The sequence below is a fragment of the Protopterus annectens genome, chromosome 6.part0 (genome assembly GCF_019279795.1).
Source record: "Protopterus annectens isolate FY-2018-M chromosome 6.part0, PAN1.0, whole genome shotgun sequence".
Lineage (NCBI taxonomy): Eukaryota > Metazoa > Chordata > Ceratodontiformes > Protopteridae > Protopterus > Protopterus annectens.
The window spans coordinates 1,710,818,885-1,710,890,973 of NC_056737.1; the positions used below are offsets into that span (position 1 = coordinate 1,710,818,885).

The 72,089-nt window shown below is 39.7% G+C and overlaps 1 protein-coding gene across 1 annotated transcript; it reads right to left on the reverse strand.

The window, feature by feature from the left end:
- Positions 1 to 40,861: 40,861 nt before the first annotated feature.
- Positions 40,862 to 49,845, reverse strand: FZD7 (frizzled class receptor 7). The gene has a single exon (XM_044075105.1). The coding sequence runs from the start codon at positions 49,356 to 49,358 to the stop codon at positions 47,601 to 47,603; it is 1,758 nt and encodes a 585-aa protein (XP_043931040.1). The 5' UTR covers positions 49,359 to 49,845; the 3' UTR covers positions 40,862 to 47,600.
- Between the last annotated feature and the right edge of the window lie 22,244 nt (positions 49,846 to 72,089).

The window sequence follows — 72,089 nt, forward strand, 5'->3', positions numbered from 1 at the left end:
TGAGGCAATACATCCATCTGAAAAGTCAGAAGTGTTTTGAACTATATTGATGATGAACAAGGCCACCAGAGAATCATTGATTTCCATGACTTCTGGGCCAGTGGCATTGCCGAGGAGCTATGAGAGAGGCTTCATGCATCCCAGCTACCTCCTGTTGTGGCAGCTGTGGACTGCATTGGAATACAGTTGACTCCTCAGATTCCTTACACAGGGGCTTTGTGGAAAAAGAAAACATGCCTTATATGGTTCTGCTCTTATATAGTACATAGACCATAGGGGTGGTCAGAGTGGCAGAAGTAGGCCTTAATTTCCTCTTTAAGGGGTTCAACAGGCAGACCATCCATCATATGCTATAAATTGTCTAACATATATCCTACTGATATTACAACACATTAGTAGGGTATTTTATCAGAGTCACAGTGGTAGTTAGAAAGAAAGAAAAAACACCTTCTAGAACAGTCTATTAGCCTGCAATCCTGCACTCAGTGCTGGGGGAAGTACTGCAGGGCTTTGTGGTGTGGGGTCTTTCCACTTCAGCTCTTTGCCACTTAATGGAATTTCATATTTTTTTTTACACTCAATATATATATTTTTTTATTTTTGGATTAATGTACTGTAATTATTACTGGTTGGCTGTTTTTGGAAGGTCTGTATGTTTTTCTTTTTTCTTATGCATTTTTCTTGGAATGAGACTGAAATTGATCCTAACAGTGGATCAGTGTGCTCTAACCCCTGTCAATAAAATTAAATAAAAATAAAATGAATAAAATAAAATACTGCAGTAAAGACCAAAATGCTTATTTCTACCCAGACTGAATACTCTTTTTGGGGGTCTGAAAACATATTCCATTTTCAAAGGCATACTGGTGGGGGTTGCCTTTTTTTCATGCTGGGTGTCAGGTGCTCGAGGCTCATTCACTGGCAGCTGCATACTCATCTGTGTATTTGAGTGGAAGAAACACAGACACACATAATGTTTCTGAATACACTTTCTCCAAATTTGTGTGATATCAGAATCAGCATATTTAGTGATCAGGGGTGTGGTTACAGATACCCCCCAAATCGTGGGTTCACTTTTTATTAACTTGTGAGTACAAGATTTGTGGAATTGGCAGTGAATTAATAGTACCTGAATGAACTGTATTCAAGTTATTAATGTGGATCCTATTCCCGTGATGCTGTTGAGTATTTCCCAGGCAACAATAGTGGCATTCTGAAGGATGTCTGTCAGTGGTGGGAGCACCCAGGTCCTCTGCTGCAGTAGTCTTCATAGGTTTATAGGTACTTACTAGGCTATGTGCGAGGATCTTAAGAACCCTAGCCTTACATTCCAAAGGTAGGTTTCAGTTCTTTTATTTGTGTACAATTAACCCAAATACGAGCAGAACATGGATATGTTGGGACATTTACATGTTATCCCTGTCTATAAGGGACAGGGGTACTAAACCGAGAGAATGGGGTAAATTTGTGATTATTCATCCATCCACCAAAATTATATTTGAATAGAATAAGAGAAGTAATTTGCTTAATGTAGAGTGGAAGATGGTTCCATAGAACTGGAATTCTGTTTGATGCATACTTGCCCCTCCAACATGTTCTACTTATGCTGTATAAGTTCATCCCTTAAGTGGGTGTTTATGTCCCCACTGGACTTTTGAATGTGTAGGAGGTCTGACAGGATGGAGTCGGTTGCCTCTCAGTTGCTTTAATTATATTGAAAAGAGGGAGAAGGTTTTGATATGATCCATATAGCTTTTTTGACTTAGGCCCCCAATTTTCTTAGTGAGGAAGCATTGTGTTGATTCCAGTTGTGACAAGTGTTTGTACAAGTACATACAGAAAGGGGCATTTTACTCAGTGATTGGCCCAGTGAGTGCTGAGTACAGTGGAATGATTACATCTCTAGATATTGACATCATACATTTAGATAAAAGTTTTGCAATGAAAAAGGACTTCCTTACAATAATGGATATGTGGGGATCAAAGGATAGTTTGCTGTTGACATAGATTCCCAAATCCCTGACTGCAGGATCCATTTTCAGGGGCGTGTTGTCGATGTGATAGTTACAAGGGGAGCCATGTTTGTCAAAGAATACGAATATACATTTCGTGGAATTTAGTTATAGTCTATGATTTTGACCCTGGCTATTTGTCTGGTACCACCCCTCATTGGAGGATCATGATTGTGAGGATTGGGTGGAGATAGATGAGGGCTGCCAGCCTAGCCAGATAGAATTTTGGAGATAATTCTGTCATCTGTAAATATTAATGTAAACCACAGACTTGTTGTCTTAAATGGTAAAAATAGTGTTACATGTGGAACTGGAACAAATTTAACAACAGTGCACTCTACTGACCAAGTAAAGCATGTTGTGACCCTTTGATGTTAAAACACGGCTCCGGCTGGTCTAGATGAAGGAATTCTTGCTATTGTTTTAAGACCAGAGTTAATGGCCAGAATTTGCATGCATAAATGTTCTTAATGGCTTTGCTTCCTGACCTGGTATGAGCTTACTAAAGAATGTAGCCTGTTAGCCTGGGAACCCCAGGAAAGTGTGAAGAATGATGTAATGTAACCCATGGAAGGTGAAGAATGATGTAATGTGAACCAGGAATGCAACTTCAAAAACAGAGAGAATCAGAGAGCATTAAGCATTTTTGTCTTGACTATCCAACTCTCAGCACTGTCTTGCTCTATGTGTAAGTTTACCTTAGACTTGTGTTTTCTCTTAGAAATAGCTAGAAACTAGAAAGATTAGACTAAGTGTTTTTCTGTGATGTCAGAACTGCACTACCGAATTTTTGTAAGTATTTCTCTGTGATCTCTGAACTCTTGACTAGCACTGTGTAGTAAAAAGTATTGTCTTGTGTTTTGACTATTTGTTAGTAAACATTTTTAAACCCTTTCAACTGTGGCTGTTTTTGTAGAGATAATTTAAGTTTTTTACAGTACTTGCATGCCTTTGGCAAATTGTACAAAGCCACTTCAATAGCTTTAGCCCTGGGCTATACTACCAATTGGATAATAATATTGCACAGTAATAACTGGACACCCTTTTAAGGGCCTTTGAGTAGCTGATAAATATTAGTGGGTGGTGGCAGCTGGTACTACGGTCTAGTCTGGAAAAAAAGTGGCACAGCTGGAGAACCCTGTCCCAGCCTTCCCCAGGAGAGTCTGTGTGGTTGTATAAACTCTTCTCAAAGTGTGTGTGTGTGTGTGTGTGTGTGTGTATATGTGTGTGTTTGTGTGTGTCAGCTACTTGAGCAGGGACACGAAGCACTGGTTGGACAGAGAGGGTGCTGGAGGTTTTAGCTTGCCCACTAGATCTGGACCCTATAGCTGTGCCAGTGGGGAGTCTTATTGGGGACTTGGAGAGCAAGGGAGCGACCAGCCCTGGACTGACTGTGATCTCTGTGTGCTCTTAAGGGAAATTGCACTTTACTGTGTATTTGTCATCCTTTCCTCCTATATGAGAAGCCCCTCACTGGTGATAGTGGTGAGGATTGAGACTCCTTGATTGCTGGGCCAGGGCATGGACATCACAATGATGTTCCCTCTGCTTATTGAAGACATTTTTGTAAACCAGGCCTCTCCTTACTGCAGGAGTCACTGGATCTCACCAAATTCATGGTCATCTGGTGGTAAATCTCCTCTGTTTTCCTCTTCTAGTATTTTTTTTTTTGTTTTGGTGGGGGTCCTCTTCAGATTATTTATATCTAGTATTTGTATCTCTATCTTTTCTAGACAGCTTATTGGACTCATGAGTTGTTAAGAGACTATATTGGAAAGCTCTGCAGTGAACTTCCTGATATTAGGAGTCTCAGAGTGGGATGCTTGTGATTCAGACAGATGAAAACAGAGAAAGAAAACTGCTGAAAGTGGTTGAAGCATCTTCAATAGAATATGCTTATGTCAAAAGGTATAGTGTTAAGGACATTGCTATCATCTTGGCTAGGGAAACTATAGGTTCAGATACAGAGGATCTGGTCAGCTCATACAGTAAAGCAAATATTAAATCATCTGAAGCTGGTATAACTGGCATCTATTAAACTAACACTGGAAAAATTGTGGTGATAGACAGATATTGACTGAACTGATACCAGCTGCCCTGATATTAACTTGACTGTTGGGTTCACTTGTCCATATTAAAGAGATATGTAGCTAATGAAGAGGTTGCTGCTAGCAAACAACTTTATATTTTGGTGTTTCATCTACAAAGTCAGTGCCTGCTGCCCTTTAAGAATAAATTGCCTATGTTACATTAAAAAAATGGTAATCTAGTAATATGGCAAAGGGAATGGATGGCAAACTGACAGCAGGTTCACAGTTAGTAGACATCTCATCTATAGGAAGACATACTCAGGAGTGCAGCACCCCACCTCCCAGTACAACACAGTATCAGCAATCAAGCTACATGCTATAGGAGTAGAACCCACAGCCTTCTGCATCAAAATCAAGCATGTTACCTGTTGTGTTACTAACAACACTTTTAAATTCCTTAAAAATGCACTTGAAACTCATTTCCTTGAAAAATGCACCTGAAACTCAATTCCTTGAAAATGAACTTGAAACTCAATTTTTTTAACAGCTAGGTAGTTGGAGTAGAGGATTCAGGCTCATTTCCTGTAACTAAGGTACAGGGTTTATGCATGAGTAAATTAACTAAACACCTGCTATCCGTAAATGGGGCATTTCACATCCACACACACCCTTTCTTGTCCATCTGTTCTTGAAGAATCAAGGTCCAAGTGAGCAAGTCTACATTCAGCATTCCACGCAAAGAATGTTTTCTTGTATTTAAATTCAGCACATGTGGAACAGAAGTAGTAAACAACAGGAGGTGTGTGTTGCATGCACAGACCCAACAGGTGTGTGACCAGATGCAGAGGGCGTGCTTAAAGAAGTACTCCCCTATCTTAAAAAAACACATAATTTTTTAAATTAAAACAGTAAATGTGACAGTCCCCTGGGAAGGGGCCCCTCCCAGCCAGTGAGGCCCATTCACAGTCAGTGGGGCCTAGGCAACTGCCTCGGTCACCTAGCGCTGGATCCATCTCTGCTTCCCATCCATGTATACAAAGCTCATCCCTAACCACATTCAAGCATAACTTGGATAAATGGATGAGAAATTGGAACTTTACCCCAGGACTCCCCCCATAATACTAATGAACAGAGGCAGCTCCTAAATGCTTCATCCCAGTGCATGAGTCCCCTCTAAATATCTATGTTTTGACCTAATAATTATCCCTAGAGTAATACATAAATATAGATCTTGAAAAGGGTTAGGTGAATCAAACTTTAGCTGGATTGGTTAATTTTAAGCACCTAATGGGATAATTGAATAGGCTTAAAATAGCCTATAAGGCAGTTAGCATAGTACTACCTTAGGAACCAATGAAGCTATGAGAGGTTTCAGTCACCAGGGATCTACTTTGCCATTGAAGGGTACAAGTGCCTAGGCAGTGGTGTAACACAGAACGATGCCCATGGTGTATGATTATGACTCTGTGCACTTGAGAACTTTAGCCATTGTTGTACCACAACCATAGACATCTGAGTCATGCAGTGAATCTACTGTGTGATGCCATGTATGGGTCACTAACCCTCTTACTAGGAAGGCCACATACAGGGTACTACCAGTGTTTCACTTGACAGCCCCATTATGCCGTACTGACAGTCTGTGTAGCATTGCTCTGGAGGGACAGGAGAAAAGGATTGTTTAATGCATATATTACTTCTAGATGCACCTGCTTGAGGGAACACAACAAGACAGAAATGTGATCAAGAGATGTTATTGTTTATGATTATGTAGTTAGTTTGATATTCCACAAGGCCCATCTACACACACACGCACACAATTACCAGTTGATGACACTTAACATTGTGACCCTTCCCACCTGTGTTTGTGATGTATAATTGTGCCCTGACATCTGTACTCTATCACTTGGGTATCCTATGCATGATGCAAAGTTTGGCCAGTCTGTGCAGTAATAGCATAGCATTCGTGAAGGTTTGCATGTATCACTTTTTTCTTTTCTGTAGACTGCTTTATTCTGGCCCATAATTAAGATCCTGCAGAATGCTCTTACCAGTATCATGGCATACCATTTCTGTATTCAGCTGGCATAGTCCTCCCCTGCAGCCACCTCCTCTATAGTCTCTTCATTAGAAAACCACTGCTGAGTTTGGGACTTCTTTCTTTTGAATGTGCTTGCCCTGCTACAATTGTTAGCATGCAATGATGTAATGTAACATATCACATTCAGAAAATATCTTCCTGTGTGCAGCAGAGGCATACTGCAGGGCTCCCGTAGCTACATCAAGACAGAAGAAGTAGGCTTTCAGCAGGCCAAATGCATGTTCATTGATGACCTGGGTTTGTGGCAGGGCATAGTTTTAGCCTTTTTCTGCCATGGTCTAGAAATTTCTGATGTGTCATTAACCATGGATTCAGAGAATATCCGTCATTGCCAATAATATGCCCCTATGTAAAATCACCTCACACAAATCACTGATATAAGTTGCACATGTGCCATATGTGGGAGTCATAGATACTGCCTTGGGCTTGCATACACATCATATATTATACCTTGTGCATTATAGACTACCTGGCAGTTGATGGAGTGGAATCCCTTGCAGATAATGTAACTTCTTCTTTGCTTTCGGGGGGGGGGCTTTATTACAATGTGGGTGGAGTCTGTGGCTCCCAGTATGCCAGGAGAATGGACTATTTCATAAAAAGCCCACATGATGTTGGCACTCTCCTGTGTGGTATGTGGAACCATATATGCTCTCTCATACACTGTAGCATGTCATCTGGTATAGTATCCTTCGACAGATGCTCGAAATACACCCACTATGTTCCCTACTGGTTGATAAAAGGCTACTGTAGATATTACTCACAAAGCTACACATAGTTTGGTATCCACGGGGATATGTACTCCACACATTACATCTCACTGCATGTGAGGGACGCACATCTCAACCATCCTACATGATCACTTTGTCCACACTGTAGCTGCCCCACAATTTCAGTGTGTCCTGGAGAGTATGATATGTTAGGTACAGACAGATAACACAGTGCCACCATGGGTAATGATGAACAATGCAGTGACTAAAAGTAGCAAGTGCTGCCTATTGCCTATGCAGGTATACTAGTCCTACAGCTACTCTGTGGATATTTGGGTCTATATCATATATTCGAAATTCCAAAATGTCGAACACCATATGTTCGAACTTGGAATTTCGAATATTTAAAACATCAAATGCTCAGAATAGCAAATTTTTTTCCCAGGGAAAAAATTTGCTGTTCCGAGAAACATACACCCAACACAAGCACACCAAAATAAATAAACCACACACATACATTTAACAAACCCCAACCCCACACTAAACCACACATACATTACTAACTATCCACTTACCTTAACCCGCACCCTAACCCTAAGGTCCGTAACTATCGCACACATACCCTACAAATCTATGCACAAACAAACTAATTAATACACACACATACAGTTAACAAAACACAACCCTACACTACACCATACATACATTACTAACTATCCACTTACCTTAACCCGCACCCCAAACCCTAAGGTCCATAACTCTCGCACCACAGTGGAGGAAATAGTAAAGCCACGGAACGGGCCACCAAAATCTTGCCCTAGGAAAGATTTTGATGTTCCTGGGCTTCGCTATTTTCACCATTCGATATTTTGGGTTCGATGTTTTCACATTCGGAGTTGTACCTCTTCGGAATTTTGATATAGACCCGCATATGTTTGCAAATCACCTTCTGCAGCCCCAGGACTTTACTACAGTCATTACCTCTGCTACTAGTGCCTCTAGACACAATAATATGTTTTTGAATTACTCTGCCATATTGTTTACCCTTATTTGCATCCACAGAGGTTCTCATTTTAATAATGCAGCTCATTACCATCTCATTATGCTGCCATTAGAATACAACAAGGGTCAAAGAATTTCTCAGGATTTCTCAGCCACGCTCAATGTGTCTCTGAATCTCCCACACCCTGTGTATGGCTGCTTATCATGCAAAATCACTTAATGAGACACAGAAAATGTTTTTGAATCAAAGGTTGTGGGTGTCTGCTTATGTAATAAATAAAATATTCCCTGGGATTCAGAGAATTTCTCTTCACCTCTGCTAATTGCCTCACATGCATTGGTCAATTAGCAGAACAGAAAGACATTTTGATTCAGGGAAATAGTATAGCCACAATGAGATGACCTTGTCTCTGAATCACATACTGTATTAACAGATCTGAATGTGCTATTGTTCTTCCTATCATCATGTGCATTGCATTAGCAATGGCACCCCTTTAAATGCACACACAGACACATTCAGACATCCATGTGTGTGTGTGTGTGTGTGTATATATATATATATATATATATATATATATATATATATATATATATATATACACGCACACACACACACACACACACTCTACTGATCTCCTACCTAGCATACAACTTTCAAGACACACACACACACATATCCAGTCTCGGCATCCCCTACCTACTACCATACTGCAACCAGCCATGCAGACACAAACATGGAGACACACAGACATACATATACCTAGTACTTTACTGAGACCACACAGGCTGATACAAACACACACACAAATTCCTCCCACACACACCCCCTCACACACACACACACAGTCTCAGCATCCCATACCCTTCTCTAGACTTATCAACACTGTGTATACTCTCATAGGAGTGAATGGATGACCACCATCTTTTGACAATATTCACTTTCTCCTCCCAGAGTACAGTTTCATTTGGCTGAATGATTTAGAGAATCAGTCAACCAATTAATTTAGGGCCTGAAGCAAACATTTCAGGGGGTGAACGCAGGGCTATTCAGCATTAGCATCTCTCCTGGACAGCTGGATTAGCATATCATGTCTCCCATGAGACCACTCTGCAGACTAAGGTCCATGGCAGGGTACTCAGAAGGAGAGCAATCTATGAATCAGAAGGGCTTAGCACTATGTGTAAACCTCCCAACATAAGACTTCCTCATAGCACTAAGCCTTTTTAAATTTTAAGGATTGTATACCATAGGATTAAAACGCATGTTTTGTGACTTAGGACTTCACTACTCATAATAAAAGTTGTTCCATAAATGCATTATATAAGATACTTCATGTGTTACAAAACAGATGCCACATATTTTCTTTCTTTCTCTCTCTCTCTCGCTCTCTCATAGGTTCATAAGTGTGTTCTAGGAGCCTTTACAAGCCTAAGCCATAGGATTACTCTGGCATCGTGCCACCCGACTTTAGTTCCCAATGCCTCTGTCAAGTAGAACCACTGGAGTGATCCCTGGGGTGAATTTTCTGTTTCCCATCCAGTCATCAAGATTTCTCTTGAAGAGGGCCAGTGATGTGCCCTGTTTGACATGCATGGGAAGTCTATTCCATAGCATTTGCAGTCTCTGGATTATAAACCTGTCCCTCTAGCATGTTCTGTTTATTGTGGCAATGAGGTTGAGGTCTCTGGAGTGTGTGGTGAAGAGGGATTGGAATTTCTTTAGATGTAGCATTTTTAACAGACCTGGGTCAGACATGGCTTTGTAAATCAAGCAGAGATTGCCTCTAAGTAGGCGATATAAGACAGAGAATAGTTGGAGTTTTTTAAGTCTGCCCATATAAGACAAGTGTTTAAGGCCTAGGATCCTCTTTGTGAGGTACTTTTGCGGCCTCTCCAGTTGTTGCAGGTGTCTAGTGAGGTACATGCCAAATGGTGCATTGTACTCGATTATTGGCCTAATGAGGGAAGAGTAGAGGGAGACAATGACCTCTTTCTTCCTGGATGCAAAACCTTTAGTAATGAAATGTGCCATACAGAAGGACTTTCTGACCACAGTGGCAATGTGGTGGTCAAAGGAGAGGATGCTGTCAACCTGTGTTCCCAGATCTCTTATAATGCCTTCTCTGTTCAGTGGACTACCATCGATGTGGTAGTTCATGGGAACTGGGTTTTTCCCAAAGGGGGATGACAACACATTTTTTGGCATAGAGCTTAAGGTCATGGTTCTGACACCAGTCACTGGTCTCAGTGAGGCCTTTCTGTAGGATATCAACATCACTTGGGGAGTTAATAATTGCTCCCAACTTGCAATCTTCTGCAAACTTTGTCAACCAGAGTCCCTTTGTGTTGGCCTGGAGTTCTGCAAAGTAGATACCAAACAGGAGAGGACACAGGACCGATCCCTGTGGGACTCCACTCATGACTGGTTGGCAATCTGACTTGGAGTCCGCTACTTTCACAGTGTGGGTTCTATTTGTGAGCCAGTTTGCAACCCACCTAGTATTATAGGGGTTGATGCCTAGCTTAGTGAGTTTTTCTATGATTCCTGAGTGGGGAATGGTATCAAAGGCCTTGGCCATATCAAGGTAGGCTGTATGAACCACCTTGCCTTCATCCACAGCTCTGGTGACTGACTCACAGAAGTCAACCAAGTTGAGCAGGCATGATCTACCCTTAACAAAACCAAACTGTGTGGGATCCACAGTTTGGAGATTCCCTATATCCTTGTTTATTAGGTTCATGATGATGCATTCCATAGCTTTACATATCAGACTTGTCAGGCTAATGGGGCGATAGTTCCCAGGGTCTATAGTCGCTCCTCCTTTGTGGAGAGGGATGACTGTAGCAGTGTGCTATTCTGTAGGGACAACGGCTGAGGTGAGGCTGTGATTGAACAGGGCATACAGGTGAGGTGCCAGTTCACTCTGTAGTTCATGTAGAACACAGCCAGGGATATTGCCAAGTCCCATAGAAGCTGTATTCTTGGCCTTGGACAGTGCTGTTTTAACCTGTGCAGCAGTAATAATGGGTGCCTGGCAAACTACTGGTATTAGGATTGGTCCTTTGGGGGGGCTAAAATTGGCACTGAATCTGTCGACCAGTATATTGGCAATATCTGTTGGCTCTTTATAGGAGGTACCATTGTGCATTAGCTCAGAAAAAATCTGGGTATTGCCGTAGAGATTATTTACATAACTATAGAAGGCCTTGTCATTGTCTTTACTATATGCTGCAATTCTGTTTTCATAGCTGGCTTTAGAGGATTTGATGGAGGATCTCAACTTTTTGTTGAGGCTGATAAGGGAGTTTTTCCAGTCTTGGGACTTCACCTTATTCCACGTCAGTTTTCTCCTTCTGTTGTAGAGTTTGTTTATGGCAGGGGACCACCAGATTGGCTTCCTTTTTTTGGAGAGCATCTTGGTTCTATTCGGTATGGCGAGATCCATGCATTTGTGCAAGTATTTGTACAGTGCATTGGTGTATGATTTGGCGGTCATGCAACTATTCTACATTTGCTTAGGTGCTGTGAAGTTAGCCACTTCTGTTATTAGGAGCCCAAAGTTAGCTTTGGAGAAGATTTCCATGGTGGTTACCTTTGCGGGGGGATGGGAGGGATGTGAATTTCCAAGGTGATTAGTTTGTGGTCGGATCTAACTAGGGAGGAGTTGACTATTGGTGTACAGCAACGGTTGCCCATGTTAGTAATGACCAGGTCAAGGATGTTGCTACCACTAGTGGGGGTAAGAACAAGCTGGTCCAGGGCATTGGAATTAATGAATTCCAGGAAACATTGGGCAAGTGTAGTGGTACATGAATAGTTTTCCCAGTTAATGGAGGGGTAGTTGAAATCGCCCAGTATGAGAGTGTTACGCTGTACCCTAATATTCTCCATGGTGCTTAGGAACATGGAGTGTGAGTCTTGGGACATGGTTGGGGACCTATAACAGGCTACAACCTGAATCACTGTCTTACCCAATATTAGCTGCACCTGAAGTATCTCTGATGTGTTATGTTGGGCTACCAGTCTGGAGGTATGTGCATCCTTTATGAATATGGAAACACCACCTCCTTTGGAGCTTCGGTCCAAGTTCTGAGGCCGAAAGGTGTGGAATGAGGTATATCCTGGTAGTGCAGGGGTGCTTTCTGCTGGCTTGAACCAGATCTCTGTTACAGCACATATGTTTTCCATTTTAAGAAGTGCTTCGAGTGAGTGCATTTCGAGATTTAGACTTCCAGCATTAAGCAGCTTGACCCTCAGATTGCATTTGTTTGTAGCTGTTATGGTAGTAATTTGGTCTTTGGAACACCACCTAAAAAAGGCACTATAGGGATGGCAAAAGCCTTGGCCAGTATCCGGAAGCCCAGGGGTGACAGATGCAGGCCATCTCTGGCAAAGCTTTGTGGTCTGTCAATCATGTTATCCCAGGCAGACAGATACTGGATCCCCTTAGAATGACACCAGAAATTTAGCCAATTGTTGAAATCAATAATTTTCTGTTTGTACTGTGGTATCATTCTGGGTGATGGTAGGATGCTGATCAAGGCTAGGGTCATACCCACTTGGGCTACATAATCCAAGAGCTCCTCCATGTCTCTTTTCATGTAGTCCAGGGAGGTATGTCTCAGGTCATTCACACCCAGATGTATAATGACAGAGTCATATTTGTACCTGTTGTTGAGGGACCTGAGTGCGTGCATTATGTGGCAGATCCTGGCACCTGACAGGCAGCTGACTGTTACTTTCTTCCTTATTCAGCCTAGTGAATGGGACATCAGTGTGCATCACTATTGAGTCTATATATATATATATATATATATATATATATATATATATATATGTGTGTGTATACATATATATTGTTTTAAATAAATGTGTGTGCGCATGCACATCATCCATAGCTTACAGGTGACTGCAGATAATACTCAAAGATAGATGAGAACACGAAAGTGGAATGTAAAGATATAAAGTGACTTTTATCTGCCAGTTTAATCAGAGTGGTTTCCCCTTTTTGATTTATGTATTTGTTTCATTGAGGTGCTTTTTAATTCGGCAACAACAGTTTAAATATTTCTCACTTTTTTCACACCACTTTTACATCTATTTACTAGAGCTTGTTCAAGGCACTGTATCATTCAGTAAAATCTGACATCCTTAAGTCAAACTCCCCCCACACAGTTTTAACTGTCTGGACTTTGAAGTTAAGCTGATGCTGAATCATATAATTTGTTAATCATTTTTCCAGAATAACTAGATTTTCAAGTCTGAGATATTGTTCCTTCCTCATTTGAGAACTCTAGGTGTAACACTCTTCTTTATTGAGAAAGTTCTGCTACCAGCTGTCTGAGGCCCATCCGCTGCAAGGCGTCAAGGATGATCCTTTTTGGACATGACTGCATTCTTTGATTCTTCTGCCAAAGACTGACATGTTAAAGTACACTCCTCTCAATACCAGCACCACACTAAACAAAGTAACTTAGCAAACAAAGGGAGGGGGGTAATAATTGGGTAGGCCATAAGCAGCCTCCCAGTGGATAGTTTATGGCATAACCCCGCCCCCAGGAATGCCCTTAGGATCTGTGTCAGCCCTAATTTGAAAGCAGAGAGAGCCTGAGGGTGTATGGAGTGGCTGTCAGACCCAGACTTGAACATATACACCCTTCCCTAGAATACCTTTCATTACCTTGCCATCCGTAGTTTTCTTATATTTCTCCTTCTCACGAGAAATGGTCTATACACAACTACATAATGAATATGGTGTTTAGTTTGAATATTCAATGATTCACAGTGCTTCTTCTTCCCTTTTACCTGTTTGCTCATCTGTTCTATTGCTTTGATTACCTCACTTAAAAAGGGCAATATCTGGCGGGGTACCAGGCGGGCATATTAGCTCACAGTCCCCCCCCCCCTAGATCTGCTTCCTAATAATGGCATTCCCCAACAGAAGTCACATTTTCTTCCTGCAGGGTCCAAATCCACACATTCCACTTTGGGGAATTTCTAGCCTCCTTCTTGGTCTTCACTTTTGATACATCTTTAGAGTGAATCTGCCTAGGGATGCACAAGATCTGTGGGGCAGAATAGCATGAAAGATGCATTTGTCAGTCATAGCTTTTTGCAGCCATGCCCCAACTGTTCCTTATTCCTAAAAAACACTTAATCAGTACTGTTATCCTCTATGATCAGGACACATGATTTCCTTGAATCTTGTCTGCAGATGAGATGTCTATTGTTGTCACAACTGTTTTGGAATGTCTCCTCTCCTGCAAGGTTGCTATTTCATAGCCACTGCATTATATCACTCCCAATGAATTTCTCAGCTTTTTAACCACTGCTTTGCTTGCATATGAGTTCAGTAAAAGCTCTGAGAAGCTAAAAGAAAGTAGCTATCAAAATATATCTGAAACAGAACAAACATAATGATAAAATCACCAAAGACTATGTTTTAGAAAGTGGAAACAATATGGAAGGTTTATACAAAGGAAAATTAACTTTTACTGTGACTACATTGTTATTTTATTTTCCTATTTCCACTACTGATTTATTTTAATGTGATAATGAAAAACTGGCAATAGTAATGTCTTTACTGTGAACTTTTAAATAAATTTTGCCTATGTCTTGTCAATAGGGGGAGCTCTAAGCCTGATAACTGCATTCATATGAACTAAAATAGTGAAGACAGACAGTTGCACACTAAGAATTTTTCAGGTAAGCTGAATATTTCAGACTTTACTGCACCATGCAGTTCTGTAGATGTGTACTTATTCTTCATCTCAAGATTCTGCTCATTCTCCAATCTATAATGAGGAATCGTCTGCCTCTTTTTCTATCACACTGCAGAAAACAAGAGTAAAATAACATTTAAACTTCTACATACAAAAAAAAAACATTGCCTATCCTTGTTACTCTCTTAGAATTCAGGAAAGAATAGAACTCCAAAGGACATCACATACAAATGCAGCGAATTAAAAAGACCTTCACCAAAATAGTCCCCATGCTGAAACAAACTGCCTGATACACAGAAAAATACCTCTTTTTCTTTCGGCTGCTCCTGTTAGGGGTCTCCAAAGTGGATCATCTGTTTCTATTTCTTCCTGCCCTCTGCATCTTGCTGTCATGCCAACTACTTGCATATCCTCTCTTCTGTCACACCAACTACCTGCATGTCCTCTCTCACCACATCTGATTAGCATAACTCTCATGTGTACAGATTTTTTCAGAATGTCCAGAATTTTGCCTCATATTTTTGGTCAGTTTCTCATAAAATTGCAGTTTTCTGACAAATCATTGGGAAGTCATTGAGGGTTAAAGTCAGAAAATAAAGACAGACATTTGAATTTCAGACTTCATACCCTTCAGAAAATTCATGCTAATGCAATACCTTTTATTCAATCAACTTTTTGTTTGTAAGAGCAATATTTAAAAAGTGTCCCTATTTTTAGTCCTTTGTCCCCCCATTATTTATGGCTTTGTCCAGATTTATTGCTCTGAGAGGTTGAGAAGTATGTTTTAGACCTTGCTCTTTTCTTCTTACCAGGCAACTCCATCCTTAGCATCTTTCTCCCACTATACCTAGCATCCCTCTTCAGCACATATCCAAACCAAAGCAATCTCCCCTCTCTGGCTTTGTCTCCAAACTGTCCAACCTGACAGACCCTGTAATATACTCATTTCTAATCCTGTCCACCCTCATCACACCGAGTGCAAATCTTAACATCGTTAACTCTACCATCTCCAGCTCTGACACCTGTCTTTTCATCAGTGCCACTGTCTCCAACCCTTATAACATAGTTGGTCTCACTACCATCTTGTAGACCTTCCCTTGCACTCTTACTGGCACCCATCTGTCACAAATCATTTGTGACACTCTTCTCCACCTACTCTACCCTGCCTGCACTCCCTTCTTCACCTCTCTTGCACACTCACCATTACTCTCAACTGTTGATCTCAAGTATTTAAACTCATCCACCTTTGCAACTCTACTCTCTGCATCTTCACCATTCCTCTGTCCTCCATCTCATTCACACACACATATATTCTGTCTTAGTCCTGCTGACTTTCATTCCTCTTCTCTCTAGAGCATATCTCCATCTCTTCAGGGTCTCCTCAACCTGTTCCTTACTCTCACTACAAATCACAATGTCATCTGCAAACATCATAGTCCACAGGGACTCCTGTCTGATCTCGTCTGTCAACCTGTCCATCACCATTGCAAATAAAAAAGGGCTCAAAGCTGATCCTTGATGTAATCCCACTTCCACCTTGAGTGCATCCATCACTCCTACTGTAGACTTCACCACTGTCACACTGCCCTTGTACATATCCTGTATCATTCTTACATACTTCTCTGCCATTCACTACTTCCTCATACAATACTGCAACTCCTCTCTAGGCACCCTGCCATATGCTTTCTCTAATTCCACAAAGACACAATGCAACCCCTTCTGACCTTCTCTATACTTCTCCATCAACACTCTCAGAGCAAACATCACATCTGTAGTGCTCTTTCCTGGCATGAAACCACACTGCTGATCACTAATCATCACCTCCCTTCTTAACCTAGCTTCCACTACTCTTTTCCTTAACTTCATGCTGTGACTGATCAATGTTATCCTTCTGTAGTTACTACAGCTCCGCACATCACCCTTATTCTTAAAATTTGGTACCAATACACTCGGTACCAAAAACTCAGAAAAATACAGAAGCTACTGTGAAGATTGAGGAAAGATGGGTGAAGGCTGCCAGCCTAGTCAAATAGAATTTGATACATAATTCTATCATTTGTATATATAAATGTAAAATACAGACTAAACTACAGTACATATGCTTGGAACAACTGCTAACAATTACTGCACTGTAAACAATGTAACCACCTCTTACTAAACATGTTTTATATATATATATATATGTATATATATATATATATATACATACATACATGGTTCCCCTTCATAAAGTCGAACGCTCAGAAACTTGAAATGCATATGGTCGAAGCCATATGCTCGCATTTCTGAAGCTTGACTTCATGAAAGGGAGCTAAAAACAAAAAAAAAAATAACAAATCAAAGTGTTTCTGCAGGGGTGCAAGCCCCCCTGCACCCCCCCCATGTGGGGGGCTGCGCCCCCACACCCCCTGCTACTTATTTCTTCCAATTCAGAGATCGCACTACAGCACAGAAAGGGAAATCTCCCATTCTGCGCTGTAAGCCGTTCCCCATTCACAGAGTCGAGCTTCCACAATTTCGAGCATATGGTCTCAACCATATGAATTTCGAGATTGTGGCCGTTCGACTTTGTGAAGGGGAAATATATATATATATGCTAACCACACATTTTCAATGGATACTATAACTGCAGTTTCTACAAACAGCTCTTTCTAAGAATGTTTTAAATTATGTCTAGAACTGCCATCAGAATCTACTTTATATCAGAGAAACCAAGGAGGGTGTAACTTCTGAGTCAGTCAATTACCAGTGAATGCATATGAAAATGGGCACTTATTTTAGTTTAGTGCATGTTAATGAATTACAAAGTTGCAGTTCACTGTTAACTGTATGCTACCTTGAATGCACTAAATGTAGTAAACCAGAGGATATACAACAGTTGTTACATCAATGTGCTGTGCCGTAAGTTATGTTTCTAAAGCACACAGTGATATTGTAATGTACTGTTGTTATATGCTGTTGCCATGTACTGTTTTGGTTGCATTTTGCCTTGCGGCCCAAGTTACGGGTGGAAAATGTCCTCAGACCATTTCATTCACTTGGTTAACAAGTTAAGTACAGCCATACATGCATAAAACAAGTTGCATTGATGCAGAGCCTATCAGGAAGCAGTTTTTTTCAGACTAGGATAAACTAAAACAAGCATATTCATACAGGTTACCATTTTTCCTTCCTCAACACAAAACTACTGAATTATAGGTAACTGGCTGTGTATACATGTAAACATTGTAATGTAATGATACCATACCTGTTATTCTGCAGACTCTGAAAATAGGCACAAAGGCTCTTGAAAAGTGAACAAATTCAGCCAAAATCCTGGACACATAATTAGCATATTTGTATACCAAATAGCACAGAGCATTTCTTGCACGTGTGGTGCATTCTAAAAGAATGTTTGACAGAATAAGTGGCCACTTAAGTTATGTTAAGGCTAAAAAACAAAGTGCACTATATACACACACAAATTTATATCACAATGCCTATTTTGTGTTTATGGGGACTGATGTTACTAAATCTGTTAATGATCATTCTGACATCACTTATTTAGTGAATTAAAAAGAAAAGTTTTAGATTATCACCACTGGGGCATGAAGATTATTAATGTCTCTAATTTAAATATTATATATTTTACTTGTATTTTTGTGTATGAATTTACTAGCTACTGGCTTCTTTTTTGATGCCTGGTGGTAGTTAACTTTATCAAGTTATTCATTCTTATTAATATTTTGTGTATTATTCTTTATGTTTTGTAAATGTGTCTACATTTTTTGGATCATGCTGCAGCATTCTTAACTTTTGGGATTCCCTGCCGTGGAAGCCTGACATCTGGCCAGTATACCAAAGTCTGCTGTTGCTTTAAGGTACACCGAATGTCAAACGTGGTCCTCGTGAGGTTGCGTAGGGCAAAAAGGAGATGTTTGGACATACTATCCTCAGGACTTGTTTGGTACCAGTCCAAACACATCTCCTGATCATCAGTCTGTTCACCTACATCCTCTTCAGCCAGTTGGTTCATAGGTTGGTACTAGGTTATCGGCCCTAGGGCCTATGCAAGCCTAGCCATAACAATTCCCTGGATATTTCTTCACACAATATTTACTTCTCTGGACCCTTGTCTAGCAGGTTGACTGACATGATCCCCGGGGTGAATTTCCTATCTCCCATCCAATCAAGGTTCCTTTTGAAGAGGGCCAAGGAGGCACTCTGCTTGACATGTATGGGCAGTCTATTCCAGAGTATGGGGAGCCTCTGGATCAGGAACCTATCCCTCCAGCATGTTTTGTTCATTGTGATGACAATGTTTAGATCCCTGGAGCATGTGGCTCTGAGGGATTGGGATTTCTTTAAGTGGAGCATGTCCAACAACTTAGGGTTTGACATGGCCTTGTATGTTAAGCAGAGATTGCCTCTGAGTAGACGATATGCCACAGAGTATAGCTGGAGTTTTTTCAGGTGGTTAGCATATGGCATCTGCTTTAGGCCTGTGATTCTTTTAGTGAGGTATTTCTGTGGCCTTTCCAGCTGTTGCAGATGTCTTGAGAGGTACATACCAAATGGGGCATTATACTCTATAATGGATCGAATGAGGGATGAGTACAGTGGGACAATGACCTCCTTTTTTCTGGATGAAAATCCTTTAGTGATGAGGGGTGCCACATAGAAGGATTTCTTGACTGTTGTGGCGATGTGGTTATCGAAAGTGAGACCACTGTCCACCTGTGTCCCTAAGTCTCTCATCACACTTTCGATGTTTAGTATCCTGCCACCTATGTGGTAATTCATGGGTACATGTTTTTTTCCAAAGGGGATAACTATACATTTCTTGGCATTAAGCTTGAGCCCATCGCACTAGGCATCTGTTTCTGTAAGGCCCTTTTGTAGAATATCCTTATCATTTGGTGATTCAATAATGGCTCCCATTTTGCAGTCATCTGCGAACTTTGTTAGCCAGAGTCCCTTAGTGTTGGCCTGTACTTCAGAGAAGTAGATGCAAACAAGAGTGGACCCAGGACTGAACCCTGAGGTACTCCACTTGTCTGGAGCTGGATTTTGAGTCAGCTACTTTTACAGTGCAGGTTCTGTCAGTAAGCCAGTTGGCAACCCATCGAGTGATGTAGGGATTTATGCCCAGCTTAGTAAGTTTATCTATGATTCCAGAGTGGGGGGTGGTGTTGAAGGCCTTGGCGAGGTCCAGATAGGCTGTGTGGACCACCTTACCCTCGTCCACAGCTCTGGAGAGTGATTCGAAGAAGTCAATCAGATTCAGGAGACAAGATCGGCCCTTCACAGACCCAAACTGGGTGGGGTCCAGTGTTTGAAGGTTGCCAATGTCTTTGTTTATAAGTTCCATGATAATGCGTTCCATGCCCTTGCAGATCAGGCTTGTTAGACTGATGGGACCATAGTTCCCGGGATACAAAGCAGATCCTCCCTTGTGGAGCAGGATAACTGTAGCTGTGCACCATTCAGTGTGCACAAAGCCTGAGGTGAGGCTATGATTAAACATGACACTTGGGTGAGGTGCCAGTTCATTTTGTAGTTCATGTAGTACGCAGCCTGGGATGTCATCTGATCCCTTGGATGCTGTATTCTTAGCTTTGGAGAGTGCGGTTTCTACCGGTGTGGCCGTGATTATCGGAATTTGTCAATATTTTGGTATTGAGATGGGCCCTTTAGGAGATGGGGGGGGGTGAAGTTGGCACTAAATCGATCTGCCAGGATATTGGCAATATCCTTGGGATGAGTATATTTAATGCCATTCTGTTGCAGCTCAGAGCAGGTCTGAGCATTGCCATTTCTATTCTTGACATAACTATAGAATGCCTTGTGGTTGTCTTTGGCAATTTTATTTTCGTAACTAGTGTTTGAGGATTTTATGAGGGATCTCAGCTTCTTACTGAGGCTGGTGAGGGAGTTTTTTTGCATCCTGGGATTTTCCTCTTTTCTGCAACAGTTTCTTCCATATTCACCAAGGATATTCACACCTCCAGGCTAGTTGCCCAATACAATGCATCTGATATTTTCCAGTATGTTTTGAAAGGTGTAGTGAGAATCTTGGAGCATGGTGGGGGATCTAGTTTGTTTACAGCATAGGACCATCAGATTGGCTTCCTTTTTTTGGAGAGGAGCATCTTGGTTCTATTTGGGATGGCACGATTCATGCACGAGTGGAAATGCTCGTACAGTGCCTTAGTGTAGGATCCTGCAGTCGAACTTCCAGATCCCGTCTGCATGGGTGTTGTGAAGTTTGTCACTTCTGACTTCAGTAGCATGAAGTTGGCTTTGGAGACATTTTTTAAGCAGGTTTCCTTACTGGGGGGTGGGGGTGGGATGTGGATGTCAAAAGTGATTTGCTTATGGTCAGACCTGACCAATGAGGGGGTGACCACTCGTGTGGAGCATCCATCTCCCATGTTGGTAATGACCAGGTCTAGGATATTGGAGCCCCTGATGGGACAATGGATTAGTTGATACAGGACATTGGAATTTATGAATTCCAAGAACCGTTGGGAAAAGGAGTTGGTACCAGAATAGTTTTCCCAATTAATGGCAGGGCAGTTGAAATCAGCCAGTATTAGGGTGTTTGGTTGTATCTTAATATTTTCCAGTTTGTTTAGAAAGGTGTAGTGAGAATCTTGGAGCATGGTGGGGGATCTGTAGCAAGCTACAATTTGGATTGCAGTCTTACCTAGTGCTAGTTGCACCTGAAGAATTTCAGATGCATTGTGTTGGGCAACTAGCCTGGAGGTGTGAATATGGACACTCCTCCACCTTTAGTGTTTCAGTCTTGGTTTTGTGGCCGAAAAGTGTGGTAAGAATTGTAGTCTGGTATTGCAGGGGTGCTCTCTGGAGCCTTGAACCAGGTCTCAGTTACTGCACAGATATCGATGTTCTCCATTCTTAGGAGTGCCTTGAGAGTGCATTTTGAGGTTTAGACTTCTAGCATTGAGTAGCATTACCTTCACATTTTGGAATGGAATGCATTTTCGTTCTCCGGTGATCTCCTACATCTTGTTCTGAAGTTCGAGCCATTGCAGATAAGTATCCTGTTGGGGTTTTGTTTTTTCTTGGCTTTTTTGTTGTTTGACACTGAGAGGGTACTGCATACTTTGGATGTGCACACACAACTCAGATTTTATTTGTACAAGACTAAGTTTATTAGAAAACCTACTCAGTGGTTTGTTTCTTTTTATCCTAGGTCTCTAGAATTAGCTGTATCCAAGCAAACTATTCTTCAAGGCTATTTCCTTTTGTTATACTTTTCATGGTAAGAGCCTTCAGTCTTCTGTAAAGGCTCATTCTACTAGAGCTGTGGCTTCTTCTGGTGCTTTTTTCTAGGGCTTAGATACTAATTCTATTCTTGAAGCAGCTACCAGGACTTCTGTGCATAATTTTACCAAGCACAAGTTGGATGGCATCTCCATAGCTAGAGCTGGTTCTGTTCTTCATGGCTTCTTAGAAGTCTCTACTGCTGCTTCCTCGTCACAAGTTTCTTCTTGAGCTTGGGCACTCTCCCATACATGATTAATACTGTAGCAGTGAATGTAAGGACATAGTACAGTTGTGTAAAATCTTACCATAATAGTAGATGTCCTTACATTCACTGCTGCAGTATTCACTTCCTCCCTTTTTCCCCTAGTCCATTTCCTTCCTGGATGTAGAAGTTGCATCTTGGGTTTCCTTAGACTGGCACGCCTACTGGGGCAATCTGTTCTGAGGATGGTACATCTGAACCTCTCCTTTATGCCCAATGCAAAGGGCATATGTGTGACGTTTGGTGTACCTTAAAGCAACAGCAGGCTTTAGTATATTGGCTGGATGTCAGACTTCTACAGCAGGGAATCCCAAACAAATACTGCAGTAGTGAAGGAAAGGACAGCTACTGTTATGCTAACATTTTACACAACTCTGCATTCTCTAGTTATTTAATGTTTCCTTCCTCTCCATTACTCAGACTCGGAAGAAGCAGAAGTGAAACTGGTTTAATCGATTAAACCTTCTTGAGGGACATTAAATATAGTTTTTCATCCATCTCAGTGCTATTTTTTTCTTTTGATGATATAGATGTACATCAAAACACTGAATACTCATTTGGTTGAAAAGTTATTTCTGGGTGCAAAAAAGAGAATGCAAAATGAGTGAATTGTCATGTGTGTGAATCACATATGATTGAATTTAGTTTTATATAATTTAAGTAGGACTGTGCAGAAAAAACTGATGTTTGAGTGAAAAAGTAGCAGTTGCAAAGATGTACAAGGCTGTTTTACAGCAGTTGGTGCATATGTACAGGTGTTCACAGGGTAAAGTTAGAGAAAGGATTTGGTAAGGGGATAGATTAAATGTTGTGGGTGTTTGGTAGTGTATGTGCGTTTGCGCCCTTTTTGTTTTGTACTACTTGGAAAAGTGGTTTTAGTAATGGACAGTGTTAGAGTTAGGACACATGACTAAGGTGGTGCGAGGGGTGAGGCTTCCCTGCCCACTTTACTCATATGTGCTACCTTTGCCCCATGCCCCTACATATTATGCTATTATAAATCCTCTTCCTTACAGTACCACTACCAAGGCAATACTTGATCTTGGGTTTTGTAACTAGGATTTACTGACACACTTTTTTTTTTTTAAGGGAGACAAGTACTGTTTTATGATTCACTCTTATTGGTACTTTTTTTAGCATATAACCTTTCATGATAGTTGAATCTTGACAATTCAACAAGCATTTATGCTAAAAACACAAATCAAAAGAAAAACACAGAACTCACTTTTCTTTTTGCACAGGGCAGGCCCCCGACTCCCCCCACACTCCCTGCTTCTTGTATATACCAAGTCAGAGATCACACTACAGCAGAAACAGGACAACTTCTTCAATCCCAATTAACACTGTTCCACAATCTCACACAGAGAAAAAGGCACTACAGTTCAGTCAAATGCATTTTGATCACCTGCACCAGTTTTTTTTTGCCTTCAAAGGAAAACTTGACCAACTACTTTACACCCAGATATTCCTACATATGGTTCCGCTGTGTTTTGTCAATTGTGCAAAATGTTGAAGGTACAAAACACTGAAACCATAAAATATCAAAAATAGAATTTGCCCTTCCCCCTCTATTAGGCAATAACAGTGTGGTATATATAAATAGCAAGGGGTGTGGGTGCAGGGGGGCTTGGTCTCCTGCATAAAATTAGTTTTGACATTGTGTACCTTTAACATTTTGTACCTTCAGTGAATCATGGGGAAGTCATGTGTGTGTATCAACATGGAAATGATCAATGCCAGTATTATGAAAATCAAAAATAACATGGGTGTTAGTGTGCGTGTCAGTTAGTTCAGAGGATTAAGGCTATGAATTGTTAATAAACTGTTTTCTGTGGTACACGGTTTGATTCCCACAGCCTTCACCTTCCCACTGTATGACTTTATGTCAGTCAAATAACCAGACAGTGGTTTGGAGAAATTGGGAATTTGGACTAGACTCTTCAATAGTCTCCTGGATTGCATACCTTGTAACAACCTATGGACCTGTTAAAACAACAAAGATCACAAAAGGAAACAGTTACTTTTGAGATCTGATTACCAAAACTATACCACCTATTCAGACATAATTTGCCTGAATAGTAAGTAGTACTGTTACTAAAAGTTTTATTTGCATGGTTAGGATTAGCAAGCTTTGCCGCCACCCCCCCCCCCCCCAGTGTCATCTTACTAATCCTTGCTAACCTTGTTACTGCTCCTTACCTTTGAAAAACCCTTTCCATATCACAACGCAGATGATTTAGTGTAGTGACACATATGTACATGTATATACACATGCACACATTTTATATATATATATATATATATATATATATAAAATATGAATCATCAAAATACACAACACATTAGAGCAAAAAAAATACAATGATCTCCCAATCCACTGAAAAGGACAACTGAAAAAAACAATATTTTTGCGAGGGGCAGGCTCCATCTGCACCCTCTCACCCCCACATTTTAAAATATGCTAACTGTGCTATCACACAACAATAAAAGGGGAAAAAACTTTTCTATTGTATTTTTCAACATTTGTTGTTTGTCTTTCAGCTTATCCTGGTTAGGGGTCGCCACAGCAGAACTCCGGTCCGCTAATGATTGGCAGTTGGTTATGGTGTCGAGTTGCCAGCCTGACGCCCAACCTTCAACAAAGGCATGCCCATTCAACACATGTCTTTCGAATGCCCACTCGACCACGGGGAGGACATGCAGACTCCACACAGAAGGCACTCCCCGCACACCAGCCGAGAATTGAACAGGAGAACCTCTTGCTGTGAGGCAACAACGCTACCACTGCACCACCGTGGAAGTTACCTCTATTGTATTTTTCAACTAATAAACTGAAACTAACAAAGTACATCTGACGTCAAGTAAAACATGACTTTTGTAGAGAGATAAGCCCCCATCACTCCCCATATATAATACCGCATTTCTAATGCTGCCAGTTTATGATAAATACCTATCCATTGTTTGATCCTATACCATAAAAGGTACAGACAAATGTCTCAGTGATTAATAAAACAAGCTATGCTTTCTTCAGCATTTTGTGCACCCTGCATTCCATTTATTTCAATAGAAGAGTGGATTTCAGTACTTTCCCATCAACATTTATGGAATAAGATGCATTCAAACTGAAAAATGCACTTTCTTCACCTTTTAACTGAACGGATAAAGTTGTGTTCCGAAAGATCTTTGATAAGAGGGTTGGACTCAAAGTGCTAGCAAGGTGAAAGTTGTTGGGGGCACTATAACAACTAGCTAACTCACCTTGGAAGAAGCTGTGGTTTAAGATCACTACATAGCTAGCCCAGGTGCAGGCCAACTTAGTACATTTCTAGGTGACAGGGTATATTTGTGGGGTCACAGACAAATGGAGTACATCTACAACAATATATAAATTTGCCTTAGGGTATAGGTTTTACATGTACACACATTTCTCTTATCCCCACTCCATTGCTAACGGTTCTAGTCCTGTCTACCACTCATAAAATGATTAGAGACTTCAGTTATACTACCCCTAGATCTGGGGACAGAAAGAAGCAGAGAATCATTGATAGAAGACTGGATCATTGCATATCCACAGTGCAATGGGGTAGATACAAATTATGAAAGAAAGCTGGACCCATTTATTTCTATTTTGCAACCTACTTACAGCTAACAACTTCAACTAGGAACGTCACAGGATGGTTAAAATGTTTCTTTAAACTTAGAAAATGTTTCTTTGTTAAATTAATATGATTTAGTACTATTTACCAGGGATATCAGTTATAAAGTTTCTAACAGTATATGTAGGACAGACCCCTTCAATGTGGAACTTTGAGGAACACTGACTTTTTTTTAAGATCCAAAATGAGGAACATTCTTCGTTGAGAGATATGGTGATGCATTTTGTTCAGTGTATTAAGGCACTGCATATCCCTTACATTTCAATGTAACAAAACTACTGGCCTTATGCCTTCCCATTGAAAATGAGAGTTGCAACTAGATTAAAATGCAAAAGGAAGCAAGACATACCCCATTCAACTTTGTTGCTGTTTTTTATTGGTCAAGCACGTGCACAAATGATTTCACTAAATCAATAAGATAAATCCCAAGGCCTGCTGGGACATTTGTGCTTACATACTGGGTAGTGTTACCACCTATCCCTCTTCACTCTGTGCAGTCCTATTTGGGCACTTGTGTTGTGCAGTAGAAACAAAGAAAGGCAAATGTCTTGAGATTTTTGGGATAAGAAGTCATTTTTAACTGTCCAGTGATTGTTACTTAAGACAATACAATTCTCTATCTGAAATAGCTTAATATGATACAAAGTAATATAATCAATTCCAGATATAAACCAATGATATTCCATTTTAGAAAAATGTGAAGTCCAGTCTTTTCCACTGCTTGTTGGTGCTGTTTGCCCTGTAAAACGTCACCTTTCCGTGAAAATTTCCCAATCCGGAAACTGGAAAAAGGTGGCACCTTAGTACAGTGTGATTTTAGTTAGCTAATGTAGGCAGGTGAGGGCCATGATGCTCGTGGACTCTTCTCACCACAAGTTCAGGGTGGACGTGATAGATTATATAGTGGCTAGTTTGTTAGAGGAGTTTATTTACTGGACATTGGTGTAACTTATGGATGTGGTAGGGGAATGCTAGATCAGGAGAAGGGGGAAAAAATGTTTGTTTTAACCCATCGAGGTAAAACAGCTTCATGTGTAAAAAATGCCATCTCAGCTGATCGGGCATACTTCAATAGAAATTACATCTTTCTCCTCTAAGCAGTTTCTGCACACACCAAGGGGTGGTAAGTATACAGGAAAAAGCCTGTATTTTTGTTTTGGCACACTGCTGTACCTGAAAGCAAGCAATTTTAAAATGTACCAGGCAGCAATAACTGCAGTATATTGTCTGTTTTGAGTCAATAGGATCCAAGGTTTATTTCTTGTTTATTTTCTATGTGAAATTCTATCTTTTTTTTTTTTTTTTTAAATTAATGCTACACATGGTTCCACTTCTTTGCACTTCATACTTCCATACCCGATGATCTCAGCTTGTCCCTCAGGCTGGCACTGGTGGTCTTGGGAGATATCCATAGCTGACCTAGGTACAAGCTTCCAAAACACCCTTTAGGCACCAGTCTCTTGCAAACCCCCAGCTTCATAGGTTCATACTAGGCTATCTGCCCTAGGGCATTTATAAGCCTAGCCAGAGTGTGTTTGGCTTTCGCCACCCATTTTAAATGAATTTTGCTATGCCCTTTTTCGAGGTTAGTATACTGTGCCTCTGTCTAACAGTGACACAGAAGTGATACCCGGGGTAAACCTACGATCTCCTATCCACTCATCAAGATTCCTCTTGAAGAGAGTCAATGAGGGACTCTGCCTAACCTGGAGTGGGATTTTATTCCAGAGTGAAGGGAGCCTCTGGGTTATGAATCTGTCCCTCCAGCATGTCCTATTTATTTCAGTGCTGAGGTTCAAGTCTCTCGAGCGCGTAGCTCGATGGGATTTGGATTTTCTGAGGTGCAGCATGTCCATTAATTCCGGGTTGGACATGGCTTTATACGTCAGGCACAGATCGCCTCTGAGCAGGTGGTATGCCACTGAGCAGAGCTGGAGTTTCTTTAACCGGCAGCATATGGCATCTGTCTGAGCCCTTTGATCCTCTTGGTGAGGTACTTTTGGGGTCTTTCCAGTTGTTGCAAGTGTCTGGTAAGGTACATCCCAAAAGGGGCATTGTACTCAATTACGGGCCTGATGAGGGGTGAGTAAAGAGGCATGATGACCTCCCCTAATCTAGATGTGAATCCCTTCATGATTAGGTGGGCTACATAAAATGTTTTTCTAACCACTTTGGCCATGTGGTTTTCAAATGAGAGATTGCTATCAACTGGGGTCCCCAGGTCCCTAATTACTTCTTCCGTACTTAATGGATTACCACCTATGTGGTAATTTGTGGGCACTTTGTTTTTGCCAAAGGAGATGACTATACACTTTTTGGCACTTAGCTTGAGGCCTTGGCTCTGGCACCAGTTGTCTGTTTCTGAGGCCCTTTTGTAGGATGCTTGTGTCAGCTGGAGAGTCTGTTATGGCACCTAGTTTGCAGTCATCTGCGAACTTGGTCAGCCACAGTCCTTCCGTGCTGGCCTGTACCTCTGAGAAATATATACTGAACAAGAGGTCCCAGGACTGAGCCTTGTGGGATGCCACTTATAACTGGTTTGGAGTCTGACATGGCTCCAGCAATTCTAACCATGTGGGTTCTGTCCTTGAGCCAGTTTGCAACCCATCTAGTGACATAGGGGTTTATATTTAAGCTGGTGAGCTTATCTATAATGCCCAAGTGGGGTATTTTATCGAAGGCTTTTGCGAGGTCCAGGTAGGCTGTGTGGACCACCTTCCCCTCATCAATGGCCTTGGTGACTGTTTCAAAGAAATCGACCAGGTTTAAGAGGCAGGATCTGCCATTAACAAAGCCAAACTGGGTAGGATCCAGTGTCTGTAGGTCCCCAATATCTTTATTTATGAGGTCCACGATGATCCCTTCCATAGCTTTGCAGACCAAGCTAGTCAGGCTTATGGGGCGATAGTTTCCAGGATCCGTTGAGGCACCACCTTTGTGGAGAGGGACCACTGTTGCTGTACGCCACTCTTTGGGTACATATCCTGTAGTAAGGCTGAGATTGAACAGTAGTTTTATGTTTGGGTTTAGCTCTTCTTGGAGTTCATGTAGGACGCAGCCCAGGACACCGTCTGGTCCCATTGATACTGTGTTTGTTGCTTTGGAGAGGGCGGCTCTTACTGGAGCATCTGAGATGTCAGGGGGGCAGCACTCTGCTGGGATAGATATTTGCCCTTTTGGTGGGGGGGGGGGTTGTGCTGAACCTGTCAGCTAGGATGTTGGCAATGTCTGTGGGTTCGGTGTATTTTTTGTCATTTTGGACTAATTCTGAGCATATCTGGGAATTCCCACCCAGGTTCCTAACATAACTAAAGAAAGCCTTGTGATTATCCTTAGTGCCCTGTGCAATTTATCTCTCGAAGCTGGCCTTAGACGATTTTATGAGTGCCCGTAGTTTTTTGCTAATACTGATCAGAGATGCCTTCCCTGTTTGGGATTTTGCTCTATCATGTAGTAGCTTCCTCCTATTGTATAGTTTTGTTTATGGCTGGGGTCCACCAGACAGGACGCCTGCCTTTGGAGGATTGGGTCTTGGTTTTATTTGGGATCGCATGATACATGCATTCCTGAAGGTGTTCATAGAATGCGTTTATAAAGGATTCTGCGGTCTGGGCCGTATTTTCCACAGGCCCAGGGGCTTTGAAGGATTCCACCTTGGTTTTGAGGAGTGTGAAATTTGCTTTAGAGAAGTTTTTCACTGTGGTTTTCTGGGCAGGGGGTGGGGTCGGGATGTGAATATCCAGTGAGATTAGTTTATGGTCAGATCTTACCAGTGAGGGATACACTTCTGGTCTGGAGCATAGAGCCCCCATGTTGGTGATGATCAGGTCCAGTAAGTTTTCCCCTCTTGTGGGAGTGGTAACAAGGTGTTCCATAGCATCTGAGTTGATAAATTCTAGGAACCTTTGGGCTAGGATGTTGGAGCTAGAGTAATGCTCCCAGTCTATGTTTGGGTAGTTGAAGTCACCCAATATAATGGTGTTTTGGAGAGACCTTCATATTTTCCAGTGTTTTCAGGAAGGCCGAGTGGGGTTCCTGGGTTTGGGAGGGTGGTCTGTAGCAGGCTATAAACTGGAAGGCAGCTTTACCCACTGTTAGTTGCACACGGATAGTCTCTGATGCTTCGTGCTGTGCCACCAACATGGAGGTGTGGATATCTTTGACGAATATTGATACTCCCCCTCCTTTTGTGGCTTGGTCCAAGTTTTGGGGCCGAAAAGCATGGTATGAAGTATAACCTGGTAGTGCTGGGGTGCTCTCGGGAGCCTTGAACCAGGTTTCTGTTACTGCACAGATATCTATGTTCTCCATGCTAAGGAGAGTTTCGAGTGAGTGCATCTTGAGGTTTAGACTTCTGGCATTGAGTAGGCATTGAGTAGCATTACTCAGTTTCTTATCCCTTGTGATACCTATGGAGGTGGGTTTGTCTTTTGAGCCTTGCCTAAAAAAGGCACTATGGGGGTGGCAAGAGCCTTTGCCAATATCCGAAAGCCCGGGGGTGACAGGTGCAAGCCGTCCCTAGCAAAGCATCATGGCTTGTCGAGCATGTCATCCCAGGCTGACTGGCATTGGATCCCCTTTGAATGACACCAATACTTAAGCCAATTGTTGAAATTGATCATCTTGTGTGGCATCATTCTTGGTGAGGGTAAGATGCTACTCAAAGTCAGGGTCATACCGGCCTGGCCTACATGCTCAGAGAGCTCCTCTAGGTCTCTTTTCATGTAGTCCAGGGAGGTACGTCTCAGGTCATTCACACCAGCATGGAGAATGACTGAGTCATATTTGTACTTGCCTTGGAGTGACCTGAGTGCTTGTGTTATGTGGCGGATCCTAGCGCCCAACAGGCAGCTCACCGTGACCTTCTCGTTGTTCAGCCTGGTGAGCGGGACGTCAGTGTGCCTGACGATAGAATCACCTATTACAAGTGCATCAGGTGTGTTGTTTAGCCTTAAGAGCTGTGGCTGTTCGGCACACTGGCTTTGTGAGCTATGTGTTGCATGGGTTTTGTTTTGGGGTAGCAGTTGCTTGGGTGTCTGCTTTGGAGGTCTCTGCTGCTTAGGCAGATTTTTATTTAGAGCCTCCGAGTATGTTTTTGTTTGTTTATGTGTTTGGTTTGCTGTCGTGGTAGGTCTATGTGAGACTGGAATTGTAGTGAGTGTGGTTTCCTTCTCCTCCTGACTGGTTACGCTAGTACTGAGTTGAGAGAGCTTAGCCTCCAGTTTGGCTATATGGTTTCATCTCTCACATGTGCTGGAATTTGTTGGGAGGAGGAGAGGGTTGTCTGTGTACATGAGGCAGTTGTAACATTGCCTCAAGATTCCCAGATTCACCAGCTGGACCAGAGACAACTGACCTTTAGACATGCTAGAATAGTATTGGGAATTCCTTTATAATTGAAAAAAAGGGCCAATGGGGAACAAGGTACTCAAGGGGAGTTTGTGAGGGTGTAGTGCTTTTAATTTTTTAGTGCTGACTTATATAATTGCTTTAGTGAGCAAGTGCCAGGCTTTAGAGTAGGAATAGGGTGTTTATTATGAGAACTAGATCAGTTGTAAGAGAAAAAGTGAACAGCAGACTTTGTGGAGCCGAGAATGGTTTAAACCCAATTAAGCGGAGCTGCCCGATGCTGTGCTATACGCAAAATCGCGCAAAGCTGCACCAAAGCGGGTTTTATACAGGGGGGCTTGAAAGAGCTAGAAATTGTCCCAAAACGGCCAATAGTCTACCAGATTCTTGTGCTGGGAACACTCCTCCAGGGATAGATAGGCTGCTCTAAGCTCCTCACTGCCACTGGTGAACAAAGAAGCCACACTTTATCCAAGAAAGGAAATGGGCAACACAGGAACTTTCCAAAAGTCCAGAATACAGCAAAGCCTGTATTTGGACTACTCTAGGCCAGGAAAGGCAGGAAACAAGAATATTTTTTTTTTCTTTTTTTGCAACAAACAGCAGGAAAATGCAATAAATATGTAACAGGCTAGCGCACTTGTGTAGCTTCAACAGGTAAATGCAATGAACAGGACAAACTTTAAAAGTGCAGGTGCAAAAACAACAGTTCAAGAAGCAGAAATACTTGCAGTTTAGCTAGATCGGACAGTCACCCAGGTAGTAGCAGGAAAAAAAAACACTTATCAGGTTAGCAGTTGCTCTTTTAGCCTCTCTGTTGCTAGCACCACTCTGCAGGACCACGAGGAGCTTGGCTGAGTAGTAACTAGTGCAAAAACCGCGCCAAAGCGGGTTTTATACAGGGGGACTTGAAAGAGCTAGAAATTGGCCCAAAACAGCCAATAGACTATCAGATTCTTGTGCTGGGAACACTCCTCCAGGGATAGATAGGCTGCTCTAAGCTCCCCACTGCCACTGGTGAACAAAGAAGCCTCCCTTTATCCAAGAAAGGAAATGGGCAACACAGGACCAAGTCGTTTCCAGATGTAATCACCTCCCCTAACAATAAGGGGACACACTTGGGCCTTTATTCACAGGTTGATTATCTGGCAACCAAAATCCATTTATGATCTGAAGTCATCAGCATCACAGGTTCAAATCAGCCACTCTGCTTATATGCAGGCAAAAGTGCTTATACCAAGGTACTGCTGATTATAGTTGAGAGAGTGCACCAGAGTAGACTCCTACTATATATCTGGAGAGGCTAACAGCAGCAACATTTATTTTTATTTATCTGCCATTTGTTAACCGGGAATATCAGACTGAGCATGAGCGCTTTTCAGCGCAGGCCCAGGGAAAAGGCTCCATAAAAAAAGTAATACAAAATAGGAATAGTCAAGATTGTACAATGATTATGCAAAAGCGGTGAAAAATGTAAATTGCTGAAGTAATATTACATACAAACAGCAAGGTTTAAAATTAAGGTACAATATAGGTCTAATTGTATATATATATATATATATATATATATATATATATATATATATATATATATATATATATATACACACACACACACATACATATATACACATACACACACACACACAGGTTAATACAGCTATATTACTTTTGGCTAACATTTCTGGACTTACAGAATGAAATCTTTTTTGAAGCATCAGTAATATTCTCAGACACAAATTCTCAATTTCTTACCAGACTTTTTTCTTAAAATTTTTCAATCTGAACTGGTTAGCAATGACTCCATAAGTCCATTCTTTCATACAGGAGTATATGAGAACATGAGCATTTATAATTTTATCTCATAGGTGTTAATACATATTTTCCAAGTACTATATCTGTTACACGATACCACTTAAACTTTTCATTACCTTCCTTTGCAGAAGTTTGTCAAGCCAAGCCTTATGTGCTGTACTTGCTATCACGTATCAGTTCAAATGCATGCGGTCCAAGGCAGCAGAGCAACATTCAGGACTGCTGGTCTATCTATACAGTGCCCTCAAGTTAAACAGCGGAAATGAAAATGGAATCCCACAGTTACACCACACCAATGTCAGCATATAACAGAGTTGATAGACTGACATGATTTTAACACCCATTCAAGCTATAGCCTAGGCCAAGGGCATATACCCAACTCAGAAAAAAAAAAAAAAAAAAAAAGTGCTTCCATCTATATGTCCATTACTAATGCTCTGTAAGTGCTGTACTTCCATCTATATGTCAGTTACTAATGCTCTGTAAGTGCTGTACTATATTTGATCTGTTCAAAGGTATTCTGTTTCCATGCACTGTGTTGTACTACAGCAAGGTTAAAATGCATAGTTATAATGTAGTTACCACTGCCTAGTTCCTGCCTTTATATTCAGTACTATTTATAGTAGCTGGAATCTGGGTATGGAGAGAACAGCCCAGAGGTCTTGGGAATCACAGAAGCAACTGAAACACAGCAGTTGCTTACATACTCATAAGAATACAAATTGTTTAGGACAACACAGGTGGCATAACAGGAGGGGGAAGTCCTTTTTTTCTGTTAAAAGGGATTTTCAGGAAAAACATCTCCCAAGAAGAAGTGAGACAGAGCTGGTTGGCCACTCAGATCTTGCCAGACAATTGCAAGAAGATCTCTGTAGAAATGCATTGTATACCCTCCACCAGCTTATGTTAAAACATTGAGGAAATTCTTGGATTAGCAAAGATAGTTCAAGGAACCACATTTTGGTTTTAGGCAATTTCATCCTAAACCAGTTAGGTTCCAATAAAGATAATAAAGACCTTCTCCTAAAAACAACTGCTCTCCAGACCCCATCACAACTAATCAGGCTGCCCATAAGGCCTTATACATACAATTATGGATATTCATTGCTAGACATCATATCAAACATCCTGGGCAGATGTGTAATCACCAAATTTCGCCGATCATCAGGTATTCTCATTCTAGTGCTTTAAAAAAGGTCAAGGGCAAACCGGTTTACATTAAAGCGCATGAATCTACATTTTTTGGAAAATGGATTTACTAAAATAATTACCTTATTTGTGAGGTAGTCAAACAAAATAATATTACTGCCTGGAAAGTATTAACCAACATTCTTACAGAAAATATTACTACTGCCTGGGAAATTGAAGTTTCTTTAGCTACCCTGGAAAATGTATTTCCAGTCAGGATGAGAAGACTTACAGCAAATAAGTGTGCTTAGCTGACCATTAGATTCAGGGCACAGCTTAGAGGGAGGGACAGATGGAAGTATAGGGCAGAAACAAATAACATCCTGAGGATTACATTTATAGAAGACCTTACAGCTCTCAGCTGGTGAGGCAGCTAAACTCTCTCTTCTCAAAAATAAAAAAAGTCTTATTAGGGAAAAACTGTAAACTGTTCCGGTGAGCTGTCAACAAACCAGCAGATGCTGTACATAATGGACTTACGACAGCAGCTTCTGCTGCCCCTAAAAGTAACTAAAATACAACTTAAGCTAATGTTTTACAAGCTCAAGAATCTGACACTATCCTCAAACATGGCATACCAGTTCTTATAGACTAGGACTAAAACCAGAACATCAGTGTGTCTGCTAGTGCTTGTAACCACTGCTACCCCCAGTCATTTCCTGACTCCTCTGACTAAAGGCAGCATTCACTTTATTCTCCTATTTCTGCAGAAATAAGTTGTTGGTTTCTTTGAGCCACCAAAAAAATGCTAAACCCCACAGCTCCTAAAATGTATGCCCTCATTACCGGAAAGTCTCCGGCCCACATAATAAATATTTCACTTTCCTCTGTATTATGCCAGCCCCTGCAAGAAGAAATACATATTATATTATACACACATATACATTATTATATATATATATATATATATATATATATATATATATATATATATATATATATATATACACACACACACACACACACACACACACACACACACACATAGGCACACTGCTGTTAATCTTCTGCGTAGAAGCTTAAGGTCCATTCCAAACAAAAGTCCACTAGCCAAAATATTGGAGGAATGTTTATGAACAGATGCCCAAATACTCTTCAAACTACTACTTAATACTCAGCATTGAGTTAGGAAGTTTCAGCAATTGTCCCAATGTTTACATTGTAACTGATGTATTTATTTTTGGATATGTTTTGAACCGAGCAATCTCACAACAAAGTGCTCCACAAAAAATATGTTTAAGGCTGATACTTGCATTAATCATAAATGATGTGATAAAGCTATTTTCAAGGACTCCAATTTATTCCTTATGCAGAGCTCTAAGAGTGGCAAAATCTCAAACTAGTTTAGCAGAGTATTCAGAATAATATTTAGAAAACTGTATGCTTGGTTCACCAATAGTTACCCAATACTCAATTGCAGCAAATTTGCTTCCATGCTGTTTGGAACTTGTACGAATCTAATGTAAGCTGGTGGGATGAGTATTAAACATGCAGACAGCCCATTTAAGCAATTCAGTGATTACAGATATCAGGATACTTGGTTAACCCCTTAGTGGCTGAAGCAGAAGAGTTGCTGGTGTTAATGTGCAAATATCAGAGTGAAAATATACCTGCCCCCCAGTGTAGTCAGCAGTTGCTCAAACTACACTGAACAAAATGTTTAACTTTTATGCATGGATGGGTGGTTATGTTCTCTTTGGTAAGAGAGAAATTGAGTTATTCCAAATCACATACATTGAACACATTAAACTTTGTTATTGCAGCCTAAATACTGTCCACCAATAGCCAATCAGCTGAGATTTCTTCCCAAACACCTTCCCTTAGAAGCTTTGCCACCAAAAGGCAGACATTCTTTCAAGTGGCCAGGGAGACTGCTTTCACTAAGGCAGGATCACCCAAACTGGAATAGTTTACTACCATAATTTGGAACCTCATAAAATTAGAGAAAGGAAGGAGTATCTTACTTTTACAAGTGTTGTGGTTTAGGGATAATTAAACTGATGTTGGGAGGATCAGCACTGTTATTGCCTTCAGCAGTGGATCAGAGATGGTAGTGGTCCAAGGTTAAAGAGCGTTTGCCCAAAAGTATTTTATAGAAACTATAATTAGTAACACACACTATGTACAAAACAGAAATGGACAAGATGTAGAAAAAGTTGAATGTTATGTAGTATATCCCGGTATCTGCAAACCATTTTTTCTTTAGAATGCTGTGTGAAGAATACCAGATTACTTTCAGTGTTATGCTATGATTAAGAGAACCTAGTTTCATTTTATTTGCTACTTGTCTTTGTGCCTTCTGGCCCTAGCTAAAAAGGGCATGCCATATGAGCAGTGGATATTAAAAATAGCAGGAAGTCTCATTAGAAGAGAATTTGGTCAAAAATGGAAGCTTCGAATGTGTCATAGTCTGCAAGTGGGAATTATTGATACTGGTTTTGTATTACAAATGTTTGCAATTCCATTATGCCAGTTCATACTGTGCAGTAATACAGGTGTGGCAGGACAGTTCACTTCACAAATGTTTCACCACAAATTACTAATGCATTGTGTAAATTAGATACAGGATTTACAGCAGTCTCCACTGTGAAATGCAGCAGACTGGAGGGTATATGAGCAATTTGGGAAGTGAGAATTCCCTAACCATTACGAATGACCTTGACTGAAGTGACCAGTACTTCAGCTAGTAGGTGCATACTATGACATAATGGTTAGCTAACTAGTGGCTGTAGCTACAGTGGCTCCTTTCATGATGTAGATTACATTTCATTAGTGAACAGGGTTGAAGGGGGGAGGACAGCCACATCTGACTGCTTACTAGCTACCCCTCTTATTTAGGGCTCATCTATGCAGCTCCGTCTGCATACCACTACATCACAATGCAGTAAATAAAGGTACACCAAGACATGGTAATGGCAAACACAGATATTTTGCACTTAAGAGCTTTCATTTTTTGCAATAAAAAGTGTCACATAATGGGTATTTACATTATGCCTCTCTGCAATGGCATGAAGTATTAGAAACAGTGTGTAGATCAGCTCAGTTGTATATTTTTAAAGATTTTTTCATGCATCCCAACCCATACCAAAGAGCTCTTATCAGCGTTGATCTTCAGGGAAGATTGAAGAATGCAGTCATGGCCAATGGTTTGCTCTCAGCTGGTGGCCTTTAGCCATATCCTGATTCTCCTATCATGTGCATAACCTGTTGTGGACACAACTTAAAGCATTTCTCCCAAACCACTGCTGCCTTGGTGGAAGGCCCAAGGCTTCCCCATGAGACCCCCCCCCCCCCCGAATACCCATGCTCCACCTCTCCACTGCAACAGACATAGGTTCATAATTGTACCGTAAGACAACGACCACTAGGGCCCTTATAAGCCCTAGCCATATGACCCAAGTGACTCACAAATTAGTGTCTGTCCAGAGAAAGCCACAAGACCAGGGGCAAATTTTCAATTACCCATCCCCATTGGTCCAAGTTGTGCTTAAAAAGTAATAGGGAGGAACGATGGGGGAGCTTGTTCCAGAAAATGGGAATCCTCAGAGAAACATCTCTCTCTCCAAAATGTCTTAGTTATGTTGCAAGCAAAATTTTTCACGAAGTGCTCCAGTTTCTTCCCACATGCTAAATACCTGCTGTAGATAAAATAGTAACTTTATAATTGCCCACAATGGTGCACACCATACATAAATGGAGGTGCCTCTGAGAATGTGCATCACACTATAGAGCCTAGCATCCTACATTGGACTGGTTTCTTTGCCTTGTACCCACCATCACACTATAGATCCTAGCATCCTACATTGGACTGGTTTCTTTGCCTTGTACCAACTGAATGGGCTGGGGTAGGTTTGACTCCCTGACACCCTGAACAGGATAAACTGACCTATCAGGACAATGCCCCCCCCCCCCCAAAACACTAATCATTAAGTGTAATACTCAAAAATGAATAAAATACTTAATGTTACAGCATTTAATACCTCAAAAACGTGTATCCCTTTTTGTATACCTCTCCTCCCAGCAACAAAGAACAGTACAGATAATCTCACTAAATAGCAAAGGGGGAAAAATGAGTTGGTGGTGGAAACAAAATACTTCTCAAATGCACTCTCAATTGAATTGTACCACATCTTTCTATTGCATTCCATGGTGTCATTTTGTATTGTAAGGTTACTGTATTAACAAAGGCACAAGACAAGTGCTTTTTGAAGTGAGGTACTTTGTCAAATAGGTTTGGGAGAATCGGAACCAGGGCAAGATGACATTGTGAGTAGCTCAAAGTCCCTCCCCCCATTTTTAAGCAGATTATTATGTATCAGCAGCAAAGGTCAACTTCTAACTATCCCCCCTCCCCTGGTAATCAGAGTAAATCTGAACAGCCAGTTAAGGACCTTGCAGCTGACTTACTCTGCCAATTTCCCATCCATATGATCAGCTGCAGATCCCACTCATTTATGTAGTGATTTGTTCCATTTTTTTTTTTTAAATCAGCACCTTATCAAGTTCTTACCATGGGCAGCCACGGTGGTGCAGCGGTTAATGTTGCTGCCTCATAGCAAGAGGTTCTCCAGTTCGATTCTCAGCTGGGGTGCCTTCTGTGCGGAGTCTGCATGTCCTCCCTGTGGTCATGTGGGTTTCCTCCAGGTGCTCCAGTTTCCTCCCACATCCCACAGACATGCGGTAGGTGGATTGGACACTAATTGGCCCTAGGTGTGAGTGTGTGCCTTCTGTGGAAGGTTGGGCATCAGGCTGGCAACTCGACACCATACAAAACTCGACTGCCAATCATGAGCGGACAGATGATCCGCTGTGGTGACCCCTAACCAGGAAAAGCCGAAAGAAGTTTATCAAGTTCTTACCATCATGAGAATAGCTTTGTATGCATCCCATACATTCCTGAATTCCATCAATGAGTCCAACTATTTCAGATGCTATTCCAGTCATTGTTAATCTGTGCATAAAATATGGGTTCCTTACCACCCCCCCCCCCAAGTCACCCGCCTTCCATGTTGAAATCATTAGTTATGCCATGTTCTAAATCAATCTCTTGCTATTTTTTTACCCAACTGCATCGATCTGGACTGTGAACTACAAATGCTTATATCCAACTGCAGATCCCCCATACTTTGTACCCCATCGCATTAGACTCCCTCGGAACCTTATCACAGTCTTGTTGGCTTTTGTGTTATGTGATTCACATTGATTGTTGTTGCTACTGCCTCCCAGCCTGCTATGCTTACCTGACATTTTAAAATCCCCTAACAATCTTACTTTGACCCTATTCATCTTCATGTTTTTGTGTACCAATAAAACCCCAGTACTGAGGACAGTAATTCCCAACCAATATTTCACCTGAACAAATCACCACTCCCAGTCATCCCACCTGCTGTTTTTCTAGTCGTGTTAGTCTAACTCTTTAGTACAAAGACAAATGCTCTGTAAAACCACAAGTGAGCCCAGTCTTATGCACCACTAAATTATGGAACTTTATGCATGTAACACATTAGGATCTTAATATAAATGTCAGGACATTTTCCATTTGACCCCCCCCATATCAGCACAAAAACTCATGACAGAAAAGCAAAACCAAAACATACTTTGGCACCTTCTTGTGGAGGGCTTTGCAGAACCGTGTATTCATGTACCCCATCCTAGTTAGAGCTGCTGAAGCATCTCTATTTAAACTTTGCCTGAAGTGACCAGAGACGGTACTTCTGACCATTATCAGTCAGAGATGACCTAGCAGCTTTACTTATGTACTTTGGACAGCATTTCAAAAGCACAAGTCTTGAGTCTATCACTCTCCATTCACAGTAGAGCACACTATCCTTGTTCACGCTGCAGTAAATTGGCCCATGTAAGCTTGCCCTTGGATGCCATATATGGATAAAAGGTCCATGATATAACCTAACAAGCTCAAAGCTCTAAAAATCTAACCTGACCATTTCCAAATACAAAATACATCTGGAAATTCCAAGTAATTCTGGTTAGTCAACTACTTCTTTAAAATAAACCTCCTGCTACCTAGCACATAAAGCTTTAGAGTGCAGTTTACTTTGTATTGTAATTATTTCTTTGTGGGGGGGGGGGGGCTCTTCCTCTTTGGTTCCCTCCAAAAAAAGGGTCTGGCGCAATCCAACACACGAAAATGTTTCCACCAAAAAAATGATGATGGTGCTTATAAGAAATAAGTATACACAAGGGTGCTTGTTATTAAAAAAAGTATTTTATTTAGGAGTATACAGTTGCAAGAAGTAATCAAAAAGGAAAACAATGTAATGTATAAACATTATAAATACATATACATTCTTATAAAAAGCAAACACTATTTACAAAATATTTACATTCCAAACTGTTTGCACTATTTTACAGGTAATGATCTTCACTCGGTGAAACACACAGCTGGGTAAATCCTTCCCAAATCCACAGTGGGAGTCAGGTCTTATGAACCACTAGATAAAAAAAACTTGTGCTGTGTACACAAACCTTGGTCACACTAAAAACTTCAAAGTTTTAGGTACACATCATTCACTAATGAAACAAAAGCAGCAATTGTAGATTAAAGACAAAAAAAAGCCTGTTTTCAGCTGTACATCCAGACTACCAATGACATGAGGCTAACATACTTGCAAAAAACAAATATGTAGTAACAAAAATGGAAAAGAACCAGTTAGCATCTTGTGATTAGGGATAAATGTGGTGATGGGGGGTGCAAGTGCCATCAAAAACAAAGGATTTGTCTGAGAGGGATATCGCATTTGTACATCAACAGCACCAAAGCAAACTGTAGCACACTTCTCAGTGCAGCAATGTTATTTTACCTACAGGAAAGGAACTATTATAACAGTTTAATGAACTGGAAACAGAAAATTAAATCGAAGGATATATGAAGGTGGGCAAAACACATAACTTCAGTCTTGCAAAACAAGGAAAGTTAGAAAGATGTTTCTTACACAGCTGTGAAATTATAGGGCTACATCACAAATCATGGCAGGAATATGTCCAAAAGTATTCTGAAATGCTTGCAGAGACCAGATTTTTCACTCAATTTGTGTGCGTCACCCAAATGAAGTGTGCTACATCTTTTTGCATCGTTTGTAAGACACACAAACCTGTGGTAAAGTGAAAAATATGCATACTTCTGAGTAACTTGAGAAAAAAAAGTTGCTATAAATTAAATTTCGCTTCACTGCCAACAATGAAGGCCAGTAATCCAAAACACATGCAGAAATGCGTGACAAGGGACAAACATCTGCAGCAGAAATGAATGATGTCGACCACACTTGGCAAACTTCACAAGTGGACATTTTTTTTTTGTTACAGTGAATTCATGCCAGAGGACGAAAGAAGTTGCAAAAATGGTCCCTCAATCTGAACTCCACTGCAAAGCTTGCTGAAATTTCATACGTCTTCTCAAATACAATTGTTTTTACAGTGAGTAATATAACATTACACAGACATGTTACACAGCACCATTTGGTATCACACAAAAAAGCCTATACTTCTGACATGCTCACGTAGAACAAAATAAAAATATCTGAGCAGCCATAATACTCTGCCATTAGTCAGGGTACTTTTTAAAGTCATCCATCTCCACAATAATACAACCATACAAGGCAAATACTCATACTGCAGAGTCATAAAACTATAATGCACAATGTTTTGGGTATAAAACAATAATATGGAGATGGGGGGTGGGGCGTGCACTCCATGCAAACAGTAATCTCTGGGTCATTATCCCACAAGGTAAACTGGAGCAGCTGTAAATTAGACATTGCTTTTCAAGACTTTAAAAAATGATACCACACTACAGCATAAAGTGATTTTGCTAAAGTGGTCTGTTTTATGAACCTTCTCACAGTAGCTTCAAATTCTCATTCGCTTCTCTATGTTCCTATCTCTGCCTTAAATCCCAATATTTCTCCTTCCCTTTTCAGTCTCTCAAAACATCCACTAATTTGTTTGTGTAGTTCACTATGCACTATGATTTTTTAGTGCTTGTTCTGAAAGCTTATCAATTAACCAATTTATTAATGAAAACAGGGATCATCCCACTCAGACAACCTGTTAAAAACATTTAGCTATTTTGTTTTTAAACACGATTATATTTCTTTTAATACCAGATTTGGACGGAAGAATTCAGGTTAGGTATAAACCTTGCAGCTGAATATGTAACAGAATCATGCTCAAAACTTCCGCATAGAGTGCCACTCGTCGAGAGAGAGAGAGAGAGAGAGAGAGAGAGAGAGAGAACAATTATAAAGAACAAGCTTAGTCTGGTAATAGTGCTGTGTATAACATGCAAAATGAACAGGACTCAAATCTTTCATTCAAATTTCAAGCTGCAGTTCTAAAGAGCATTACTCCACCATCACAAGAACATGTTGCACACAATCCATCAAGCCATGGGACATCTATAACGCAAGTAAAAACTTCTGCAAAATAATTGGGGGACAGTACAAATCATAGCCATTAAACAGCAGAAAAACTACATGGCTGTCAACAGCCTTATTTAAATTTCAATTTGTCGACACAATTTTCATTTTACAAATACTGATAGTATGCAGAGTCTTTAGGGGTTATTTTCTCTTTAAACATTTTATTAAAATAATTAATTTTCAATAGTATTTCTATGAAAAAAAATACCAGATTATACCCATGGAAAAATATTCTTGATACAGTCACTGAATTGCTTACTCTGCAGCTGTTTTTAATTAACTGTAGTCAGTGTTTGTCTGGCTTCATTCCCTTTTTCTCTTGTTTTCTAGCCCCCCTTTCACTACCCTCCCCACCCCCAAACAGTGCAAAATTGACTAACTAGTTAATGAAATGCAATGTGTTCTCGGCTGCCTCATTTTATTTACTTGTAATGACTCAGGCTACTTTTAATATTTGATGCAGAATAGACAGCATCTCTCACTTTAAAAAGAAAAGCTTTACTACAGCTTAAAAGTGCAACATTGGAATCACAGTTAAAAAATCCAGCCAGCAAAACTGCCAACTTTTAGTTGTCGTTTTGTAAAAGCGTGCTGTGCGCTTTTGTGAGTGGGCAGGAATGTGTCTTACATTGTCCAGATGGACAACTGTAAGAAAATTAGGTGTTAAACAGACATTGCCAGATAATTTTTTTTTTTTTGGGGGGGGGGGGGGTTGTCAACACTAAAATCCCAGACAATGCTGGCCAGTTCCTAAACAGTTGCAAAATTAGAATCACAAGTTTCCATGGCAAGACTGAAATGTGAGCCAAGCATGCTGCGACCCCCAGCTCTCCCCTCCTCCTGACTCGGGCAGGACCAGTTGAGCTGCCAGATTACTAGTGTAGCCATTATCCTACAACACATCGATGTAAAGAAATTACAAACTCCAGTACCACCACTACTTCAAGCATGCAGAGTCAGTTCTTAAACCATTACGAATCTCCGTTTCAGAGCAGCTGCAGGCTACAATGGGGGAAGGAGACAAGACAAAGTCTAGTACGGGGAAACAACTAAAGTAGGACATGTTTCTCTAGAACTTCTTCCTTCCAGTGAGTCTCACCACTACTTACAAGACAAAAGTATTCCTGTCAGCAATTTCAAAGACAGTGGCAAATAGTACAGTAGAGCCTACCCAATAGCAGCCCTTTTCAGAAATACACAAAAAGTAGAAATTGTGCTCAAGATCTTAAGTAACGCAAAACAAATCACCAAAAGGACAACTATGGTGAAAACAAATCACTACATCCCTCACCTCCACCTGCATGTATACAACGGAAGAAAAACATGCCAGTTCATGACATGAAGGCAGTGCGACAGCACAGAATCAAAGTCATAATTTGATGACCGAGAAGAGAACACAATATACATGAAATGGCAATGATGAGCAGGCTATCTTAGAAAACAGAAATACAGATTAAACCATACAATTGGTGGGACCTCAGAATAGTATAAACATTTCTGTAGTATGTACTTCACCAGAAGCTGAAACATATACTCCAGCCAAACTGACAAAATGCTCCACAGCATCTCGGATCAACCAAATCATTAAATGAATGTGCCAAACAGCCTGCAAGTTCTTAACACAACACAAGTATATTACTGTATAACCATACATCAAGTGAAGCAGAACACAGAACCTGACAAAAATAATGAGTAACAAGCAATCAGTTAAGGGGACAATGTGAAATTACTGCGAGGGTATAGTCACCCATACACAGTATGCTACAGCTCAATGAGACACCCGGTGGCACCCAGAGAGACTACACTAGAATCCTGCAAACTGAACACACTGCCGTTACTGCTATGCATGATGGCACACAGCTCTGCTAGCCAGGGCAAAGGCACCCTGCCATAAAGTGACGTGAAACTGAATCTTAGCATCAAAAGGCACTACTTTTTATTTTACATTTGTTGACCAGGAGTGTCCAACTGAGCGAAAGCTGTTTTTCAGCAGAGGCCCGGGGAGAAAAGCTCCAAATAGTATAAACAATTTAAATAGCATTATGGTAGTCACGGCACAAAGAAAATGAATATAGTGTCAAGGGTTTTCTCCCTTACTGCATAAAAACAGAATGCCAGGTAATTTCCACCCACTTTCTCTATCCAAACCAAATGTCCCTCCAAAAATAGCACAAAGCAGATAGTGTCTTCATCTTCATCTGGTTTAATTCTGGTAAGTAGTGCCTGGCAGAAGGTACGACAAAAGGAGTGGCATCCAATAAACAAAAGGGGTTAGAAGGAGAAGAAACAAAGCCATGAAATGCAGATAAAATACAAAGGCAACAGCAAAGCAGGCGAGGAATCACAACAGCAAAAGCAAAGTGAACAGGATATGAAAGGGCAGGCAATAAAAACAAAGCTGCAAGACATACAACATTAAGTGCCATACCCGACTAGCAGCTTCACTGAGCAGTATTTCACAGCTCTGCAAAAACCATCATGAAAAATGTAACTACACATTACTCCACAAATTGAGGAAGGTATGCTCTTCTTTGCTCAAGAAAGAGAGAAAAAACAATAGAGGAACAAAAACAAAATAACTTTGAATCTTTACTGACAATCTGATGCATTGCATACAATGTTTACATCTGGAAGATGATGTGCAGCAGTTTATTTCTAGGAAATAAGTGGCTTTATTGAATAAAAAAAGAAAACTTTTATTGTTAACTAGGCAAGAATCTCCCAGCACAAAACATGAGAGCCAGGAGCATAGACACAAGCTCGAGTTGTACAAATACTCGCGTTAAGACGCACAAGATAATCATATTTCAGCTCTCAATATACCGCCAACTGTCCCCTGCCAAGTTGTAAAAACGCTATACACTATCTTGTGGAAATACTATACAACTATGAGGAATGTCACAGTGAGAGAAGTCTTGGGAGACAAGGAGCTTGGGATTTTTAGTTTGTAAATACAAAAAATATATATATTTTAAAGTGTTTCACAGCATGATTTTCTAGGATACAGATACTGCTGTACAATTTTAACTGAGTGTGCTGAAAAGATGATGCTATAGCCCATGTTCACAAAAGGCTATAAAAGCTCTAAAACTTGTAGCTCATGTTTTAGATGCCATCCTCAGTTACATGTGAAAGTTAATGCTAGGAGAACACCCCTTCAAAACTGCTTTACTGTAGGCGATTCCCTTTCCAAGCTACTTTACTTTTGGGGATTCCCCAAATTAATTCTTGCACATCATCTAGGTGTTTTTGTATGACCATAATGAGTTAATTTGTAGATGACATTTCTAAGAATAGTGGAGCCAAGAGGCAAAATTAATCAAAATGAACACAGATGTTAAATTAAGATTGAAGAATAGAAGACAGACAAGCAACTTTTGGGGAAAAAACCTCCAGAACAGCCACTGCACTGAAATTCTTGTGACAGTTCAGTTACATTCACCCTGCCATACACTTTCCAGTATGTTGCCCAACACTAGGGAATGTTGCATTTCTCATTCAGCCATGAACTGCCACATAATGGCTGCAATGCTAAACTATGAAAGTATTTTTTTAACATTTATATCTGTGAGTGTCAATTAAAATAAATGTTTATCTTTCAAAATGCAAGAGAGTAAGTTATTCCCACCCCAAAATGGGATTTTTACATAAACAGGCAAATTCTTCCAAGCAGTAAATTAGAATAGTCTCAGCTTTGTTATACTCTCTCTGGATCCCCAACATCTTCATACACATCATAAAATAAAGTGTGACGCAAGTTTCCTGCAACTATGTACTTATACCAAATATAACCAACACAACGTATAAAAGGTCAAGATACAGAAAGCAAAACTCGAAACTTCACATAAAACGCAGGATGCAGAAAATACGTTCTCCATTTACATCACAAACCACATGTTGCAAATAAAAAAAAAAAAAAACTCTGTTCTGCACTTGTGTCCAACACTTCATGTGAATCTTGTGTATATGCAAGTCTGTAGCACTTGCAAAACAGCAGCAATAGTTCAGCAGCTTAACTGACAACCTTTGCACCTTCAGCAGTGAGCCCACCTTTAAGATCATTTTTTACAGCAAACAATGGAGTAACATGAAACTGAGAACTGTAACTTGCACAAAAAATGTAATAAATCTGAGAACTGTAACTTGTACACAAAGAAAAAAAAAATGCTACCGCAGAGAAAAAAATGCAAACAGAGATACTGAATTCTAAATTATGCTGGACTCACCTTAGCTATTCTGCAACACTGAAGACCTTCAAAGCATAACCGCAGAAAGCTAAGATGGTAAACATTTAGGAGGTAATGTGTGTGTTCAGTTGGCTGTCCACTGGCAGTTAAGAAATGACTGAAAGCCTCAGTGCAACACACTGTAGGTCTCATTAAAGTGCATCTTAAAATTCTTAGTTCCTAAAGTGTACATATAGATTACAAATACCACAAAAGCCAAGCTTAAACCCTCAGGAAAAAAATTAGCCATTTATGCTGAATACATGTAATAAAAAAAGTCACTATTAACAAAACTGGTCCAGCAGCTTGGTAACTGCTCCTGGCTCACTTGGTTTGGCAAGCACTCTTTAATATTCCTGCATATTTGTTCCCTTTGTGTAAGCTGTAACCTGTTCAGTGATGCACAATGCAAGCCACGCATCCTAGTATGTCCTTTTTTGTTTTTTCAAAGCAGTTCCAGCAGTCAAGCAGTTTAAGACAAAAAAAGGACACATCCAAAAAACTTGCAGGCACCTCCCTATGATGAGAAATTAAATGGTGGCCACACTTTTAGCCAAACAAGTACACAGACCAACTTACAAGATCCTGGATTCTGTTGAACATAATTAGCAAGAAGTTATAGCCAAAACTCCTGCAATTTCTCAGCATTTTTATGGGACCAATCATGTTACACTTTTTTCTTGGTCTCTCACATGCAATTTGACAAATGCAATTCTTACATTCTAAGAATGTAGCTTGACAGCTGAATTTTCACAGTACATTGTGAGAGAAAAGATGCATTGCTAACACAGCTTGAGGAATGCATGTAAAAGAAAACAATTATACTGCAGTCTCCCCTTGACTGTTGCTGCTGAGTCTATTATAAAATTTCCTCCAGGACTGCAGTGTCTTCCCTGACCAGATCCAGAAGCCTGAAGTAATGCCAACAATCATTGTCATCAAGTACCGGATCATAAATACTGTGAAGTCAGGGGTCATGGGGGCAAAATTGTTGACTGGGCAGGGGACAGCAAAACTTTTGCAGGTCTGCAGCAGCCAAGTCTTTTCCCATTGCTCTCTGAAAGCTTGTTCGTAGAAGTAACAGGCAATGACAATGGTGGCAGGAACAGTATACAATACACTGAACACCCCAATTCGGACCATCAACTTCTCTAACTTTTCAGTCTTGGTTCCACCGTGTTTCATAATGGTTCGAATCCGGAACAGGGACACAAAACCAGCCAATAAAAAGGAGGTGCCAATAAAAAGGTACACAAACAGGGGTGTAAGGACAAAACCTCGCAAGGCATCGATGCTGTAAATGCCCACATAGCAAACACCACTCAGGAGGTCTCCGTCTACCTGCCCCATTGCAAGGATGGTAATGGTCTTCACAGCAGGGACTGCCCATGCTGCAAGGTGGAAATACTGAGAGTTAGCCTCTATGGCTTCATGGCCCCATTTCATGCCTGCTGCTAGGAACCAAGTCAGTGAAAGAATCACCCACCAGATGGAACTGGCCATGCCAAAAAAGTACAAAATCATGAAGAGAATGGTGCAGCCTTCTTTTTTAGTGCCTTGGGTTACAGTCTTGTACCCATCTTCTGTGAACCTGTCAATGCAGACCACCTTGTCCTCCAGTAGGTAGCCAACTCCATAAGCAAGGGCCACCATTAAATAGCAACCTGAAAGAAAGATTATGGGTCTCTCTGGATAACGGAAACGCTTCATATCCACCAGGTAAGTCAGGACTGTGAAAAGGGTGGATAATAAACACAGTGCAGACCAGACGCCTACCCACAGCCTGGCAAACCTGATCTCTTCCTCTCTGAAGTACATGAGTCCGTTGGGTTTAGTAGGCTCACAAGGTGCACCGCACCCTCTCTCCCCCATAAAGTGGTAGCTTAGATAAGAAGGTACTTCCAGCTGGCGTGGGCACACAAACCTGGGACGAGGGTGGCCCGGAGTGGGAAATGCAAAGTTTCCACCGCTGTATGGTGTAGGATAGGCAGGACTGGGGCTATCTCCGGTTCCTTCGGACGTGTTCTGGCCCACGCAGATCTCCCCGGCACCATGCACTGGAAAATGTTCGCAGCGCAGCCGTTCGGGCCACTGAAACCCAAACTTATTCATGAGCGCCTCGCAGCCATGACGAGCCCGCTCGCAGAGTGCCCGGCATGGAGGGATGGCTTGTTCAAGCACCGTACACACAGGAGCATACATGGAGCACAGGAAGAAACGCAAGTCAGGGGAACATTGCACCTTCACCAGAGGGTAAAACTGGTGCACCTCCAGCCCGGCGTCCTCTTGGTTTGTATGGCCCAACAGGTTTGGCAAAATAGTCTGGTTGTAGGCAAGGTCCGTGCACAAAGGAATTGAGATAGGCTGGCAAAATCCGTGCTCCGGAACAGAGATCCCCTTGTCGGCTGTTGCCAGATTAGGTAGCACAGCAAGCAATACTAGCAGATGCCAACAGTTCATCCTTGCGGTGGAGATGGTTTCAGTTCCTTGGTCACAGGAGCTCAGCTGCGGTTTCCTAAGGCTCCGGGAGTCCGACAACACGTATTTCAGCTTTCCGTACAAACTACAAAACAACATAGCACGTTTTTTTCTGGTTACTGACACTATGACGACCAATCGACTTGCCGAAACTTTTCCACCGACAAGGGCACCCTCCCGATCATGTGTTAAAAGTTTAAGGAAAGTTCTGGTGCCCCGTTAACTACTGCAACAATCGTTTCAGTCAGTCCTCATCAGAAGCATCAGCGTTCATCACTCTGTCTCATTCCTCGGTAGCACAGTCAAAAAATGAGCAACGTCCCTGCTTTCCCCAAGTTTCCTTCAAAATGTGCCGAGTTGGAACTAAAAGCACTTCAGCTTATAACAAATGCATTTAAGCTAAAGGACTCCACATCTCGCCTAAGTCAGCTAATACACAATGCAGAAAGCAGTCCATCCCTCTGAGAACAGCTTGGCTGCAGTACAGAAATATACTGACTAACCCTTGGAATAAGGCAACAGGAACAAGCTCTGGTCCAAAATATTTGACTAGAATAATATTTCAGTAAATGCAGCAATTCTGCCCTAAAAAGCAAGAGTCCTACAAAGTACAACGGTCTCTCGCAAACACAGACGCTGCAACACTGAGCAAACTTGTAGAGAGAACCATGTAACGACAGCAACGCTAGCTATCAAACAGATACGAATCAATGCTCCCCACAACTGAAGTGAACAGCCTACACTAGTCAAAAGAGTAAAACAAAAAACTCCCTCAATTCCTAGCAGTTTCCAGGCGACCTTCTACTGCCCATTCAGATTTACAAGGCCCTTGGCAATGGGGACACTTGAAACTGCACTATTGTCCAATCAAATTTGTTTTTCTTTACTAGCTTGCGGCTAATTTGCGAATTAAAGCTAGGAAGGCTGTCCCACTCCCAATTAAGACCATTTGTGAAAATGTATTGTAGTAATAAGGTTGTGAATATGAACATTGTGAAAAGTCTTTTATGCGTGGATGTGCTCTCTCTTTTCTTACGATGTCTGTGAAGTCATAGAAGAAAGTGGTATTGTAGTTCAGCAGCCAAGCACGACTCAAACCTTGCAGTGCCCATAAGTTAGGGGGTAATGTGATAAAGTGAATCCACTATGTATAATCGTTTCCTTTGCTGAGTCAAAGCTATTGTCAGTTATGCTGTTTAGAGAGTGCGTCTATATCTGTATATATGTGTTGTGTGTCTATGCATGTCTTGTCTGTATATTATTATACGACGTACCTCTTAGTACAATAATTCTGGACAACGCTTAAAACAATGGGGAGGTCAAAGTCCTAAAAATAGGGACGTTAACTAAAACAACAGATTTGTGTTAGCATGCATTTTTCTAAAGGATATGAAGCTGGAAACGTAAATATCTGCAATTAACAAGTGACTTAAATCCTCAGCGATTTGCCGTAAAACCACACGTTTTAAGGGGAAGAGACTGAAAATATGAGGCAAAAATGTGGACAGCTGAGACGTATGCTAACCACCAATCAAAACGTAAAAGCTTCTAAACACGCACGATCGATGCCAACATATTAAACAGTCAAATTCCCAGCAACCCAGAAGATCCCCCTAGGGTTAGTTCCTCTCTTGGCAGTTGTGTCCTGCAAAAAAACTAAAAAAAAAAAAAAAATGGCAAAACTGTTATTTTGTATGAGAAACACCTAAATGTTATAAGAAACAGAATAAGCAACTAAAATGCTACAAGAATAAGCTATTATTCTGGCAAAAAAGTGAAGTCCTGTCCTTTGTAGTTGCTGTGGGTATGTTTTTCCCTGCAAAACTGTTGTTTCTACAAAAGATGTCCCACTTTGGGCATTTGAAAAGGTGGCAACCCCATCCCAAGCAGGAAACATTTTCCTTTTGTGATCCCTGAGCCAGAGAGTCAGCTAGCGCCACCCAGTGCCGTTTCCCAATCTGGCGCGGGCGCTCCTCAACTCTAAATTGAGGGGCAAAAGCAATCCATTTCCGCGATGTGACATTATAAACCAGCCAACCAGGTCCGGTTCGTTCTTCCGAATTTGCACCGCTTAGTTGTAGCTGAAGGACGTAAATGACCATTCACCAGTCTGGCACATCTAAGTTGAAGAGCAAGCCAGCTCAATTCTTATTCTGTTATCCACAATCGGTATCACCCGAGGAAAAAAAAGTTCCCCCAGTCTGGCGCTCCTAACCAAAGGGACAAACCAGGACAATTCAAACCTCGCAACTGTCCAGATTTCGCAGAATGTCCAAAATATTAACTCATATTTTTGGTCTGATCCTCATTAAATGTGTGGTTTTCTGGCAAATCATTGAGGATTGGGGATTTCAGACTTCACGTCCTTCAGAAATTGCATGCTAACACAAATCTAGTTATTCTAACAACTTAATTTATAAGATAAATATTTAAAATCTGTCCCTATTTTTGGGCCACTGTCCTTTCATTATTATAGGCTTTGTTCAGATTTGTTGTGCTAAGAGGTTGAGAAGTATAATTAAAATTCCCTTTTTCCATGGCATCAAACTGAACCAAGTAGACCATATATTAAGTCTAACTGGTACGTCATTACTGTGGCTGTTGACAGCAGCCTAGAATGAGAAATCTTTAGTGATGTTTCAGGGTGGCTGAGGTAGAATAGTCTAGATGTCAGATGCTGTAAAAGAAATACGTGAGTCACTGTGACAGTTGTAGACTACATACTTGCTGAAGAATTTACTGGATGGACCTAAAGGAATACATGGGGCTTAGATCCATAAGGGAGGGTTTTGTAGTGAATGGGTTATGTTGATGGTAAAGTATAACATATTTATGGTAGGTTTATTAGCAGGATGAACTTTTTAGGGCTGGTGAACTATTGAATGGGTGAATGAAAATACTGTGCAGGAGACTTTATATCCAAATTCAAGTCAGTTATTGTATTTGAGTGCTATATGGTGCTGAGTGGTAGTTGAATGATTGGAGGCAAAGCAAGAAGCAGAATAATAATAACCAGCTGTGCATCTGGCAGTTAATGTAGAGCTAATATTAATAGAGAGATGAGCAGAAGAAGAGGATGGGTAAATGGAAAGCAGTGCTAATTCCAAGTCTATATTTTGTTGTTAGACAAGTTTTGATGCTGTACAGAGGGCCTAATTCATGGCTGAAGATTTGGACTGTTGTATCAATGTGGTGATCAGTTATAAAGTTAGCCCAAACTGGACACCTGGCAACTTGAACTGAGAAACTTGTTCAGCCTGTATGTTACTGGTTTCAGAAATTATGAGGTCTATGATGTGTAGATGGGGAGGTTATGCCAGTTTAAAAGACCATAACACTTTTTTGTTTTGTGGTTTTAGGCCAAAATCATCGATCCATTTACATTTTGAGTTAAATGCATTTTGACAGCTGAGCTAGCTTATGGTAATTGATATGTATGAATAATATAGGGCAGATTTATTGGAATATTGAATAGCGCTGGCTAGATGGCACACCTAATGCATGTTGTTTATAAATATAATAAGCAACAGAAGTCATCCGAGCCGTGGCAGACTTCTAGGCAACTTACCTGTGGAGATGAAATATAGTTAAAACATTTGACTGCTTGTGTTTAGTGGATAATAGCTGGAAAACTAGTTAAGGATAGGATTGGCAAGGGGAAATATTTGACAGTCTAGATATTAAGAGACTGTAGTAAACCACATCAAAAGTGTTTGAAGAGTCTAAAAGATGGTAAAAAGAGAGCACCTGTTATTGGGATGTTGCTTGAGATGAATGGTGTGTGGCCAGATCTGAAATAATTTTGTGAGTGTGAGAGGATGTTGTTATTTGGCAGGTGGTTTAATAATTGATGATGAATACACCTTTCAGAGAACTTTGGGGGGGGGGGGATAGCAATGGATCTGTATTAGCCTAGTTCAGTTGATGAGCGGGCTTTATGAATATGATGAGGATCATTTCCATGGCTTAAAGGATAATTCCTTGACTAACTTGCTAGTAAAATGAAGACTGAGCATAATTTAGTGTAGTCAGTTTTTTTAAATGTGGATAGGTAGACTATCAGAGAGTTTGGAATAGTATTTGAAGTAGTTTAATATTTTAAAATGGTGGTATCTGGTACTTCAGATAAAAGATGGCCTTTTGGTTAGAAACAGTGGGAAACTTTTAGATAGTAGGGGGATATTTGCTTGTGTTCTGTTTAGGGATAGGTTGTACCAGGTTACAAAACTGGTTACAGAATGTATGTATGACTTCTAACAGGGTGTTAGTTGAGAAAGAGTTTGACATAGACATTTTGCAGGGGGGATAATGGTAGGCTTTGTGTTCCAAAACATTTTAGGGTTATGCAAGCTGGGTTCTTGCTGGCTTACACATTTCTATTAACGATTAGAAATTTTAATTTGTGAAATATTCTACAGTCAGTTTGGCTGTCCTGAAGATTAGTTATTTTTATGTGTGCTAATTCTTTCATTAAGTATTTAATAATCAGGGCAACCCAAGGCATGTTGTTGTTGCAAAGTATTTCGATTCTTAATATCCATTCAAGGATCCCTTGCTTACTGGTGACCTTGTTTATTTCTTTTTTTTTATAACTTTATTTTTATTGATTTTCACAAAAAAACGTAAACTTTTCTACATCATTTATACAATTAGAACTTAATACAAGTATAGATAATATAACTATAAATAACAAAACTATGTACAATGCCCATAACATTAATCTACTTCAATTAAAAGTCTTACATTTTCTCTAGTAACTTTTTAGGCTTCATCCAAGATAATTTCTTTTGTGTTATTCTTGATGTTCTTGAAGCAAGGGTTAGAAGTTCTTTATTACATACAGTTCTGGCCAACAATAGAAACTCAGAAAATGAAAGAACTTTTTGCTTTTCCACTTTATAATAATACTTTTCCTTGCTATTGCCATAAGAGATCAAAAAAGATGCACTTGTGTTTTTGGGATATATTCTGGTATCGGAGCATTAAACAATAACAGCAAGTCTGAAATTATACATTTATCCGACCACAATGCCTTTGTAAAATCCCTAAATCCCTGCCAGAAAGGAGTGACAGTTCTGTATTCGAGGAACATATGCATCCAGTCTGCACATATATTTTTATCACATCCCCAACTATTATGACTAGTATTATTTGACATTATAGCTATTTTTTGTGGGGTGAAATAGCTTCTATGAATATATTTCCATGTAAAAATCTTCCAATAAGGGGATGATGTTGTGTGATTAACTGATTTGAGTATTAATGATTTATCATTTTCTGTAAAATTAAATATATTTGTCTTTTTCCACATAGCTCCATAGAGAGTCCTCAGGTAATTTTAAATCAGTTCTTAGTACTTTATATAACTTGGATAATGAAAATCCCAAATTATGATTTGTTGAGTTTGATTCACATAAAAGAGAAATTATTTTAGGTTGTAAAGAAATATCGGTCACTTGATGACTTTTAAATTCATTCTCTGTAAGTTTGAATGTTTAACCAATTATTTTGATTTATATTGTATCTGGCTATATGACTGTTTGCGTTGTACACATCATTTGTGCCTAGGAATTGGTGCCAAAATTTTAGACCATTACCCTTCATCTCCATTATTTTCTTCATATTAAATGAGTCTAGGCAATTGCTTGTGTGCGCTATGGGGAATATTAGGATTAGAGAGTGTCTAGCCAAATGGATTTTGTTTATTATTCTTTTAAAATTGTTTAATATATAAGTAATACAATATGGTCATTTCTCATTTTTATTCTCTTTAGTCTTTTACTATTAAAAATATTTTATTTTCTGTAAATATGTAATCATTTATTGCTTCATCTGTATCAGACAAAAAAATCATTTTATGTAAATTTTTCCAGTTTGATGTATATTTGTGACTTAACCATTGACTCATAATGTGGAATATAGCTGAATCTGTATAAAGGTCTAGGTTTGGGAATGCAATTCCACCTTTTTCCCACTCTCTGTAATGCCAAATCATATCTTAATCTTGGCTTTTGTGGAAACCATAGAAACTTGATTAAAAGTGAGTTAAGCTGTTTTATTGTTTTTTTCGGAGGACTGATAATTAGGGTTTGAATAAGAAACAGGAATTTTGGAAGAATACACATTTTTATTAAAGATTATTTCTCTTTGAAAGTAAAGAGTATTTTATTCCATTTGATTAAGTGCTCTTTAACCACATGTATTAAGTTTTTATAATTTATTTGTGTGGTTTCTTTCCAATTTCATTTTATATATATTCCTAGATATTTAAGAGTATTATTTTCCCAGTTAAAGTTACTATGTTTTCTCAATTCCGCATTCATTTTTTTATTCAATAGTAATGTTTCAGTTTTATTACTATTAAATTTTAAACCTGAATTTTTTTCAAGCTGTCCTAATGCTTTTATGATGTAATTTATTGAGGAATCTATATTTCCAATAGTTAATATGATATCATCAGCGAACAATTGTATTTTGAAAGTAGAATTTTAATTAACAACAAAGCTAGTTATATTATTATTACTTCTTATGCACTTTGCTAATGGTTCCACTGCTAAGGCAAATAGCAGAGGTGACAAAGGGCAGCCATGTTTAGTTCCTTTCAGTATTTGAATTTGTTTTGACAAAAGGCTCAGATTTTAACACATGATATAGAGTTTTTATATAGGCTGTTTATTAATTCTATGAAATCTGGGGAGAAATTAAATGCTTCTAAAACTTTGAATAAATATGGCCAGGATAAACAATCAAATGCCTTTTCTACATCTAGACTAATAATTGACAATTCTTTTTTTTCTTGTTTGCAAAATCTATTAGAGATAAAGTCGGTTTACATTATCCTGAGCTTTCCTGTTCAAAATAAAACCAGTTTGGTCATCTTCTATTATTTTTGGGATAAATTGGTTTAGTCTTTTTCCAAGTATTGAGGTAAAAATTTTATAATCTACATTTAGTAGTGAGATAGGACGGTAAGATGTTACTAACTTAGGATCTTTATCTTGCTTTAAAATGGGTGAGATAATGGCATATTTCCATGATGGGAAGATTTTTTTATTTTCTCTGAATTCCTTAAAAGCGGCTACTAGAATTTTTAAGCAGTCTTCTGGCAGTAATTTATAGATTTCTCCTATAATTCCATCTAGTCCTGGGGCCTTGTTATTTTTAAGGTTTTGGATACTTTCTTTGATTTCTTTTAAAGATATTGGTTTAAGCAAACTGGCATTTTGTTCATTTGTTACTTTTGTATTAATGTTTTCATCCAGAAAATTGCTTTTAAGTATATTGTTATCAGGGTTTGTATTAGAGCTATTTATTTTTTCATGATGTGTTCTGAAAATCTCCAAACTTTCTTTGAGATCTGTCACTTGCTTTGGTTTCCTTTTTGTGTTATCAGTAATTTCTTTTATGTGGCTGATATTTGCTAAATGTTTTGATTTGACTGCTAGTCTCTGTAAGTTTTTGGGATTTACTGAGTAAGATTGAATTTTAAGTTTCTCTAAGTTTATTGCCACTTTGTGATTTACAATTTCTGAATACTTTGCATTTAATGATTTTAATTCAGAGTTTGTTTTAATATATTTGGTGTTTAAATTCTTTCTTATAGCATCAATTGTTGATTGTAGTTTTATTAATTCATTATCCCATTGTTTTCTTTTGTTTAGATACCAATTTTTAATTCTACCATATAGATAGGATTTTAAGGAATCCCATATGATGGTCTTAGAAGTCTTATTATTGTCATTTATATCAAGAAAGAACTTTATCTCACTTAGAAGCCATTCTTTAAATCCAGTAAGTGTGACAATGTATGCAGGTAGTCTTTGCCATGTTATTAGGTCTTTTGGTGTGATATTAACCTTGAATAATATGGCATTGTGGTCCGACAATGGACAGGAACTAATTAAAACTTCCTGAACTTTAGAAATTAAGTCATTAGTAACTAGTACTTTATCAGTTGTTGTTTGTGTACCATATCTATAAGAATAATGAGTGTATTTTAATGATTGTGGTTCTTTTATAACATATATATCCCTAAGGCCTAGTATGTCAATAAAATTTAATTTTTTGGCTGCTGAGGACGTTCTGAATTTATCATCTCTAGTGGTATCTTTTGTGGTAAGAAGACAATTAAAGTCACCTGCGTGTATTATTTCTCCTTTGGCTTTGGTAGTTATTAACTCTTAAGTGTTTATTCACTGTTTCTTCTCCGATACCAGGTATCCAGTATGTATTTACTAAAGTTACATATCTTTTATTAATCTCTAAAACTACTAAACATAACATGCCATTCTTATTTTTTCCAATGCTGCACAATAAATTATTTTATCCGTGGATGTGACTGCTGGATTTCGTTTCTCACAAATACCAACTCTGAGGTGAACGGGCACGTATTGGGGACTCCGTGGCTGCAAGGTTACTTAGTATTCTTTCACAGACAACATGCCATTCTTGTTAGAGTATGTGTCTATAATTTTGGGTATTGGTAATGATTTCTTCCATAATATCATCGTGCCTCTTCTTTTGACTTGGTAGTGAGATTCCGTAAGAACCGTATAACCATTGAAGGACATTCTATCTAGGTCTTTATTAATGATATGAGTTTCTTGTAGAAAGACTATATCTGCTTTGTTCACTTTCAAATATTTAACTATACTTCCTCTTTTAATAGGATTATTAAGGCAATTAATATTTAGAGACATACATTTATATGATAACATTTTCAAGGATACAAATATATCTGTTAGATTTCTTTATGGGCAGGTATTTCAAAACAAACAGAATTAGCAAAACATTTGTAATTATATACAACTCTAAACATGGAAAATTAGATTCCTGGCTTGATGAATACATCATCCAAGCCACCATCTCTAACAATCCTACGTCAAATCAACCTTTTAATAATGCTTCTACCCTCTGTTGATTACGTATACAGATCAACATATTCATTATTTCTTTAACATTGTGTTTTATGTTGAAAATCATAAAGACTCAAGACTTCTAATAAAACATACTATATAGGTCTAGTTACACATAAGATGCAGTTATGAAGTAAATGCTCATATTCCACATATTTGTCAGTGTTTAATAATATGATTGCATTCTCAAATTTCAACTTACATATAACTGACTCAAACAACATTATAAAAAATTGAGACTATTATAAACAATAATATCTCTTTGGTTATGTCTTAATTATGAGTAGTGGATTTGTATCTAATTCAAATTTACTGTTTACATTAGTATTTCATGTTATAGGAAGAATTTAATTAGTAGTTAAGCTTAAGCTTAATTTTCTCCTTTCCTCTGTCTCCTCTCCCTCCCCATTCACTCCTCCCCCACTGTAGACTTATAAGCTACAATTGGGATAATTTATCCGAAGGTTAGGAGCGTGATGCTTATCATATTTAATTTATGTTATTATATTGCTGCATGTTTTTTAAACTTATTAACTTGTGATAGTCTTCCCTTTCCTTTGTTAATCTTTCGATCCCTCTGTATATTTAGGCTTATTCTAAATGCCTTTTATTATTCCTTGAGATGTTAAACTGCTAAACGTATATGCTATGAGAAGGAAATTAGAATAGGTGTGTATCTCTTTAATTAGTTAATTAATGTACACATAAAAAATATCTGAAGCTTATTTACATTCACTCTTAGATTTCATGTATTACTTACTATTACTGCTCAAGATCTTGGGTATGTGCCTCCAAGGGTTACCATCCTGTTGGCTATGTTTCATATTTTAACTTTTCTATAAATCATAGTGTACTGGTCTATCATATATCATGACTTGCTCAATAAACATTTGATATTATTGAATTATTACACTGTCAGTGGGGTTCAACCCCTTTTTTGTCTCTTTTTTCTCTTTTTTCACTTTTTCAAAACTAAAGAATAAAATAGTATGTATTTCATCATTTTCTATTACATAATATAAGCATTGTTACTGGGGAGTTAGATCTATGCGCACTTATGTTAAGCATTTAACTCTTAACCTATGACTTCACTAAATATAACTGTAATAATTTTATTCTGAATCTACATACAATAAAAGGAACCTTTCCCCTTCCCTCCTTTCACCCTCTCTCTTAGGATGTTTGTCTAAACTTGTTGTCTCTCCTCCACTACAATGTTTGTTATTGGTATCTTAATGTTTGCATTGTTTCAATGTCTGTACAGCACAAATCACATTGTTGAGACAAGATATTAGCTGAGGGGTTTCATTTTAAAATATGTTTCACTACAAGCTTTCTTCCTTGAATTAGAATGCCCAAATCCCTCAATCTTCATATTTAATTATCTATTTTAAATCTTTAAGAGCAACATTCATCCAAAGCTTCTACCTTCATCATATTGCCATGTTTAGTTAGGGGACTAAGAAAGTGTTTCAGACTTGCTTGTACTAATCAATGTCTGCATAGCAACGATCTAACACAATATTCAGGTACATAAATGCACTTACAGATTTTAGACAGTGTCCCACCAGCTAACTGTTAGCACAAAGTTCTGTTTTGCTTTTCTGGCTGTGAAATTACAATTCAAGTATTTTAAATTGGTCTGTAACTTTCGAGACTGTATAACTGTCACATTCCACCATTTTCTTTTGTCGCAGATGATTCTTGGTGTGCGACGCAAGTTGAAAGGTCAAATGCATCACAGATACAAGTTCCTACGGTCTTGCGCTAACCTGAAGAGCTGACAGGATTTAAAATGCTCGAGCCCTGGTTCTTATGAAGTTTTTCCTAGCCCTAGAATCAACTGTATTCTTGAGGTATATGAAAGTTTTCCAAAGCTATTCTTGCTTTGATATGCTCGTGCATTGTTAAAGTAGAAGTCATTGCATGTGAAAAAAAAAAGAATAAGCAGGTCAATACTGATTATTTATTTATTTATTTTTTTAAATAAAAACACCATCGACAGTATAAATCATCTACAGTATATCTTTAGAAGAACTCTACCCATCCCAGATGACTGGCACTATACTTTATTTTAAAGAAATGAGAAGAAAAACATATAATGATTCATTGCAGCTGTGACAACAGTTACGAGAGTCTCTCCAACAGTATACGCCCAAGCCCTAAGTCTCCCTTCCACCACAAATCTGACAGCAGTTCTATCTTTACCAATTCAGAGCTTTATGTCTATAATATAGATTACATTTAAGAAAGGCATTTATATATGATTTGTTATTTATACCATACACCTTGTTAAATACAATAAACTATATTTCACAATCCTTCACGTCCAACAAGTTCAGTGCACCCATGAAACCACACCATCTTATTGAATCATACTATTAGATATATAAGGGATAAGAACCTAACAAAATGACTGGGAAAAGGACAAAGAAGACAAATAAGGTTACTTAGTAACAGGAACAATTAGGGTGTGGGGAAGAAAGAAGAAGCAGGCACATATATTTACACATGTAAATTATAAGACTTTACCTCATGATTTTTGTGTTGATCTTGTTTTTAAGGGATATGACCACTGGAAGTTGGAGATTTTATATCTTATTTCCCTTTAAGTTTTTAGTGATTTTGTCCTTTGTTGTTGCCTTGCCATTATTAGCTTGTCTTTTTAGGCTTGGTAGGGACAGATCCCTATCTTCTAATTTGTCTAGTAAGTTGTGTTTTTTGACAAAGTCCATTGCTTCTTCAATATTATTAAAGTTTTTTGACCATCAGGAAGAGTGATTTTTATTCTGGCTGGAAAAAGTAACTGGGCTTTTATATCAGCTTTTTTGAGGTCTTTAATGAGAGGAACACATGGTTTTCTTTTTGCTATGGTTACAGATGTATAATCATTATCAAATATAATAATTCTTCCATTGTCTTGAATAGGATTTCCTGACCAGGCAGTGCTTAACACTAGATCTTTATCCTGTGTTGACAAGAACTTAACTATGATAGATCTTGCTGAAGATGAATTACTTGATACAGAAGGACTTGACAGTGACCTATGTGCCCTCTCAATTCCATAAGGTAGAGGCTCAGGAAGATTCAATACTTTAGGCAGCCAATTATTTAAGAACAGAACCATATTATTTCCATCTGACTTTTCAGGGACTCCATAAATTCTGATATTATTTCTCCTTGATCTTGACTCTAGCTCTTCCGTTTTCTCTATTAATGTGTTATTTTGTTTCAATAGAAAATTTATTTGGCTGTCATTCTCTATCTGTCTTCCATCTATTTCATTTATAGATTCCTCCAAGCTTGTTATTTGATCTGAATGTTTTGAAATAATCTCCTTTAAGTCTTCAATTTGCTTCTTACTTTCTTTCTTCACATTTTCCATGATGTTTTCTAAATTGTCCATTTTTGTAGAGAGGTCTTTTATACTTGAAATTATAGTTTGTAAATCTTTTTTCATTAAGCTGTCTTGAGCTGAAGATTTTGAATGGCTCATGACTACAGCAGGCTGTATACAGTTGTTGAAGTTCTGGCAGGTAATTTGTGAGAAAAAATCACTGAAAATTCAATTTTTTTTCCAGCTGCTAATCCACAGTGATAGAGTATTTATAAGGTAGATTTTCCAGTGAATTTAGAAAATTTCCAATTAAATCCTGTCAGAAATAAAATTTATAGACAGAGCATCAAGAAGCTGCTGTTCTCACTCTGACATCTTGGCCACGCCCCAATTAACACACTACCTTGTTTATTTCTGATGTTGGCATTATTAGTTGAGTTTATGTATTCATTTGTTGATTGAGTGATTGATTGACATTTGTTTACTAGGAAAGTCTGCAGGGTAGGAGCCCATTTTCAGAGGAGACCCGAGGAGAACAGTTCCAAAGTATTACAAAACATAATAGTTTTACAAACTTCAAAAATAATACAAAAAATAAATAATTATATCAAAGTAGACATACTATGAAAACATTTGTTAAGAATAGATACAAGTTATATGACAATGATTTAATATTTAGAGAAATTTTAGACAGTTTATAGAGAAAGTAAGGGCAAGTTAGTATAATGTTGTTGTTGTCTTTCGGCTTTTCCCGGTTAGGGGACGCCACAGCGGAACTCCAGCCTGCTAATGATTGGCAGTAGATTTTCACGAACGCCGAGGTGCCAGCTCGACGTTCAACCTTCAACAAAGGCACGCCCATTTACACATCTTTCGAATGCCCACCCAACCGTGGGGAGGACATGCAGACTCCACACAGAAGGCACTCCCCACACTCCAGCTGAGAATCGAATGGGAGAACCTCTTGCTGTGAGGCAACAATGCTACAAACAGGAATTACAATATGAAGTGAGAGAAAATCAGGCTTATGGTATATTTAGAGAGAAAGCCAAGAGGAAAAATTGCTAGAAGCAAGGAAGTGAGTGAAGAAGGGAGGGTAAGGAGGTACAAGGTATGAAAAGGTACTTATTCACATTTAGGGATATAATTTATTCTGGTGATGAGAAAGAACAGAGCCATCCTTTGGCTAGGAAGTCTTTCAGGATGTGTTTGTAGTATGGGAGGGAGGCTATTGACCTGATGTATACAAGTAAGTTGTTCCAGGCCTTAGCAACATGGTATGAGTATAGACAGTGGGCAGTAGATTTGATAGGTTTGTTAGCCAGCAAGTGCTCCCTCTCTGTTCAGTCTGTATTTTCTGTATCTTACTTCATTTTTGCACTCCTTCTTTCTTTTAATGACTACCTGAAATTCTGCATTCCATCACCAGCTTTCTTTATGTACTTTATCTCCACACCTGACTCATCCACATATGTGTTCTATCATCTCCACACATGCTACTTTGAGACACTGACATTCTTCTTCATCTCTGCATATTTCCTCTTGTTCCTGAGGTGCTAGAACCCTACGTATTTCATTGAACTTTTGAGCTTTCACTCCAGTTAACTTCCATGTCTTCAGACTAGTTTCTTTTGACCTTAGAACATTCTCTAATGACTGTTTGCAGCTAGTTGTAAACACCAGTGGTTTAAGATGGGGGCCAGCTGTTTCACAATAGATGACGTTGCAATATCTCTTCTGAACCCAGAGCCCTTTCCCTACTATCTTGGTGAACCATGTGTTGGCCACCCTCAAGTCATTTGCCAGACAAAGGTCTAGAATGGCCTCTCATTATTCCTGTTGTCCCAACCATGTGGACCTAGGCAATCCTCATATCCTGTTCTGTCTGTCTGGCCCAGTATAAGCATTCAGATTCCCCCATTATCAAAACTAAGTTATTTTCTCCTACTTTATCAAGGGGATCCTGCAACTGCTTTCTTATCCCTGCCATTACACCCTTGCTGCAGAGCATATGCTGAGATTATGATGAATGCCCTGTCTTTATGCTTGAGTCTGACACCAATTCTAATGATGTTCTTCACTGTCTTCAGAAAACTGTTTCATTATAGTTCCCATATCATTTCTTGTCTGTCCTCTCTCTGGGCAGTTGACTTTGAATCCCAAGCCACAGATGTTTTGCTGCCCTGCCCTTCCACCTTGTCTCCTATATACATAGAATATACACTTTACTCCTTATCATGTCATCCACTTTCAAACTGCATCCTGTCAGTGAATTTATATTCAGCGTAGCAATACTTAGTTCATTTTTGGCAGATCGATTGGTTTTATGTCTAGCTTTTTCTCAGCAGAGTTATCCCATATCTCAGTCTGGGCAACTGGAAACTGGATGGTCAGTAGTTTACTAATCCAGCGCTACTAAGTTTTATGCTGGATACATAGTGGCCAATGAGGGCACAAAGACCCCTCCCACTATCAGGATGGATTTCTGCCTCAGATTGTAATAGGCTGGGTCCTCCATTCACATAACAGTCTGTCATCCATGTTCTGCTATCTAGATGTGCACAATGGTTGATGCCTAAAGGGGTTGTTCTGTATAGCTCATCCACCAATAGATGCAACCTAAAGTCTGTGCTACTGCTGCCCAAGACTCCATACAGTTATGGGTGTCTTCTGATGGCAGACCTCTCAAATAGATTCTAAGATTCACACTGATCCAGGGCTATTGAGTCTTATGATTTTTTATACCTTGTCAATACCGTCCCTCAGACTGCACCTCCTTTCTCCTTGAGGGGGGGGGGTATATCAGTCATTAAATTTATGAAAACCCATCCAGTTATGTTAAAAAAAGATAGTGAGCTGCAGGGGAGGTTTATTTTGGAGGTTAGAGAGATACAGGGTTAGAAACCTGTCACCCCACCATGTTTTATTTATCTTTTGGTGAAGGTTTAGGTCCCTGGCTCTGCTATTGGTGGAGCCATTTTACTTACAGAAATGCAACAGATCCAAAATATCTGGGTCTCAATTGGTATGGTAAGCCAGAGATCTCCCTGCAAAACCCTCAAAAGCCTATAAGACACTGAATAAATAGATAGAACTTACAAACTCTCTCGATAGCTTGGGGACTTTAGGTCTGTGATCATTTTGGTTAAGAACTTTTGGGATCTTTCTAACTGTTTGATATGTTTAGCGAGATACCTCCTTGAAGGGTCATGCACTCAGTAATTGGGCTGATCTATGCTATGCTGTGTATAAGAGAGGGATTATCTCTTTTGAACTGGATGATATTCCTTTGGCAATCTGCTGTGCTAAATAAAAGGATTTCCTGACAATCAGTGCCATATGTTGGTCAAAAAAGAGGGAATTATCAACCAAAGTTTCTAGGTTTCTGACTACATTTTTTAGTTGTGTTTTGCCTATACAATATGATGAGGAGAAGGACTGTCTAGCAAAAGTGACAATACTATACATTTTACCATTTAGTTTGACTCCATTTTTAGTTCACCAAGAGTTTACTACTGATAATTCTTTTGAAGGATTTGGGAATCAGAGGGTGACTTAACAATCCCCAGTTAACATTCATCTCCAAACGTTTGTTAGCTAGAATTCTTGTCTCATTGATTGGAGAGCTGAGAAATAAAGGCCAAAAAAGGAGATGTTCCAGGACCAAGGCATGAAGGACACTAATGGTCATTTTCACAGATACTGATGAGGCACCTGCAACTCACAGTGTGTGGATTCAGTCTTTCAACCAGTTTGCTATCCATTTTACCACATACATATATATTTTTAAAGCATTTAGATTCTGTATGATGACAGCATGGTGAATAGTGTCAAAAACCTTGGTCAGTGCAAAATACACTGAGTGTACAGCGTGGCTACTGTGTATAGCCTCTGTCACCTTTTTGAAGAAGTTTATCAGATTCAGTGTACAGAATCTACTTTTGACAAAGCCAAACTTTGTGAGTCAAATTTAATAACATTCTTAATACCATAGATAATGAGGCCTATTATAACATGTTCTGTGGTGCTGCAGATGAAGCTTGCAAGACTGATTGGGCTGTACTTAACTGGCTCAGTTGAAAGACCACCCTTATGGAGGGACATCACCACTGCAGTGTGCCACTCATCATGGTTGAAGCCAGTAGCTAAACGTAGGTTAAACAGTTTAAGGAGTGGATCTGCAAGGGCAAAACCCGGACCACACCACAAAAGGAGGGGGTGTATCCATATTCATAAAGGATACCCGCACCTCCAGGTTGGTGGCAACGCACGAAGCTTCGGAAACCATCCAGGTGCAACTAACCATAGGCAAAACTGCTCTACAAATTGTAGCATGCTACAGGCCACCCTCTCAAACTCAGGAACCCCACACAGCCTTCCTGAAGACACTGGAGGGTATAAATGTATCTCCAAACACCATCATATTGGGTGACTTCAACTACCCGAATATAGACTGGGAACATTACTCAAGCCCTAACTTTCTAGCCCAACAGTTCCTGGAGTTCATAAATTCAAATGCCATGGAACAGCTAGTCACTGTTCCCACGAGAGGAGAAAATATACTAGATCTCATTATCACAAACATGGGGACAAAATGCTCCACACTGGAAGTATATCCCTCATTGGTGAGATCTGATCATAAACTAATCTCACTGGAAATCCACATCCCGCCCCACCCCAAACAAAAAGACCACAGTGAAGAACTTCTCTAAAGCAAACTTCACACTACTCAAGACTGGTGTGGTATCCTTCAAGGCCCCTGAGCCAGTGGAAACCACAACCCAAGCTGCGGAAGCCCTTACAAATGCCTTCTATGAACACCTCCAGGACTGCATGGATCAGGCAATCCCAAATAAAACCAAGACTCTTTCCACAAAGGGCAAACGTCCAGTCTGGTGGACCCCAGCCATTAACAAACTTTACAATAAGAGGAGAAAGCTATTACATGATAGAACAAAATCCATAAAAGGGAAGTCACCCGTGATCATTATTAGTAAAAAAATACGAGCACTCATAAAATCAACTAAGGCCAATTTTGAGAGAAAAATTGCCATGGATTCAAAGGACAATCATAAGGCCTTTTTCAGCTATGTTAGGAACCTGGGTGGAAACTCCCAGATATGCTCAGAATTAGTCCAAAATGATACAAAAATCACTGAACCCACAGACATTGCCAACATACTGGCAGACAGGTTCAGTGCAAACTTCACCCCTCTCCCCTAAAGGAGAGATAACTATCCCAGCCGAGTGTAGCCTCCCAGACATCTCAAATGCGCAGGTGAAAGCTGCTCTCTCTAAAGCTAAAAACACAGCATCAATGGGACTGGATGGTGTCCCCGGCTGTGTGCTACACGAGCTAAATGAGGAATTAAACCCGCACATAAGGCAGCTGTTTAATCTCAGCCTTACCACAGGATACGTGCCCAAGGAGTGGTGTACGGCAACTGTGGTCCCACTCCACAAAGGCGGTGCCTCTACGGACCTTGGTAATTACCGCCCCATAAGCTTAACAAGTCTAGTCTGCAAAGCTATGGAGAGGATCATAATGGGGCTCATAAACAAAGATATAGGGGACTTGCAGACATTGGACCCGACCCAGTTTGGCTTCGTCAAGGGCAGATCATGCCTTTTGAACTTGGTTGACTTCTTCGAAACAGTCACCAAGGCCATTGATGAGGGAAAGGCAGTCCATACAGCCTACCCTGAAAAGGCTTTCGGCACAATACCCCACTCGGGTATTGTAGAAAAACTTACCAGCTTAAATGTAAACCCATATGTCACAAGATGGGTTGCAAACTGGCTTAAGGACAGAACCCACAGGGTTAGAGTTGCTGGCGCTATGTCAGACTCCAAGCCGGTCACAAGTGGTGTCCCACAGGGCTCGGTCCTTGGCCCCCTATTGTTCGGCATCTACTTCTCAGAAGTACAGGCCATCATGGGAGGACTTTGGCTGACAAAGTTTGCAGATGACTGCAAACTGGGCGCCATAGTGGAAAGTGCATCGGACACGGATATCCTTCAGAAGGGACTCACGGAAACAGATAGCTGGTGCCAGAGCCATGGCCTGAAGTTAAACGCCAAAAAATGTATAGTCATACCCTTCGGGAAAAACAAGGTAACCCCAAGCTACCATACAGGCGGCAATCCACTAAGCACAGAAGAGGTTATCAGGGACCTGGGGACCCAGGTTGACAGTGGCCTTTCTTTGACACTCACGTTGCTAAAGTGGTTAGAAAGACCTTCTACATTGCCCACCTGATCATGAAGGGATTCACATCCAGATCTAGTGAGGTCATTGTTCCCCTGTACTCTTCACTTATCAGACCAATGATCGAGTACAATGCCCCATTCGGGATGTATCTCACTCGACATCTGCAGCAATTGGAGAGACCCCAAAAGTTCCTCACCAAAAGGATAAAGGGACTCCAAAATCTGTCATATGCTGCCAGATTGAAGAAACTCCAGCTCTATTCAGTCGCATACCGTCTGCTCAGAGGTGACATGTGCCTGACATACAAGGCCATGTCCAACCCGGAATTAATGGACATGCTCCACCTCAAAAAATCCAAATCCACCAAAACCACTAGAGCAAGTGACTTAAACCTTAGCACGGATATAAATAGGGCGTGCTGGAGGGATAGATTTATCACTCAGAGACTCCCTATGCTATGGAATAAAATCCCGGTCCATGTGAGGCAGAGCACCTCGCTGGCTCTGTTCAAGAGAAATCTTGACCTGTGGATGGGAGATCGTAGGTTTACCCCGGGAATCATCTCTGTGTCACTGCTGGACAGAGGCACAACAAACTAATGGGCACAGTATTTTTTCATATAAGGGGTGGCGTAAGCCACAAAACGTTGGGCTAGGCTTATAAATGCCTTAGGGCAGATAGCCTAGTATAAACCTATGAACCTATGTTTAACACTACTAATTAAACAACTGGGTATATTGTCAGGTCCCATGAAAGAAGGTATTTTGGTTAGCACATTAAAGGATTCATGGTTTTCAGGATTTTGGATAAAAGTCTTGTGGGTGAAGTTGGCACTAAATTTGTTTGTAAGAATATTGGCAAGATCTTTTGGGTCAGAATAAAATATGCCTTTATGAATATATTTAGAGCAATGTAGGATGTTGTTTCTTAGTTTTCTAATGTAGCTAAATAAAGATTTATAGAAAGATTTATAATTATCTTTGGCTTCAGAGGCCAGCCTGAGTTCATGGGCTCCTTTAGTGGATGCCATAGTAACTTTAATTTTTTTTTGTAATACTTTTGATATTTTCCTTGAGAAGGGTGGCTTTGGAGCTGCTATATGGACTATGGAGTTTATTTTGTTGTAGAGTTTATTTATGGTGGTGGACTGCTAGGGTAGTTTGTTTTGGTATTTCCCATGGTGCTTGGTTCTGGTAGGAATGTCTTGCTCTACACATTTTTCTAAATGAGTGTAGAATTCCGTATCTTGCTTGCTGCTGTATCATAGTAAGGGGTGGTGTCATCATATGCGAGTTTTGATAATTCAGGTAGGTTGACGTTGCCACATTTGTAGTGTTTAAAATCCATGAGGTTTGCCATGGGGGGCTTTTGGTAGTTTAAAAGAGAAGATCACACATTTGTGGTCAGACTTCACTGGGGAAGGAGATAACCAAGAGAGTAGTACAAGAGGTTGCCATATTTATAAGAGTCAAGTCAAGGATTTTGTGTCCTCTGGTAGGTTTGTTTATCAACCGCTCAAGGGAATATTTATTTATAAATCTAGGAATTTTTGGACATATATGTTGGAAGTGTAGGTGTTCTAGTTTATTCAAGGGTAATTAAAGTGATTCAAAATAATGGAGTTTTTGCACATAGAAACATCATTTAGAACACAGAGGAACCTTATGTGGACATCAGGAGACAAAAAAGGTATTCTGCAACAAGCAATTAATTGATAATTAATCCTATCTAGAATTATCTGTAGTTCAGTGAGTTCAGTTTGTGGGTCCCTAGGGATCTGGCTGTATAACTGGGAGGGCTTGATATGAACCTGGTACCATCCATCCTTGAGACAGAAGCACACACATACGATTTCCAAAGAAAACATATCTAGGTAATATTTCATATAAAATCCTTATAACTTTGCTATATTAATCAAAAAAGTTTGGAACCAATAATTTGAAATCCTATTGGAGAATGGCTATATTTTAGATTTCATACTAACAAACCTAGGACCTTACACTTCTCTACCATGGTTATACTCTCTGTAATTAACACAGATCATGATACCATCATCTTTGGCCTAGGGGCAAATTCAAGCTCATCATTTAATAAATCATCCTCTCTAGACTTTACAGATGAGAACTATGATGCAGTATATGACATACTTATGAAGTAGGCTGAGATGCTATCCTCAGTGACCTGAGTCCACTCAGGATACCATCTATGACTTGTGATATTATTAACTTCAGCATTAATGAATGTATGACAGTAAGACACCCATATATGATAAAATCAACATCAGTCCATGGTGGAATTGCAAAATGAATGAGTTAGCACCAGTCTCTTACTTTGCAATGTCCATAATTTTGCCTCATATTTTTCATCTACACGTCATAATATGTATAATGTCTCTGACATATCATTTAGGATTACAGTCACTGAAGTGATGCCAAGCATTAGAGTTTCAGTCTTCTTATTTTCCAGCAAATGTAAGTTAACGGAAAACCTATTACTGTGTTAATTCTCTTTAAGTGCAATGTTTAAAAACAAATCCTAATTTTGTGCACTTGTCCCTCGTTACTTTTGTTTTTACCTCCAGTTTTCAAGTTAAGAAGTTGAAAACTATGCATATGACAAACATGATGCAATACAATGTTCAGAATAAAACAACACCTAAAATGGAGTCTACTATATTTTGGTATGTAAGCCGCATACAATGTACAATGCTAGATAACTGACATTTGAAAGTGGCAGTTCACAACATTTAAGGTCATAATACTCCTTACAAAGTTAACTATACCAAGGCAGAAGTTCAGCACCCATAGGTTTGATGCTCATAAGGGTTAAGACTGTAGTGCAGCTCTTTGTTTCAAATACCAATTCCAAAACTGCAATATGTTTTAGAACTCCCCTTGCACTGAGGTACACTCTTCTTGCAGTTAAATAGTAGTGGTTTGAAATGTGCAATCTCTGCCCCCATGCTGGGAACACATGAAACAAGTTTCAGTGTTCACTGTCTTGTTTAGTTCTCAGGTATTCATGCCTGTACTTTTAGTTATTGAACATGTATATGCTAAGGCCATGTCTAAGGGATACGCACACCTCTCAACTGTACAGATTTTCATAGAATGTCCAGATTTCTGCCTCATATTTTGGTCTATTCCTTATAAAATTGTATTTTTTTTTTTGACAGATCACTGAGATGATCAGGGATCAAAATCAATAAATAATGAAATGCATTTCAGTTTCAAACTTCATATCCTTCAGAAAATGCATGCCAGCACAAATCCTGTTATTTTAGCAACTTTCTAAGTTTGTAAGAGCAGTATTTAAAATGTGTACCTATTTCTGGGCCTTTGTGCCCCCATTATGTCAGGGTTTGTCCAGATTTCTTGTGCTAAGAGGATGAGAGATATGGGACTAAGTTAGAATAAAATTATGAAAATATTTTACATAGAGTGGAAGAAGAGTTTAAGAAAAGCTATAGATGAAGCGTCAGTCCTTTTAGGGGGAATAAATCTAACAGCTGTTATAAAAGTCATAATGACAAAAGTTGGAGTTTAATACCAGTTTTATTCCACAAAGTGATAGTGATCTGCAATACATAATATTTATACACTGATTGTTGAAACAAGCTCATATTAAAAGAAAGGGTTTGATTCCATCCTTGTTGTGTACTTTTGGGCTACCATCAGAAGGTTGCAAAATAATGGAGTCTGTAACAGTGAGATAGCATCTAATAATGTACCGCCTATAACTTAATTGGATGCATTCATTGGATCTGGTCAGACTAAATCTTGTCACATGGCTTCCCCATTTCAGCCTACAAGGGTATTATTTGTTAGCAGTTAGGAGCTACACCCACCTAGATTAAGGGGGGATACAGTACCTTACAGAAAACACTATCCCTTCCTTAAGAAAATCAGTAAATCTAGGAGAAAGGCTAAACTGGAGGGAAAATCTTAGCATTACAAACTGCATATTGAATGCTACTAAAATTCAACAAACCACACTTTCATTTTGCTGAATTCAAAATACCAGCCTTCAGGCAAATGGACTTAACCGAATAATGGTTCCCATATTTTATGGATAATCTTAAAATGTTCTGCTTTTCCAGATTCTGTTACTGTGTATTTTTGTAAGCTCCAGTCAAGCAGCATGAATATAATGTAGATGCTTACTGAGATATTTTTGTGAAATGTACTGTGGTATTTAACAAGGTTGTCTGCAGACCACATCAAACAAGTAATATGAATTTGCTGTGATCCATAGACCTACCAATGTCCTTGGCATATGCTGATAATATTACTACACATACTGTCATGGGAAGGAAGCTTTAGTATGGAAATACAGTCACCATTTAAAAAAATACAGGTTTACAATTT

What these genes read in the sequence shown, in the direction of transcription:
- FZD7 (XM_044075105.1), bottom strand. Translation starts at nt 49,358, where the DNA reads ATGTTGTTTTGTAGTTTGTACGGAAAGCTGAAATACGTGTTGTCGGAC.